The sequence below is a fragment of the Rhodamnia argentea genome, chromosome 1 (genome assembly GCF_020921035.1).
Source record: "Rhodamnia argentea isolate NSW1041297 chromosome 1, ASM2092103v1, whole genome shotgun sequence".
Taxonomy (NCBI): Eukaryota; Viridiplantae; Streptophyta; class Magnoliopsida; order Myrtales; family Myrtaceae; genus Rhodamnia; species Rhodamnia argentea.
In genome coordinates this window covers 15,341,897-15,413,985 of record NC_063150.1, presented here as the reverse complement: position 1 = coordinate 15,413,985, position 72,089 = coordinate 15,341,897, and the positions used below count along the sequence as shown (strand labels likewise).

At 41.1% G+C, this 72,089-nt stretch overlaps 4 protein-coding genes and 3 pseudogenes across 4 annotated transcripts; 1 reads left to right on the top strand and 6 right to left on the bottom strand.

Annotated features, from left to right (window-relative positions):
* Nucleotides 1-9,073: 9,073 nt before the first annotated feature.
* On the top strand, nt 9,074-11,425 carry LOC115729312 (deoxymugineic acid synthase 1-B-like). Its single transcript, XM_030659841.2, has 4 exons — nt 9,074-9,440; nt 10,393-10,636; nt 10,749-10,928; nt 11,166-11,425. Exons 1-4 carry the CDS (start codon nt 9,097-9,099, stop codon nt 11,388-11,390), a joined length of 993 nt encoding a protein of 330 aa, XP_030515701.2. The 5' UTR covers nt 9,074-9,096; the 3' UTR covers nt 11,391-11,425.
* Nucleotides 11,426-42,009: 30,584 nt separating this feature from the next.
* Nucleotides 42,010-68,178, bottom strand: LOC115753294 (annotated as a pseudogene).
* Nucleotides 51,991-53,146, bottom strand: LOC115753293 (F-box/kelch-repeat protein At3g06240-like; the record flags this gene model as incomplete). Its single annotated transcript, XM_030691842.2, has 1 exon — nt 51,991-53,146. A coding segment is annotated over one exon (1,074 nt), but the record flags the coding sequence as incomplete, so codon positions are not given.
* On the bottom strand, nt 53,597-56,822 carry LOC125314584 (annotated as a pseudogene).
* Nucleotides 60,088-61,213, bottom strand: LOC125314583 (F-box/kelch-repeat protein At3g23880-like). Its single transcript, XM_048277182.1, has one exon. It carries the CDS (start codon nt 61,195-61,197, stop codon nt 60,088-60,090), a length of 1,110 nt encoding a protein of 369 aa, XP_048133139.1. The 5' UTR covers nt 61,198-61,213.
* On the bottom strand, nt 66,368-68,016 carry LOC125314582 (F-box/kelch-repeat protein At3g06240-like). The gene is made up of 2 exons (XM_048277176.1): nt 67,654-68,016; nt 66,368-66,418 (listed from the first exon to the last, which is right to left on the bottom strand). Exons 1-2 carry the CDS (start codon nt 68,014-68,016, stop codon nt 66,368-66,370), a joined length of 414 nt encoding a protein of 137 aa, XP_048133133.1.
* A 242-nt stretch (nt 68,179-68,420) lies between the features above and the next one.
* On the bottom strand, nt 68,421-71,535 carry LOC125314581 (annotated as a pseudogene).
* Between the last annotated feature and the right edge of the window lie 554 nt (nt 71,536-72,089).

Sequence of the window (72,089 nt, the reverse complement as noted above, 5' to 3'; positions counted from 1 at the left end):
GGGTTCAATTTATGAGCCTGCCAAGGGGAAGAGTTCTTGAAGAGATCATTAATGATGTGAAATCCAAGATTGGAGAGGTAGTGATGGTGAGAATTGAGAAAGGCCAAAGTGATACTAGATTTGGCTTCTCTGCTGAAATCTAGAGCTATCTTGAACTTGGGTCATAAGAAATTATGGGTTGATTTTCGATATCAGAGACTCCTTCGATTTTGCTTTTCGTGTGGTCTCATCGAGCACTACACTACCAATTGCGAGGTGATACTATATAAGGAGGCAGACTTTGAAAGAAACTCAAGAAGTAAATTTGGCGGCTGGTTGGAGGCTGAAGCTAGAAGTTCAAGTTGTAGGAACCAAAAGGGATTGCGGAAGTTTGGTAGTTTTACCGCGGGAGAGAATTCGAGTATGTAAATATGAGAGTAGTATTCAAATAGCCTTTGCTAAGACTTTTACAAAATACACAAGCTTTGCTAAGCTTGAGATACAACACCCTCTAAAACTCTCTTATTCTCTATTTATATGCTTCTATGGCATAATAAAAAAAATGGCTGAACAACCCTATTTATAAGCTATGTATTCTGTCGCCTATTGGACTTCAAAATAACCGACTATAATGTGAACATGCAAGGAGTTGTCACATTCTTCATACTGCCGCAATTTGTTTTAAACTTTTCTTTCAAAAAATCAATTTTATATTTTCTAACAGCCTCCCTTAAAATTGATTTTGAAAATCCATAACACCAAACATCGTCTTCAATTTCTCGAACGAATCCGCCTTCAATGGTTTTGTCGGGACATCTGCAATCTGGTCTTTGAACCTCCAGAAATCAAGTTCATTCTCACCATCTTTGAGTAGCTCATGGATATAGTGATACTTGATGTTGATATGTTTACTCCTGCCATGAAAAACAGGATTCTTGGCTAATGCAATTGCTAACTTGTTATCACACATCAATCTGGTAGGACCTTTCTGCTCATGCAACAATTCGCTAAGCATCCTACGAAGCGATATCCCTTGACATGCTACCAAAGCTACTGCTATGTATTATGCTTCAGCTATCGAGAGTGCAATAACTTGTTGCTTTTTCGAGGACCAAGAAATTACTCTTGATCCGAGAAAGAATGCATATCCGGAAGTATTTTTCTGCGTTTCAATATCACCTGCCCAATCACTATCTGTATATCACACTAAATTGAAGTTGTCGGTGTAAGAGTATAAAACTCCATGATCACGAGTTCCACTAACATACCGTAGAATTCTTTTTGTTGCCTGCAAATGTGATTGGTACGATTTATCCATGAACCGACTAATAATTCCCACACCATACATAATATCCGACTCGTAGAGGTCAAATATCTTAAGCTGCCAACAATACTTTTAAAATAAGTGGGATTTACTAGCTCACCGATTCCTTCTTTCTTCGGTTCCAACCGTTACGCTACGGGAGTCCGAATAGCTTTGAGTGATTCCATATTGAATTGCTTCAAAACATCATTAGCATATTTTTGTTGCGAAACAAATATGCCATCATTTGTCTGCTTCACTTCAAGGCCTAAAAAATATGACATCAATCCGAAGTCTGTCATCTCGAATTGACTTGTCATGGCCTCCCCGAATTCTACAAATATTTTTTCACAGTTTCCTGTAAATATCAAGTCATCTACATAAAGGCATACTATGGTAAGATCACCGTTAGTATTTGACTTGATATACAATGCATGCTCTTATGGGCACTTTTGAAAATCATGCTTCAATAGGTATGTGTCGATTCTCGTGTACCAAGCTCGAGGTGCCTGTTTTAGCTCATATAATGCTTTCTTCAACTTGTGAACTTGATTTTCACACCCTTTCTTTTCATAACCTTGTGGTTGCTCCACGTAGACTTCCTCATCAAGGAAACCATTGAGAAATGCAGATTTCACATCCATTTGATAGATCTTCCAATGGTTCCGAGCTTCTAGTGCTAAGATTATTCGAATGGTATCCATTCGAGCCACTAGTGCAAATACTTCAAAATAATCAATACTTGGCTTTGCTCATAGCCTTTCACGACTAGTCGGGTTTTGTAACGATCCACCCGACCATCGGGTTTATACTTCGTCTTATACACCCACTTGACAACAATGGGCTTCTTACTAGGTGGTAAAGAAGTCAGCACCCACGTGTCGCTCTTTTCAATGGAGTGGATTTCTTCATCCATTGTTTGGATCCACTTCTCATCTACGGTTGCATCATCATGGGATATGGGGTCACATTCAACAAATAAACAAAAATTTGCTATTGTTTCATCGGTGATCTCGTCACTGTCACTATCATAATCTATTGTGACCATATAATCCTTGAATTTTATTGGAGTCTGCCATTGTTGTTGCGAACGTCGAAGTGACGGTTACGAAACCGTTGTTGGTGAAGAAGATGAACTGCTAGGTGAAAATGATGGAACTTTAGTTGGAGATTCTTCTGACTCTCCAATCGTTGGTTCATCTTCGATGGTGATGTTTTTAGGGTCACCCTTATGGTTCCAATCCCAGGCTTCATGTTCAAAAAATTAAACATCCCCGCTGATAATTACCTTTTACGTGATTGGATTATACAGCCTATAACCCTTGGTCACCTCACTATAGCCAATGAAGATGCACTTCTGGCTTTTATCGTCCAACTTCTTCCTTTGTTCATATGGTATATAGGGATATGCAACACACCCAAATACACATAAGAACGAAACATCTGGTTTGTTGCCGGTCCAAGCCTCTTCCGGGGTTCTTCCAAGAACACTCCTTGTTGGACACCTGTTTAGGACAAATACAGCACAAAGAACAGCTTCCGCCCAAAACTTTTTTGGTAAACCTTTAGCCTTGAGCATACTTCTTGCCATTTAAAAAATTGTTCTATTCTTTCTTTTTGCTATACCATTTTGCTGAGGTGTATAGCTAGCGCTTAATTGATGCTTTATTTCATGAATTTTACAATATTTATCAAATTCATTGGAAGTAAATTCTCCACCTCTATCCGATCTCAAAGTCTTTAGACTAAATCCACTATGTTTCTCAGCATAAACTTTAAATTCCTTGAATTTTCCAAAAGCTTCAGCTTTTTCTCTTAAGAAGTATACCCATGTTTTTCTAGTAAAATCATCGACAAAAATTAATGCGTACCTTTTTTGCCCAACTGATTCTACCTCAACTGGGCCATAAATATCTGTATGTACCAACTCCAAAGGCTGCTTGGCTCTTCTAGCTTTTCCAATTGGAAAGGATTCTCTATGTTGTTTTCCGACGAGACATCCTTCACATGGGCTATCTGGACTGTCGATCAAAGGCATCCCAGTTACTATCTTTTTCTGGACCAATAGTTTTAGTCCACGAAAATTTAGATGACCGAAGCGAAGATGCCACAACCACTTGCTATCTTTGGCCATGGCTTGAAAATTGAACAAAGACTTCGTCTGGAGAGATAGAGGGAACATCCGGTTCTTTGTCATATGCACTGCCGTGATCAACTTATCGTTTACACCTCTAATGGTGCAAACTCCATTTTCAATGTTAACTTTGTGGCCTTTTTCTGAAAGTTGCCCAATACTTATCAAATTCCAAAAAAGTCCCAGCACAAAGAAAATGTCTGCGACAGTAACTTTAGTACCATCTTTTGATTTGATATCAATGTTACCTTTGCCTATCATGAGAATCTTTGATTTATTCCCGAAGTTGACTTCATCACGAACCGTTTCATCTAGCTGCGAGAATAGCTCCTTTCGGCCGCACATGTCATTGCTGCACACAGTGTCAAGATACCAGATATTGGCGTCACTTTTTAGCATCATCCAAACTACTCGATCATAGTATGTTTTAGAGGGAAAAGTACATTAGAAGTGCCATAACTTTTGTACGGCATTTACTTGAGTGTCATGACTTTCAAAACAGTCACTTAAGTGCCATAACTTTCAAAAATCGTTTACTTGAGTGCCATGTTGACGTGGATGCCGGAAAATCTGACATGATAACCGGAAAGTTGACGTGGCTCGCCGGAAAGATGACGTGGCTCGCCGGAAAGATGACGTGGCAAGCCGGAAAACCGACGTGGTACGGCTATAACACTTAAGTGAATGATTTTGCTCTGACGTGGTATCGTTGACACCTAAATTTTGATTTTTAGAAAATCATTCACATAAGTATAAAATGAGAATTAGACATTGTTCTCACAAAAATGATTTCTCATGCATTGCATATTCAATTTTTGTCAGTCATTACATTTAGAATCAGAGGTAAGTCAATTGAGCTTAGTTTTAGCGTTCACCAAGATCAGATTCGGTTTGAAAAAATTCTGTTCGGGCAGAGGGTGTGCCGAATTTATTAAGCTAATTGAACTTAACTTCAAGCCAATTTTATTTCGTTCAAGCTTAAATTATCCAAATAAGGCATTCGGTTAAATGTCCGTTATTTAGAAAAGCCTTAGTTGAGTTCAAGAATGTGAGACGAGCCCATGGATTGATTAGAAAATTCGAACGAGGCATTACAAAGGCTGGCTGAAATTCCATGATGGGTTCGGTCCTTAATTTGACTCCAAATTAGCCCATCGTGAAGTGAAGCCCCCAGTTAATTAGCCATTAATCATCTAGAACCCAATTAGGCCTAAAATTGCATTCTAAACCCACAAAAGAGGCCATTTTCAGCCATTTCTTTCATCATTACCCCTTTTGGCCGAGATTCATAGAGTCCTAGTGGATTAGGACTCCTCGAAGTTCAAATAATTCAAGAGTTCTAATGATTTGGGGATCCTATCTAGGTAGAGTTTTATCGGATTCAGAAACCTAAATCTAACGGTTCATAATAAATCCTATTCTAGCTAGGGTTGATAATCCGACGGTTTCCGACAACTCCTACTCCTACTAGGACTCTGGCTCAAGACTCTATATAAACAAGAGCTCATTCACGTTCAGGGGGGTCGACCATTATAAAATTTTCGGCACACATTGGGCGAAGAGAGTTGAGAGTTGTTTGCGAAGTACGAAGGGGTCCGATTGTTTCCCCCGCGGTCGAGACAAATCCCCCTCAAAATTTCGTCGACTCTTCGTCGAATCCTCTTTCGTCGCTCGTCCGTGACTGCACACCACCGCAACTCCAGCAGCTCATCCAAAGTCAGACGTCCCCGCCAACACAGCTTCACGAAGTCCACATCTGTCTGTCTTTGCTGTTCACCGCCAAAAAACCATCCAAAGAGGGCTGCTGTCCAATCCAATTCACACTGCTGTTCAGCTTTGGGTTAAGGTGCATTGGTCCTTATTTTGCTGTTATTTAAGGATTTAATCCTTGTGCTACGTGTGATAGATTAACCGGAGGCAATCTCTGGTGATTTGTGCTTCAAAAAGCACAAATTTAGGGTGGAACTCATCGAGCGTGCTGTTGGAGAACTCAGTTCGCAAGAGGTGAGTTTTCTCGATCCTTATTTGTTGATCCATGCATATTTACTTGAGAATTTACATGTTGTTCCTTGGTTCTTTTGAACGTAGAATGGTTTCGCAATCAAGTTTAGAAAAATTGCATATTCTTCCATCAAATTGATGCCAAAAAACCGAAGGGGTTGCGCGGGAGCTGTTTCTTTTAGCAAGCTCAAATTGATAGAAATTATGCCCTTTTCTCAAGCAAAGGTCGCTCGCCGATTTTTCTCAAGATCGAATTGAATTGAGCAAGAATGAGTTTTTTTCTAAAAAAAACTGGAATTTTTTTGCGTATACATATACAATGGCCGAACGTATGATCATCGGATGTTTCCTGCCTTGAGCTATCACAATTACTTGGATTAGTCCTATCCCATAGTCATTTGACGTTATCTCATGTAGTGGGTGGAGTTTTGATATGATGCGGATGTGTTTTGTTTATTCTAGTGATTATCTCTAACAAGTATTTTCATGGGAGTGTACATCCATTGTTAAATTGGCTTGTCTTGTGATTCTTTGATGTTATTGGATGTTAGAGATAAGACTAGATCCGAATGAATTTTTTTTTTTGAAGATTATCGGAGCTAATTCTTCCAACCTTTAAAGATAATTCTTTCAAATTAAAAATGGATAATTTTCTCAAAAAATTGAAATCAAATTTTGGATGAGGAAAGGTGGATCATTTGAAGAGAAAATTAAACTTTGCTTACCAAAATCAAATTTGGCTGCACGTTCATTTGTCTTGGTGGATATCATGTTTATCTTGTTGGATACTTGATCTTTCTTGCGGATTGACTTTTCGAGAAAATCTGGGTTCAAGTCACGTCCTAAAATCGCACTTGACTAGTGAAGCATCTGAGTTTATCTTTGGCATATGTTTTGATCGACTTGATCTTGGCATAAAGATATTGTGCACATTATTTAGAATATTCATGGTTATCTGGTGATCGAATTTCGAATGCATCTGAAAATTTTGAGCATATCGGATAAGATTTTTACCTCGATCGGGAATTCTGAGCATATCTTTAAAATTCGGGAGATTATCTAAAACCTCTTTCAAATCTCATGTGATAACTTTCCTAAGTTTAAAAGATATGAAATCCTTTGTGGATAGGGGCCTATCCCCTTTAAAATTTCGGCACCTACCCCTAGTTGGCCGAGAAATTAATTTTTTTTTTTATATACCTTAGTATAATTCAAATATTTTTATAATCTACCTTGAGTATAATACATGCTCCCTTGTGCCTTGTCCCTCGGAATATGTGCATTGTGGATGACTATCCGACTTTACCCCCGAAGTACGACGTCATCCGCACATGGATTTGTCTAACCTATCCCATAACTTTGGGACCGGACTGACAAATTTCATAATTAGCAAATTCACTATTTGATCCCACCCCCGGGGTACGACGTGAATAAATTACCTTCTGACCCCACCTCCCGGGTACGAAGCGAACTCATCGGAAAAATTCAGATTATAAGGTGTATTATGCTCAAGGTTTATTATATTTTTATTTGGTTCATTTTTTCATTTAAAAAAATCATAAAAATCATAAAAAAATCATCATATCTTGACCTTAAATGAATTCTTTTCGGAAATTATATCTTAAGATGACTCTTAATATAAATTGGATTTTGATTAATCAATTTGTGTTAATTGTTGGACTAAAAATCATAAAACCGAAAATTCATTAAAGGGTTATGACATTCCATGTGCATTTCACATAGTCTAATTCGTCATGCATTATTATATGTCATTCATGCATTTTCATGTCATCAATATAATCCATATTGCATGCCATGTAGTTCGAAGTTCATGTCCACGTTCCATCAAATTTAACTTTTCCAAAAGTCATTCATGCATTTTTTTTACTATACCACATGATGTAGATAAATCATCTTGCATGTCATATAGGTTAGTTTTTATGTTACACATCATGTAGTTAGAATTCACTTTCCTTTATATGCATCAAAATACATTTTCTCAATATCATCGTCATTCATTTCATATAGTTGCATAGCATTCATCTAATCAAGAAAACCCAAAAATAAATTGCACCTAAATTCATTCATTGAAATCAATTGGAATTGCCAATCAAGAAAATTTTCACAAGAATGGTACCGAAAGGGTGTTAATTGAAAAATTAACATAATCAAGTCCCCGAACCTAAATCTCTGGTTAGCAGAAAATAAAGTATTCTCCCATACTTTATTTAGGTATCTAATCTACCTTCCGAAAAAGATTAGTGGCGGCTCCAAAAATCGAAAATCCTTTGATTGAAATCATGTGAACTTAAGTTACGAATTGGTAGAGCTTGGGAGAGTTCGGGCTAAGTTAATTAATTCATTTAATTAATTTGGTAATCCATTAACCCGGAAGTCAATCCGAATTTTAGGTCGTGACAGGTACTCAAGTGAACGATTTTTGAAAGTTATAGCAATTAAGTGAATATTTTGAAAGTTATGGCACTCAAGTGAATACCATACATAAGTTATGGCACTCATGGTGTACTTATCCCATGTTTTAGATGTATACCTAGATTATGATGTTTTTTAACTTCTGACATTTGTGCATAGATATGTGCATTACGTCACGTTGCACGGTTTTTTTTTTTTTTGTTTTTGGGTCAAAATGTCCTTCATGAGCATTGGAGAACACTTCAAATTGGCACCAAATTGGTCAAAATTGATTTTGATTAAGTCGGTCTTCCGTTGGGTTCTTTTGTTGAGTTGGTCTCATATCGGGCCTGGAAAATAGTTTCAGTGACCGATCAAATTTGCCAATTTTAATTTCACTATTTTCCTTGTCTTTTTTCAAATTGTCAAAAAATGAAAGTTGTTGGAAACGCGCTAGAATTGTTTCAAAAATTTAGCGCATGGTTTACCATTTCTCCTGCATTTTTTCGTTAAATCGGTTGGAACCGTTTTTATTGATTGCTGACAGCGTATTATTTGTTGAAATGCATGACCTTATGGTCGAAATCGTAAGAAGCTTCCTTAACAAAGTTCAAACTACCATGAAATTTAGAATCTAGTGGCACTGATTTCAACTTAATTGAGTGTGTGCTTGGGAATCTCTACACTGAAAAAAAAGCATATGCCGTCGAAAGTTCATTCACAATTTAATTTGAGGGTCGAACATTCATTCACGATCTAATTTGTTTATTCACATAAGGTCGAGTCTTATTGAGATCTAGCGAGCTCGAGCCTCGTCGGCCTCGGAAGAGCTATGTGGCCGGTCGTTGGCCAACTAATCTATAGAGAACAAGAAAAATAAAAATAAAAATATAAAATAAAACAAAAACAAAAACAAAAACAAAAAAAGTTTGGACAGAGTAATTTCAAAAAATATTTTCAACTCATTAAATTTAACAATTCTACTTTTTTTAATTTTATGTAGGAATTTTTCGTCAATCAAAAAGTATTTTTTCTTATTGATTAAGTCATTTTCGAAGTAGCAAATAAGCGAAAGTTGGAAGAACAAAATTTTGAAAAACACTGCCTCAAACAAACGCGAAGCAAGTTTTAAAAATTACGTTCAAACTCTTTGACTCGTGACGAATAGACGCCTCAATTCAAGTTCACTTCGCGTGCCGACAGCCCCCGAAATCATTATCGGTCCCTCTCCGCATTGTCTTCGCAAGCAGGCGAAGTTCGAGCAGCAATGGAGAGCGCTTCAGGGACGGCGATCAGGGTCCCGGAGGTGCGGCTGAGTTCCTCAACTGCCGCCGGGAGCCGTCCGATGCCGGTGATCGGCCTGGGTACGGCGGCGGACGCCCTCGACGTGGTCGCAATGAGGTCGGCGGCGCTGGAGGCGATCAAGCTCGGCTATAGGCACTTTGACACGGCTTCCAAGTACGGGTCGGAGGAGCCGCTGGGGGAAGTCCTGGCCGAATCGCTCCGGCTCGGGCTCATCGGCTCGAGGGCCGAGCTCTTCGTCACCTCAAAGCTCTGGACTAGCGACGCTCACGCCGATCGCGTCGTGCCTGCGCTTAGGAAGTCCCTGAGGTAACCATGATCGATTGGACCAATTTTGCATAGAATTGAGGTGGATTCTTTCGACCATTTTTGGTGTTGTTGCTTGCAAACTGTTTTCTGCATAATCCTGCTATCTGGGTCTGTCTTGGTACTGGAATTAGTAGATAGTTGTACTGCGATCGAGCTATCGGCGTATCTGGTTTGATCAATTCTCGTTTGTTAATGATTTCAAAGGATGAGTTTGAACATACTGACGGGTGACAACAAATTAACTTGTTGGCTAGTTAGAATTTCATGATTCTTGAATAACCACCTGAAAGGGCTCTCAGTAGCGGGTGTTTGTCGGATCAGCTATTGAGGCACGAACAGAAATTAGTGGTCTTCCCAAGAAAAATGAAAGTGCTTGCTGTTTAGCTTGTTTCATGGATGTTCCTCAGACTTGAGTCGGGCTGCTTCTAACACCAAAATTTTGTAGCGATGCACCTCCGTTTATCTAAGTTGGGGCCCTCTCGGATTCTCGGGGTTAGGAAAATCTATAGCTGTGATTAAAACTTGAGAGAATAAATTATGTGAGAGCATGAGTAAACTCGATTTCACATCAGCTATAGCTCAAACATTTTGCACCATAACGAACCAAAGAGTGTTTTTCTGTACATCACTTGCACTTGTAGAATGCAAATTGTTTATGTTAGGTGTACCGTACTATGTGGTTTATTGAGTTGTCCTTTGGCTACGACAGTGAGGGAGCCTCCTCTACTTCAGTTAATTGGTGATGGAAGAAGAGAATGATGTCGTTGCTGAATTTAGCAGAGAAACTAATGATTGGCTTTTCCAGTCATCACAGTTTTTGAACCCAAGCCATAAATGTTGGAGTCCATGTTAGTTTCATTATTAGCATCAGTATCAATACTTTGATTCTTTTCAAATTCATTTTCTTCCATTTTTGGCGGGCCAAAGCTCAATGACTATTTTTTATGTGCAGCAATCTTCAATTGGATTACCTTGACCTCTATCTCATCCACTGGCCAATCAGCTGTAAGCCAGGGTCGTACATGTACCCAGGGGACGAATCTGACCTTATGCCCATGGATTTTGAGGCAGTCTGGGCAGCCATGGAAGAATGCCAGAGGTTAGGTCTCACAAAGTCCATCGGAGTCAGCAACTTCTCTTGCAAGAAACTCGGAAACATCCTTAGCTTTGCCAAGATCCCTCCAACAGTAAATCAGGTGAGCCTTCTGGTTCAAGATTTAAAGGAAGTTGAAGACTAGTCGACGTGGCGGTATGTGAGTGTTCACATTGTAAATGACCCAATAACTGTCTGTATGATGATTGTCTCAGGTGGAAATGAACCCTCTCTGGCAGCAGAAGAAGCTGAGAGAGTTCTGTAAAGCGAATAACGTCATCATCACCGCTTTCTCTCCCTTGGGAGCTCGAGGAACGAACTGGGGAACGAATGAAGTCATGGAGAATGAATCTCTTAAAGAGATTGCGAAGGCTCGGGGAAAAAGCATCGCCCAGGTTTTACTATCAAAGCTGATTGTTTATTTTTCTTTTTTTTGACATCTGGAATGTTTATTGTTCGAATCAACTGCTCGGACTCCTATTATTTGTACATATGCGAGTCATATTATAAGTAAATCGGACTTACAAGACACCCGATTATGAGCAAATCCAACCATTGAAAGTAACCTTGCAAGTCAAAATGGATTGCTATCTGCAAATTTAACTGCAACATCTGGGGATTGCTCTTGGCAGGTATGTCTGAGATGGCTCTATGAGCAAGGAGTCACATTTGTGGTAAAGAGCTTCAACAAGGAGAGGTTGAAGGAGAACCTCGGCATCTTCGATTGGGAACTGACGGAGGGCGACCATGAGAAGATCGAGCGGATCCCGCAGAAGAAAATGATGCTCAAGGAAGAGTTTGTCTCAGCCAAAGGGCCATTCAAATCAGTGGAAGAGCTCTGGGATGGAGAGCTCTGAAGCTTGGAATGAAATGGCAATTTTCTGCGGGAATGATCACTTCCATGTTTGAGTGTAGCAGAGAGACAGATGTGTTGGGCTGGATGGAAAAGAGTGTGGGAGACATGGGCTTGGGCCCACGCCCAGCGATTGTCCTGGCTTCGAAGTTGTAAAAGCCCAACGATTGAGAGACTATTGTAGGCCCGATTGGGTAATCTGAACTTGCTGGCACTTATTTGAATCTTGCTACTATTTTTAGGCAAGTATTCGTAGGCACTAAATGTTATTTTAAGTGATTCTCAGTTTTCAATTTCAAATCCTGTTCTCATGAGTTGACTTTTGTTCAACTCGAAATGTTTTTTGAAGTACACGTACATTGTCGTCAGTTGCGGAATTTTACATAATTTTAATGAGAAAGTTCATGAGTAGCCTCTACTGAAAAGGATGAACAGATTAAAATATGTGCGCCGTGCGACACATTCATTGAGCAAAAGATAGCAACTTTGTGATAGAAAACAAATGCATCCGAAGCCGACCTTCATTGGAAAATCAAAATGCAGGCAAGCTGGTATGGACAATATGTTACGACGTGCGAACACTGTGAACGATATTCCTAGCTATTCATCTCTCAACAACATCGGCAGCAGATAAGCTAGTCTGGCGATAAATCAAGACGCTTGCTCAATCAAAACCGCTTATAACAAGGTCAGATATATCAAGAAAAAGCACGATTGCAAATTTAAGTACAAATGAATATGATGAAATTTAAGTACAAAATGAAGCGCTAATGCTGAATGTAAAGCTAAATGACACTTTTTGGGTGAGAAATAAGTTCCATTGCGATCGGAAACTCAAATCTTGAGTTTTTGCCTTTAATACATACTTATTGGCATATGGATACATTAAGTGTTAATATTTATGTACGAAGCTCACTTTGATACCAATATATATATTTTTTTGAGATCATCTAAATGTCAAATCAGAGAAAAAACGACCACTTTAATGCCACCGATGAGAAATTCCGGCGACCTTCCCAGAGTTAGCACTTAAATAATCATTTTTCAAAAAAATTGTGTCACATCCCAAATTCCGGCTTGGCTGAACGACATGACAAGAGGGTTTGTGTCATCAATGTAAACTACCATAGAAGGTTAAGCATATTAGTCGGAAATATGTGTTTCGAAGGATTGTATATCTTTGGAGATGAGCCCACGCGATGGAAACCAAACCGTTTGAGAATAAAACAATAAGAACGGGTATGGCGTCAAGTTTGGAACTCAAGGAAGGGTCTTCGACATCACACTTTACTAGAGCCTTGGATGCAAAGAGAGAGAGACGTGATCAAGGCCAAACCATTGCGACGGCTTAGTTCAGAGTTATGACTATAATTCTGAAGAATTAATGACTAATGAGAAAAGGGAACACATCACAATGGGAATGGCCGATTCACGTAGCTTGCATGGTTCACCATGCAATTAAACAATTGGCGCCATCTTCTTTCCCTTGAGCTAAAGTCACGTCTCATAAACCCAAGTTGTCTTCACATCTCGAAATTGCGTCCACCTGCAGAAGATTTAAGAATTTAAATTGTGAAGGGGTGAAATAAAATAATGCAATTGGTATCTAGGTGCCTTGCACTAAAACGTGTGTAAGAAGGTGGACCTAAGAAGGTTAAAGGGGGAAGTAAAGGCATGTGGATCCAATGGACAGATTGTGGGTGGTAGAGGGCAGGTGTACAAGCAAGGGAAATTAAGGACTGATCTAGTGGCATTTGGCCCACTATTGACATGCAAATGACAGGTGTGATATGTAGGTGGCGTTAAACTTCAAGTTCTCATGCTAAACTGCATGCCAAAGATTCTAAAACCCATTTTTCACTCATTCATGATTATCTTGCAAAAAGGGATTCGACCAGCAAGCTTTGGGAGAGGCTCTTTCATCCATTTTGTCGCACAACCAGTAGAGGGGGAAAGCACAACAAACCAGCGCCCGTTTCTTCATTCCTCCGAGGACGAGTCACCACGAAAGGCAAGAAATCCTTCCATTTCGCTGTCACGTTGTGTTCTGGATGTCGAACGAAATCATGAGAATTGAGCATCGAAACAGGGAAAATCGTTTCTATGTTTGTTGTTCCGATGCAGTGGCCCACGGAAGGTTGAATAGAAGCACGTGATAGTCCAAGTTTATACGACATTCTTATGCTTTTAAGTAATCTGGTCAGTAACCTCAATGGTGTGCCGCTACTCCTGTTGCGGGATTGTGTCTGTGGGGGCAGTCCCGTGAAGATGATGGCCAAACCGAATAGAAGTAGGTAGAATAGTTTCAGTTCAGAATAGAAATAATGGATTAAATTGGCTACGTAATCATAGAGGACTCTTTGGTGGTAGAATATTAAAGGTTTCAATTACTATAGCTGGTTTTACCTAGAGGTAGTTAAACCAAGGAAAGTCAGTGAGAATATAACTGTGGTCCTTGCCGTAATTGCTACTTAAAGGCACTGGATATGGTGATTATACCGACCGCATTACTCCTTACCGTATGCTCACGACATGTAAGATGTATTATGGGTAGGCATGCAATGATAAATTGCTATACTGGCGCCAAGGAGTAGAATATGAGTTTATGATGTATCAATGTAGGGATATGTTAGTGTTGCGTGTTAAAAATCCTTCTACTAGGCCCAAAATGGATTCTTAGGTCTTGGCCCAAGAGAGGTTGAGGCCCAAAAGGATTATCCACGCGAGAATCTTTTATCGAACTTAATCCGTTCATTTTCCAATAAGAAGTCCTAGGTCAGTTTTGAACAAAAAGTATCAAATGCGAAAGATACTTATATCGACACAAAAGGCGTGATACGGACTCTTGGCAATCCAACAGCCCACTTATTCGATAGTGAGATAGACTTCGACGTACTAAGACTTAAAGTGCAACTCCGAAAGTTAATCAACGAGGCCGGAACCAAATTGTAGGACACAATACCGGAATCTAATCGACGGCACTAGATGGTGGATGTAGGATACAATACCGAAATTTAATCGACGGTATTAGACGGGATGGGTGATGGGTACAACACCAAAATTGAATCAACAATACTAAACTTAATGAGCGAGATGCCGAATTTAATCGATGACACCTATCTCTGGATATGAACCTCACTGGAATTGAATCGACGATGGCATTTATGTTGAGCTACCTCAAATGATTCGAGATCTTCTCCATTGGTTTTTTGAACTCCATGACTTCCTCATCATCGAAACAGAACCGAGCACTCTCCTCTTCTTGTGCCGTTACTTCATCAACGTGACCAACCGGAGGCGACTCTAAATGAAACTCATTGGGTAACTTAGCTTGTACCATACATGAGCTTAGGGGCGACACCGATCTGCTGGTGTGAGCTCTGAATTGGGACTTTGGTTTGGAAGAGTCCCGGGGTTCAGGCTGTCCGCAACCTTCCTCGGTTGGTAGTGCCTCTTCTGGTTTGCGTCTCCGGACCAAGTTTCTTGCCCTTCAAGGTCTAGGACGACTTGGAGTAGCGATCACCGGTTCATGGTCAACCAATGTAATCCGTCGCCGTAGCGTGTGAGCTTTTCTTTTTCTTTGTAACCTTCTTTTCATGGTGCGGGTCATGACTTTGTTTTCCTTTTGGACCTCTGTCATCTCATACCAGGATCCTTCTAAGGGATTGCTGGGAATTTTAAGAGTCCGCTGGTATCGGGGCCTGATCGGAGTGCAATAGTCTAATTGGACATCGTTATCGGATTGCTTCCCCCATCCGTTCTTCCCTGGAGGGTAAGCCAATGGAGGGCCATAGTTCACATAATAGTCAAACTTTTTGCTTGGCTCTCCCAAAGTGTCAATTGCGGGATCTCCTTTTTTGTATCGTTGTGCGAATGACTTATGAATGTTTCGTCATGCAGGAACTTCTGTAGGCGTCACTTGCTTGTCTTGAGTTGATTGTCTATATTTCTAATTGATCCGGCGACCTACCGGTCATCTCCTCTGTGTCGATCTATTCTTTACAACTCACCTCTACAACGAGTACAAAGATTTGACAACCTGTATCCTTTACTCGGTTGTCGCAAAGATACCATTCCCGTCATTACCGGGAAAGGATCGGTATCTATATCCATAAGAGACTTGCCTTTGTCATCGGCAAACTTGATCTTTCCATGTCGAATTGCTTCTTTGATATTTTTCTTAAGAACTAAACAATCCGAGGTGTTGTGGCTCCATGAGTGATGCCACTTACAATACTTTTTTTCAACTATCTCTTCCTTGTTTGGTATTTTCTGCCCTTCGGTCGCCTTAATTTGTCCATTGGCTAAGAATAGATCGAAAATTTCTTTGGTTCGACTTACGTCGAAAGAATAAAACACCGCTTCTTTAGCCTTAACCATGATGGTCGATCTTTCTTTGACCTTCGCGGGTCTTAAAGCTTGACAAATGTAAGGTTGGTCGATGAACATCCGAGCAATAGCCACATCAACAGGATCTATTGGTTCTTGGTCAAGGTCAAGTGAATTTGCAAAATTCATGTCTCCTCTTCGTGGGTGTCTTTTATCTTTTTCCCCGAGCAGACTTTCATGCTTGACAACTATTGTTGATAGTTCGAACAAGTCGACCCGCGGTTAACCAACCATCCTATCTCGAATTTCAAACTTCAACCCATTGAAGACAAATTCCACAAATGTTCTTTCGAGCAAAGGGACCAAGCATTTGTTCCTAGTTTTCTTGAATCTTGTGATAAATTGATCGACAGTTTTTGTTACGCCCCGATCTCCGGCCCCGCAACAACCCTACCAAATCGCCTCAGGTCATAAAAGGACGACGTCCCAAGCACGTCATCGACCCATTATTTTTATCTTTTAATTAATGCAAGCGGAACGTACAATTCCCAAACAATAAATCAAATAATAGGGATAGAAAAGTAGGGTAACGATAACAGCAAATAATTTAGCAACAATCTTTTTATTTATTTTATAGATACTTCTTAACCCTCGGGAGTCACAGTAATATCTACAAGCCTACTCTCTAGGGCGCCTTCACGTGACCAATAAAAAAATATAAGGGTCATCAAGGTTAACTCGTATCTACAACAACTAGAGGGGCTATCCTCACCCTCCCAGGTCACAACAAAAGGTCGCATAAAAAAGCCTCTACAATCACGCTCAAAGGTGGAAACTTGGCGGGGGTCCAGGGGTAGAGTCCACATCACTATCCGGATCCTCAACCTCCCCATCCAGAGTATCTAGATCCATAGGGTCCCATGTCTAGCTCGGGGGCGTAGAAGGTGGTCCATCAAATCCTCGGAGCGGCCCATATAAAATATCACCATCTCGGAGGAACCAGGCTTTAAAAATGTGAGGTACCAAAAAGCTTAGCCCCTCCTCGACCCGGATGGTCATAATATGGTGCTCCCAAATCAGGTCGGACTTGGGGACAGGGAGATGAGTAACGTCATAGGACTGGTCTCATGGGACTCCAAACCTCACCGGGCATACTAACGGCATCATGGTCCTGAAAATATTTAATAACAACGGGTGAGATATAAAATCCATGTGAGTCAATGCCTAAGTCCGTGTAGGATACTGACTCGCTCAAGGCATCCTATGTATACAAAGCAATATCAATAGCATAGTAATAATGTGCAACTCACATCATATTACACTACTCAAACATAATATTGAATTGTCAATCACATGCAATCTTACCCTATGTTGGCCCATGTCACGACCCGAACCCTATGAACCGTCGACATCCCACCTGGCCTCGCTTGTGTACAGTTCTCCAGGATCCTTAGGCCAACAAAATTTAAACAACACACGCGGAAGCAACAATAACCCCCGTACAGAAAACCAACAAACAACGATAACTTGGGATGGTAACAACACACATATGTACATATATACATAATTATTACAAACTATCAAACCTAGGGCTTCAGGGGCCACTTTACAAGCCCGTGACCACCTATAACAAAAGACACGTGGTCGAAGCCCGCTACACAACCAAAATACATCACTCTACAAAAACTAAGAGGCCAACTATCCTACGCCTCGACCTCGCTATCCCAGGCGGCTACTCAACATCCGAAGGTTACACAACTTCTCCTGGTGTCTCGATCTCCGGGTCGAATCATTGCGGCGGAGTGTCCGAAAAACAACGAACCCACGACGGGGTGAGATAAAATCTCAACAGGAAAATCTCTAACCCTAGATCGTGTCGCTAGTGCCTCCGGACACATTTTCATTGAAAAATTTTCCGACAATCCCTCTTACCCAAAAATTCACAATTAAAATCCAGAAAATCCCATTCTTTCTCCGAAAATTCTCACACCTTCTCAAATATTCTACGTTACTCCCGTCTCGGCGTTCCACGCCTCGGTTTGACAATAAAATATTCTACGTGCTCCAAGACCCGTTTTTAACACATCAGGCCATAATATAAATATCCACATTACCCCAGAATATTCCACGCTAATCCAAAAATATTCCACGTCACTCCAAAAATATTCCACGTCAATCCGGAATATTCCACGTCAATCCGGAATATTCCACATTACTCCGGAATATTCCACATTACTCCAAAAATATTCCACGTCACTCCGGAATATTCCACGTTACTCCAAAAATATTCCACGCTACTCCGTAAGATTCCACATTACTTCAAAAATATTCCACGTTACTCCACCACCATCATACAAGTTCATAACATTGAGCCTTGGACCTTTATGGAACACGGCTCTATATATATACCAGGGTCTCAAACACATAGGAATACAACCCACGGATCTCGGTCTCGGACACATAGGAACACGACCGGATCAAGTCTCGCACAATTAGTTGAACACGACTCACTTTGGTTTCGGACGACTTAATTGAACACGACTTTCTTACTTTATCGGTCTCGAGACAATCGACGAATATGGCTCACTTTGGCCTCGTACGACTTGATTGAATACGACCCTCACATTTCCTCGGTCTCGGACAATCGGACGAATACGGCTCACTTTGGCCTCGGACGACTTGATTGAATACGACCTTCTCATTTTCTTAGAATAGTTCGGGACCACGTGATTCACTCACGTTAGAGAATTAATGATTCGGGATCACCCGATTAATCCACACTAATCCAAATATTAATTCAGACTATCCGATCAATTAATGCTACCATAGTATCCAATCCACGTCATGCAACCATATTACGCTAACGTAGCAATTTATAAATCATGCGCCACTAAAATTATACTAACGTGGAAATTTATCACGGCCGAACAATAATAATTTTCTAACATATAATTAATTCACGACTATAGTACTATACTATAATAATGTCACATTTAATTAGCACTGTGGCATAACAACTTTATGTCACATAAAATTAACCCTAGTTAATATATTAATTAACCATGGTTCAAAAATTAACTAGAGTCAAATACTAACTTAACCATGATTAATAAATAGCATTAAGCAACCATAGTTGAACAAAAAGTAACTAGGGTTGGTAGAGTAACTATGGTCAAACTTTGACCAAACAAATATCCTCTTGCAATTACTATTCATCTCAAGAACAAGCTTCCTCTCTCCTCCTCCATGGAATTTTCGGCCAGCCCCTCCTCAAGCTCAAATCCAACCATTTTCTTCATCAAAAACTCACAATTTCATGGTCTTTTAGCAGCATAGTCACCTAATTTAGGTTTAGAAACAATCCTACTTCAAAAACTCGCAAAACGTCCGTTGAACGGTTGAGGAAAAAATCGAACCAAACAGCGGTTCCGGTGACCTTTGCACGGTCGACGATTTGTCGACGATCTAGGAACCTCAAGCTATCCAAAGCGACTCCGGGGAGAGCTCAAAGAATTTTCGGCAATGGAGGGTGAGAGAGAGAGGGTGTTTGGCCAAGTGAGGGAGAGGGAGAGTGAGGTAGAGAAAAAGTGAGCTAGAGAGAGAGAGGGTTCTTGGATAATGAAGAAGAAGAGGGCCAATATAATAATTAATATAGGTTAATAATAATTAATTATGCCCACAAAATCAGGAGAAAGAAAATAATTATCTCCCCTCATTGACTAGTCAATCTCGGCCAAAAGGGAAAATGACCGAAATACCCTTCGTTCCAAGTGAAAAATGGGGTATTTTTCGAGGGCAAATGGATCCTTTCCCATACCCAATCCAAATCTACTTTTCCTAAACCTCTCGGGGGCGAACCGCGAAGGAATTTCACACAGGATGAGGAAACGTCCAAAATTTTATTTATTGAAACCCCTGAAGGTCCGACGTCAAATTCTGAAGTTCAATTCGCGACCAATCTCGATCAATAGAATTTTTAGCGTATCTCAAACTAACGGGCGGCTTTTAGGAGTTACGCGTATTGACCCGTGATTAAAATCACGTTTAAGAATTACTCGAGCCATGACGATCTTGGCTGTCATTCAATTGCGAGGATCAATCACTAGTCCCGATGGTCGCGATTGTTAGAAAATAATTCAGGGACGTTCGGAGCCCACACGAGGTCAAACGTAATCACCCGTGATCCAAGCGTAGGGTATTACCCAAATCATTCCTTAGTTGTTCTAGGATCGGCCTATATTGGTCCAAAATATTCCCTCGACAATTTTCATGGCCAAAGAGTCGGTCCAGGATCAAGTTCTTAGGTCCACGTACTTAATTTTCCTAGCTAGCCATTCCCATTTGGTTAGTCCGCTCGAGAGGGATCAATTCCGAGTGAGATTCGACTGAAATACATCGATGAGACTTTTCATTTATTCAAGGCTTCAAAACGAGCCGGATTACAGGATGTCACAGCCTACACATGAACAATTCATAAAACATGTTATCAATTGCATACAACCAAGGCATATAACCAGAACACTCATCACAATTCGCATACACAATGCATCACACATGGTCCAGTTATTAATGACCGATCCCAGTCTAGCAAAACCATACTCTTCCGATAGAACCGGGCTTCATCCTATTCCTTCGGTGACGGCGACCGACAAGCCATATGGTTTCAAGTACCCTCGGCATGGACTAACGGTCAAGCATTCCTGTAAGGAGCGTCGGTCCGTCACAAGTTGCGACCGGCATATGATAAATTGTGCGGTTCCAAGTATCCTCGACACGAACTTACCAGGCTCAAACCCTCGTACCCGGGGGTTGGCTTCGTCCTCACGTACCCGAGAAGACGATATCCAATATGTAATCACACAAGCATGACAGGCAACTAGCCAATTTTATATCTTTGCATTTCATTGAAATGAACCCACAAACAGTTGTGCTCAAAACTTGGCTCAATGCTATTTTTATGCTCAAAATTCTGGTTTACATGCAATTACATATATATGTACATTATTCACCAAATATTGCATTTATAACCGGAAAAACCAATCATCAAGTGCACATAAGTCATAATATTCCACAATAATCAAATAACCACCCAATGATATAATAATCACCCAATATTAATAATCGCACAGTAATAATTAATTAACGTAATTAACTATACTAATCCCACTTAATTAATCCGATGTGATTAATTAATCCATATTCCAATTAATATTACCAACATATTTACCGAACTCGATTTCGGAGAAATAATTTGATCACAGACAATTAAAATATCTAGCCCCAACTAAATAATCTAATTAGCCGTTAATAATATTAAATCTATCCTTAAACGCAGTTAACGCCCTATTCTGAGTTTAGGGGTTAACTCACAACTCCTGCGTTTGACATCGGGTCAAGTGCGAGGCGGCACGAGTTTGAATTTAAATCTACGTTCGGGTTCATGGCAATCAATGGAACTCTCACTTCGGGTCCTCGGATTGGCACGGCGTTGGTCCGAGTCGGTTCAAGTTCACGGGTTGGCCTCGGTTCGATCTTGCGATTCTTGTTCACGGCTAGGTGGGTGTCGGGCCGGCTGTCCAATGGCCAAACAAATGCTATGGTGGTCCGAATGGATCTCAAGTAGCGCGGAACAACGGAATAGAAGGTGGTGGAAGGCGTGGGTGGTTGGACCAAGGGCGCGGGGTGGTTGAACGGGCGTTGGGGCCGGGCACGGCGTAATTGGAAGTGATCGTAGACGGAGCATGGCGGTGCGAACCGCGTTGGCTCCCTCTCGCGGTCAATGGGAGTAGCGCGCCAGCAAAACAAAAGGTGCGGGGTAAGGTGCGGCGACATCAAGGTGAAACGAAGGTGCAAGGGTGAGTGGCGTCGGTGGTGTGGGTCGAACGGACGTCGGGCGCGGCGGTGCGAGCCACATTGGCCCTCGGCCCGGGGGCGTCTCGACGGTCGTAGGGTTATATCTCGACCGCTAGTTCTTCGTGGGTCGCGGTGGTCCGAGTTTGGCGAGCACGACAACCAGCGAAGGATGTGGGCGTGAGGGTGGAGTGAGGTGGTCGGGTGGAGATGGGGTTGGTTCACGCCGGGGGTGGAAGTCGGGCAAGTTGCGGGCAAATAAAAAGGAAGACAAAGCTTGAAATAGAAGCTGGAGGAAGAAGATGAAGTCGGATGAGGGGAGGGGGTTACGTCGCTTCACTAGAAAAAGAGAGAGATGAGAGAGAGAAGGAAGGCACGTGGGTGAGGGAAAACTTGGGCGGGAGGTTTTTGGCCCGACGTCACATTAGAATGACGTAATGAATGAAGAAAAAAATCAAATAGGAACAAGAGGAATTCATCTAGTTACGAGGGATTTCGGCTGGGGTAAAAAAATAGAAGGAAGATGAAGATTTAGTTGGGATTAATTGGGAGTGGGCCCCACCTTCCTTTTTGTTCAAATCCCATTACCAATTAGCCGTATAACACCAAAAGAAGTAAATAACATAATAATAATAAACAAAACAACAACAAAAAAATAGGCCCCCACAAACTTCAAATTACACACATGAATAATTTCGTTCTTTACCCATAAATACTAGAGCAAAAATGTAACTTTGACAAGCGGATATCGAACGTCATTTGATTCGATCGTCTAAGGGCAAAAATGGTATTTTCCTTTTAGGGTTCGGACGAGGATAAAATAACATGCGACGAGTATCGATTTTACGAGTCAAAATTTGACGATTCAAACTTGACTTTTTTTGACAACCGCTTCGGGATAGCCAATCGTCGACTAATAAAACTTCAAGATCAAATTTCACTTTACACGCTGGAATTTGAAATTTTCTTTCAATCAACTAAATTTTAGAACGTCACAGTTTCATTCACCATTTGCCTCATTGTTGACAAATCAACAATCGACAAATTTGGCATGGTCCACTAGAATCGGCTATGAAATAGATGTTCCATCCGTTCCCAAGTTAGTACCGAATTTGGTGGTAAGACAATATACCATGTAAATGCTATCTTCAACAAAGATAGTGGGAACAATCTTAACTTCCAATGATCAACATGAGCATCATCTCTACATAAGGCTAAAAAGCGATTAACGTGCTCGTATATAGATCGCTCATCTTCACCAGTGAAGAGTGTAAACTCTGGTATCTTAAATCCTCTTGGATAAAGGATCGTATCCATCTAGTCGGGGTATGGCTTACGATAAACATTAATTTTATACCCTACCACTAGCTCATTATATCCAACCACCGGGTCGACGGCTAGATGGTTTGGATACATTGGTTGATACGGTACACGATACCCCGGTTTTTGCAGAGCTTGATGCCTTGATTGTAGGGCTGGCTGAACAACTTGAAACAATGGTTGGGAAATTTGTGGTCGTAACCTTGGCTGGAATCCTGGTTGCACGTATTGCTTCTGGACATGATACCCTGGCTGAAAGGTTGATTTGGTCTCCTAACTTGGGGCAACCGGTCCTATTCCATGGCTTGGCTCTGCCCCCTAGGAGGAACGGGTATTGCTCCTTCATTGATCATGGGTGCAAGGAGCTCATTCACTGGAACGTGGGCAACAATAGGTTGAATAGCGGGCATAGCCTGTCGGTTAACATATCCTAACACCTCAATTGGATCTGCATTTACTTGAGGGTTAGAACTACCACCCGACACGGCAGGAAGGACTTCTCCTCGCTGTAAAATCCTCGTAGGCACCATTGGCGGCAAGTTTTACCCAGCATAACCCATATTCGTTAGCGCAGTAGCTAAAGCAATAAGATTTCTAGCGGGCATGATAAAGTTCTCACTTTGAGGTTGCACCGCAATCTCATGTTGACACGAAGCACACTCATGGTAAGTGTTAATGATTAATGGTCTAACAACATTAGTCATTCGTTGAACCATATGGTTTGCAAACTCGTTTTGGATTTCCTCAATAGTACGTCTTATTGACGATAACATGACAAGCGTCATCTCCATATTTCTTCTAGGCTCTTCAATATGCTGTCGAGGTGCCTCATCATCGTTACCCTGGACCTGATTCACCAGCCCATGAATTGCAGTTGATGACTCCGCTCGAGGCACTTCTTCCATGGGTTCGTCACCACCGCCGTCTAAGTTGTTTCGTCCCCTTGTGCGTGGCATAACATTCTCTCGAACCGATACCTTGTGGTCCCACCGAGAGTGCTAAAAAAGACAGTTGCGCATTAAAAATCCTTCGACTAGGCCCAAAATGGGTTCTCGGGTCTTGGCCCAAGAGAAGTTGAGGCCCAAAAGGATTATCCATGCGAAAATCTTTTATCGGACTTAATCCGTTCGTTTTCCAATAAGGAGTCCTGGGTTAGTTTTGAACAGAAAGTGTCAAATGCGAAAGATACTTATATCAACACAAAAGGTGTGATATAGACTCTTGGCAATCCGACAGCCTACTCATTCGATAGTGAGATAGATTTCGACGTACTAAGACTTAAAGTGCGACTCCGGAATTTAATCAATGAGGCCGAACCAAATTGTAGGACATAATGCCGGAATCTAATCGACGGCACTATATGGTGGATGTAGGACACAATACCGAAATTTAATCGATGGTATTAGACGGGATGGGTGATGGGTACAATACAGGAATTGAATCGACGATGAGGAACTTAATGAGCGGATGTCGAAATTTAATCGACGACACCTAACTCCGGATATGAACCTCACCGGAATTGAATAGACGATGGGAATCTAAAAGCTACAGCTAGACTAGAAACTAAGTAAAAGAGTAAAGACTTGTTGGTTGAGTTGTTTGGGGGCCTTTCTTGTGGAATAACCTGTGATATTTATATAGAGCTACTTGGTAACTGCCTGCGGTTCTCCACTCCCGCACGTTCTTCCATTCTTCGATGGTTTTCATCGACAGTTCCTGGATTCATGTGCTACTTCCTTTTCCACCTTTTGGGATTACCGCCTTTTTGTGTAACTATTTTGGTCATGGTTTCTTCGCATGTCTTTTCCCTCTACTTTTGGGAACCGCCGCTTCTGACTCGTGGCATCCTCTTGATTCATCAAGATTTGATTCCAAGACACTTAGCTATAGGTAATCATGCCTTCCTCACGTACTTGTCACTTGACACCTTAGGTAATTTTAGGTATCAACAATTAGCTAACCTCAAAATGGGCGGTGGAACCTCCGGTTTTGGATATTCACTTACAAGATGAAGTGATTGTGAAATACTCCTTAGGTTGTGGCATCTTCAACTATGAATGACTATCCTAAAGGGATCAATGTTAATGAGCTTGAAACACTTCCTGTGATTTGTAACTAAATGCATTGCATATGATGATTGCGCCGACATATAAATTGTAATCTGGTTCGGCACATGTGTTAGATTGTTATATTAGTGCATATCAACCATGGAAAGGCGTGACGTGATGCATAGATCATTTGACCATCGAGATTTACGTGTTAATACCCGGAAGGAAAATGAGGCCCTTGAGCTGCTTCAGGGGAAGCGTCACAAAATGAAGTACTCCTGAGTTGTGTGCGGGAGGGATACCAAGGCCTTGCGATCACAATGTCGTGGTTTGTGCCCACGATGTCTCGGAGTAGAGATGATCCGGAGTAGAAATGTCGAATTGAATGATGCATAGAAGCATGCATTAATTGGTTAGCACGCATTTGTCATTCAACATTGTATAGATTTTATGGAAGTCATGTTGTTGCACGTATATCGGTTAATGGGTGCATAGTTAGGCTAAACTAGGTGATGGATAAAGGAACAAACTATGTTGTCCGTCTCATTATATTAATAGCTTAACCTAGTAAATGAAAGTGAACCAAAGCTAGGAACGGCTACGATTTAGACGTTTTTCTTACTGTAGTGTTTTCCCATTTCCCAGATTATTCAAGCTTGAAGGACAAAGGAGCAGGGTAGTGACTTTTGAATTTGGTGCCTAGTTGATAAATAAGTAGTAGTCACTTGAGCATTCCCAGTACTTCCGAGATAGCTTTTAGACTTGTGATCATATTTATGAACATGATGATCTTTTGGTCCCGAGTTCTACCCATGCCCATGTATTATTGTTAAGTAGGTCCGAGTGCTTTGTGTGTTGAGAAAAATCCCCAGACGGTTTTGAAGTTGACAAAACAATCCAAGTACTCTTGTGTTTTGAGATAATGCCGTGATTTACTTGTTTTGCAGATTATCCTTTTTGGTGCGGGGATGCACAGGATTGAATTTGGCAAAAAGATTTGGCTCGAATGTTTCTGAGAGTCTCGGACGCTATTTCGAGCTCGGACGATGCGCGGGGATAGCTCGGACGTTGGAATGACGCTCAAGCTCTGAGAGAAATACTTCACGAACGATAATCAGAACTTCAAGAGAAATTTAATTTGAGCTTAATTGATGTATATCAACGGACGCCATCGAGCTGAATTATTCTTGAAGATTCTCGGTGACAGAGATCAATCAAGGATACGGAACCAAGAAGACAAACAAAGACTTTCCAAATGGAAGAAACCATCTATGGAAACCCGAGATCATAATTGTATGGACGATTTGATCCAAGCGGGGAAGACTTTCCTTTGGCGATCCCCAATGGCTAAGAGATCTTCTTTTGGTAATCATCTCATCCAAAAGGGTAGATTTGGATAGATCTCTTCCGGATGCCTTGCAACAGCTAGATTGGCGGCGGAAGAGTACAAAAAGACATCTTGAAGATGAAGGGAAAAAAAGAGAGATCGGCGTTAAGAAGGAAAAGTGTTCATAATTCTTAGACAGAGTAAATTCCATTTCCAACACACTTCTTGATCCATCCATTATAATTGTGAGGAGGTGTACACACGAGTATTGAACGCTAGGTGTGAAGTCCTGCGTGTCAAGGAGATCACCGATCCGTAACCTCCGAGCAGATTACTAGTGGAATTCAACCGATTGGTCATTAGGTGAAGAAGTGGACGTAGGCTTAACCAAAGCCGAACCACTATAAACCCTCTGTGCGCTTTTCCTTATCTCTTACTTTAATCACTCTAGATATATTGTGATAGCTAAACCGCACACGAATAGCGCACATTGATCACATTACATATCCCGCATCAATTGAATTACTTGCTCGTTGAGATACACTGTCTCCATCATCCGAGATCTCCGATCTACACTGTGTGATTTAAATTCCGCAACAAATTTACAAAATCACACTTTATCACCTATTCACCCCCCTCTAGGTGAAATCACTAGCCACCAACAATTGGTATCGGAGCCTGGTGCTCATATTTTGTGAAGTATTTTTACTTCTGAGCTAACTATCTTTATGGCTAGCTCTCCCTCTTGGATCGAAGGTGGAAGCAACAACAGGCCACCATACTTTGAAGGAAAAGATTATAGCGACCGGCATAACAAATTCAAAGCATTCCTCAAATGCCAAGATCTCCGGATCCGGGATGTTGTACAAAGAGGAGTAACACCAACAATAGAAACAACAAGTGCGGGGGACAACACAACGCCGACGGCTGCTCTATCTGCAACCGAGATAACCAAGAGATATGCTCTTAATGCAAAGGCTATTTATTCATTTTATAGTGCATTATCTCCTACTGAATATAGACGTATTGCAGATTGCTCTTCATCGAAAGAAATATGGGATAAGCTTCACATCACCTATGAAGGAACAGACAGAGTAAAGGAGACGAAAGTCAATTTTCTACTCGGACAATATGAAGCATTCAAAATGAAGCCTGAAGAGACAGTGAAAGAAATGTTTGATAGGTTAACCGAAATAGTGAATGGTTTCACATATCATGGGCAACCGGTTTACGGACCGATGAGAATTAACAAGCTACTCCGAGCTCTTACAAAGGAATGGGACAACGTTAAAACTTCCATTCGAGAGACTCAAAGAATATCTCCCTTGTCAATGGACGAGCTCATTGGAACTCTTCAATCTTATGAAGAAGAAAGAATCAATGATGAAACCACAACTAGAGGTAAGAAATCAACCGTGTTAAAATCTAATGTTGATTCCGACGTTTGAGATTCCGAAGACGAAGATGATGAAGAACTAGCGCTCATGGTCAAAAGATTCAGAAGAATGGCTAAACAAGGTATGAACTTCAAAGACAGAATGGATCTCAGACGATACAATCGGAGAAGATCCTCTGAGACCAAAAATGAAGGTCAAGAGGTCATCTATTATGAATGTAGGAAAAGAGGCCACATCAAACCCAATTGCCCACTATTAAAGAAGAAAGGCAAGGATGAGAAATCCAAGAAAGCATTGAAAGCAGAAACTTGGAGCGATACCGAACGTGAAAGTGATGAAGAATACGCAAATGTCTGTCTAATGGCGGACTCGGATGATGACCTTGAGGTAACTCATTCAAACATCTCTCCCGAAGTATCTGCGTATATAGATGAGCTGTGTTTAGAATACAAGGCTACTCTCAAGAGACTTTCCGAACGAAAAAAGGAAGTAGCTGTCCTTAAACAAAAGGATATTTCGCAAAAAGATAAAATTAATTTTCTCAAAAAAGAATTCTGTCAACTAAATGAGAAATCCGATTCCATATCTTGAGAAAATGGGCAATTGAAATCAAGGGTGGAAGCTCTCGAAAAGGAAAACGATTTCTTGAAAAAGGAAAGAAATCCTTTTGAAGAGGAAACCGTTTCTCTGAAAAAGAAAAAAAATCTTTTCAAAAAGGAGAACTCCATTTTGAGAAAGGAAGTTTTTGAGATACACAAAAAATTCTCATCCGGTTCAAAAACTTTGCAACATATACTTTCTATACAAGTTCCCTACTACAACATGTCGGGACTTGGTTTTGAAAAGAAAAGTGATGAGAAAAATTATTTTCCGATAGTAAAAGAAAGACTTAAGCAGCAACCTTCTAAACGCGCCTACGTGAGTCACTTTAGGAAACAATTTGTAAGATTTGAAGGAGAACTCTCTCGGGATGTTCAAATTGTGGTGATCCGAAACACTCCGGGAGCTACTGCTCAAAGATCAATCAGCCAACTCGTAACATTCTTAGATACACTTATACAGCTAACCTCAAAGGACCCAAACAAATTTGGGTACCAAAGAAAAAGTGAGAATCTTTGATCATTGCAGGTACCGAACAAAAGAAGAAACAAATGGTACCTTGATAGCGGTTGCTCTAAACATATGACTGGTGACTCATCCATGTTCATTAATTTTGAAAACTTGATGGAGGAAACGTTTCCTTTGGAGGCAACAATAAAGGAACGATTATCGGCAAAGGAACTGTGAAGATTGGCAATCTACTTACCAAAGATGTTTCATTAGTCAAGGGTTTGAACTTCAATCTTGCTAATATTAGCCAACTATGTGATATTGGATACAAAGTTTCTTTTGCAGAAAATAAGTGCTCGTGTACAAGCCAAGACAACAAGTCATCATTTACCGGATGAAGATATGGCAACATGTATCTTCTGCACACATCGTCTAAGAATGAAAAATGTCTTCTATCCAACAAAGACGATTCAGAACTATGGCACAGGATGTTGGGACACATAAGCTTCAAACAAATCAACAAACTTTCCAAAAAGAAGCCTGTGAGAGGACTTCCAAATGCCGGACTCGAAAGGACAAAACTTTGCGAAGCATGCACACTTGGAAAGAAAGTAAGAAATTCTTACAAATCCATAAATGAAGTCATCACTACCCATGCTCTGCAACTGTTGCACATGGATATCTTCGGACCTACTCAAACACAAAGTATTGGAGGTAAAAAGTATTGTCTTATTATTGTGGATGACTATACTAGATTCACATGGGTATTCTTTCTTACTCACAAGAGTGATGCATTCTCATTCTTTAAAACCTTTTCTAAGAAAGTTCAAAATGAAAAAAGTTATTCAATCAGAAGCATCAAAACCGATCATGGAGGTGAATTTGAAAATCACTACTTTGCGGGATTCCGTGATCAAAATGTTTTTCAACACAATTTTTCCTCTCCATATACTCTTCAGCAAAATGGAGTTGTTGAAAGAAAAAATAGATCATTACAAGAAATGACACGAACTTTGTTAATTGAAAGCAAATCTCCACCCCATTTCTGGGCTAAAGCAGTTTCAACTGCCATTTATATTATCAATCGTGTTTTCCTTAGACCATTGATTGAGAAAACTCCTTATGAACTCTACAAGGGAAGGAAGCCAAATATTTCATACTTTCATGTGTTTGGATGTAAATGTTGTATTCTTAAGAATGCAAGTGACCGGACCGGTAAGTTTGATAAGAGATCAGATGAATGTATATTCTTGGGATACTCCACAACTAGTTAAGCTTACCGAGTCTTCAACAAGAACTCTCGGACAGTCGAGGAATCAATGAATGTGAAATTTGAAGATGAGCGGACTACTCAAACGATAGATGCTGAAGAAACAATAAGATCCGATAATTAGAAATCATCATCCGAGAAGGAAAAACCATCATCCGAAGATGCAGAACCAAATGAAACCTCTCAGAACATGGAAAATACTCCGCAAAGCACATCATTTGAAGATTCAAATGATGAAGATCTCAACGAGACCGAACGTGATAAATCAAATAGGAGCTGGAAATACAGATCCGGTCATCCCGCAAATCGGGTCATTGGAAATATAGATGAAGAAGTCAGAACCAGATCCAAACTCAAGGATACGATAAATGCCTTTGCTCTAGCTTCTGAAGTCGAACCCAAAAGAATCGAAGAAGCTCTTGAAGATGAAAGCTGGATTAAAGCTATGCAGCAAGAGTTATAACAATTCAGATTGAATGAAGTTTGGGAACTTATGCCCGAACCAAAGAATCATCCTGTTATTGGAACCAAATGGGTCTTCGGGAATAAGCTGGATGATAAAAGAAAAGTAATCGGGAACAAAGCAAGGCTCGTTGCAAAAGGCTACTCATAGGAAGAAGGGATTGATTTCGATGAAACCTATGCACCAAGAACAAGACTAGAATCTATCGGATTGCTACTCGTTTACGCTTGCCACCATGATTTCAAGTTGTACTAAATGGATGTTAAAAGCGCATTCCTCAATGGATATATCAAGGAGGAAGTTTATGTCAAACAACCTCTAGGCTTTGAAGATCCAAAGAACTCAGATCATGTATACAAGTTGAAGAAAGCTCTATACGGACTGAAGCAAGCACCCCGAGCATGGTATGAAAGGTTAAGTAATTTTCTTACTAAAAAGGGCTTCGAGAAAGGTAAAGTTGATACAACTCTATTTGTCAGAAGGGAAGGTAAAGACATTCTGCTTATACAAATATATATTGATGATATTATATTTGGCTCGTCTAACCAACAGCTTTATAATAAGAACTTCTTTTAGACCATGCGGAATGAGTTCGAGATAAGCATGATGGGAGAACTCGAATTCTTCCTAGGACTACAAGTAAATCGGACTAACCAGGGCACATTCATACTTCAAGAAAAATATGCCTTGGAACTAGTGAAGAAGTTTGGTCAAAATAACTGCAAGAAAACAGAATTGCCGATGTCTACCTCATCCAAATTGAATAAGGATGAACAAGGCAAACAGATTGATCAGAAGCTATACAGGAGCATGATTGGTTCTTTGTTATACCTTGCTGCTTCTCGACCCGATATTATATTCGGTGTCTGCGAGTGTGCGAGATTTCAATTTGATCCTAAAGGATCTCATATGTCTGCTATCAAAAGAATCATCAAGTACATAGGAACTAATCCAAACTTAGGATTATGGTATCCCAAAACATCAGATCTTGTATTCCATGGCTATTCGGATGCTGATCTTGCGGGTTGTAAGTTGGATAGAAAAAGTACTTCAGGCACGGGTCAACTTTCGGGATCTATGCTGGTGTCTTGATTCTCCAAGAAACGGAACATCGTAGCTCTATCAACTGCAGAAACCGAGTATGTAGCACTAGGGAGCTGTTGCGCTCAAATCCTATGGATGAAGCAACAACCGAAGGACTTTGGTGTTGAAGCTCACAACGTGGAAATCAAATGTGACAACACAAGTGCTATCAACCTCACAAAGAATCCAGTTCTACACTCACTAGCTAAGCATATTCAAATCAAGCATCATTTTATTCATGATCATGTGCATAACCGTGATGTTAACATTCAATTTGTTGATTCTAAACATCAATTAGCTGATACATTCACTAAGTCACTTGACAAAAATACATTTGAGTACATTAGACAAGAATTGGGTATTACCATGATTCCTATTTGAGCTAAGATCTAGACGGAAGAAATTGCCTCGTAACTTGAAAATATCATTTGAAGACTTTCAGCGACTTCAAAGCTTGAAAGCATCATCCGAAGGAACTCAAGGATCTCCGAACTTAGAGGATCATCCCAAGACAACATCCTCTGAGCAGATATGACAAAAGATTTGATCGTTCGAAATCTTGGCGCGTAAGTTGTTTTTATTTTTTGTAACAAATAAGGTACGCATCAACACAATCTTCCTAAATATTCGACAAATATTATATGATTGTGCTGATTGAATATTTGATTGCCTTGATTGAAATTAAATTGATTGAGTTGAAAAATTCTCAAAATATTTTCAAAAGAATTTCCTTTTTAAGAAACCGCCTCTATACCCTAAACCTTTTCTACTCGGTCACCGTCACAAATCGCTCTCTCAATCTCACAAATCAATCTTACGAAACCCAAAACCCTAAATCTCCCAAAGCTCCACTATTAGAATCGCCCGACAACTCCTATTCCTCATGGTGCCCAAGAATTTTTCGGCACGAAAATCTTCAACTGCTGACTCTTGTCGCTCTGTTCATCTAGGATCCAGAGGACAGAGAGCATCTGGCGACGCTCCAGCCCATTACAACCTCACTATCTTGTCGAGCGAAGCCGAAAAGCAAGCATAGAGATTGATCGCTCACATGGCAGAGATTTCACCAACAGGAGTGACGAAAGAGAAATGCAAGATGATTCAGCAACGAATCTCTTCCACGGTAATCCGAACCCCCGAGGAAAATGGTAGTTTGCCTGTTGACAAAAGTATAAAGCTAGCTAGGGGTCTATTGAATGTCATTAAAGGGATGCGGATTGATGGTAGGTCAGAAAATAACATTCTAGAATTTGTAAAAATGAATGGGTTCTTCAATGAGGAAGAAATGTACAAATTCTCTAAGATGCTCACTCAGATAGAAATAGGGCCAACTACCGGGGTAGAAATCGAACTTCGGAAGAGTAGTCCCTCCGAAAAGGGAAAAGGAAATGTTGGAGAACCCGTAAAGATTGAGCGGGGAAGTGCTCAAAAGGAGGTTGTGAAGGAGGAAGAAATTTTTGTAACTGAATATCCGAGGGATGATGATGATGAACTGATTTATTCTCTCTTCAAGTCTGCACCAATAAAGTTCTTGGCTGATGAAGGAGAGGCGGATAGGCTGTTTAGATCGAAAGAACATCAACAGTGCTACAAGGCACTACTTGCTAGAGGCATTTTGCCTAACAGACTCGTTGATCTAACTTTTTTGAGAGGAATGGTCTGCAGATCCTCTATCCCCTCACCAACTTACAGCTCCACAACTTCTGCTCCTTGACCACTCCAACCTATAGTGAACCGACCGCCTATTTCTACTCGAACTTCACAATGATCGACAAAAATGCAATTTAGTTTTCTTATAGGGAGCAGAACATCATTCTGATTGCTGAAGACCTGCGAGATATTCTTGAGACCGAGTTGTTTAGCTGCACCAAGATTCCCGTCTCAGATGAAGATGTCTACAAGGAGCTGTCTGGCAACCCTAACTTTTAATGGCCAACAAGCCACACGTTGAGCATCACCACTTCCCTTTGAGGACCATCATACTACATAAGGTAGTTATCAACCGCCTAAGACTAAAGGGTTCCTCAAAAACAGATGTCTCAAGGTATGAGGCAAAGCTTATCTGGGCCATCTTGAATGGAAAACCCTTTTCTCTGCCTCACCTAATTTTTCTGCACATGAGGAGAGTAGTGAAGAAGAATAAGGGTCAGCTGCCCTATGGATCTCTGATAAACAGAATCTTTGGATACTTGCGGATAGTGGTACCTCCGGAACTTAGATCCATAGAGCTTCATAAGGGAAGTTTGGGCGAGATAATGCTCACAAAGATGGGTTACAAATTTGCGAATGGAAGCTGGAGGGATAGAAAGAAGAAGATGATCCCCATAGATCTTTCTCAGAAGGAGACTACTATTGAAACTCCACAGAACAAATCTTCGTAACCATCCTTAGAATCCACTCGAAAGAGGAGGATCAAGATGATTGCTCACAAATCAACCAGATCTAGCATCAAAAGAAGAAAACTTGCTAAGGTGCTGCTTGACGGAATTGAAAAGGAGCACATCTCGGACAGCTCAGCAACAAATGGTACAGAATTAGAAGAGCTGATCCAAACAATCGTCAAATCAACATATGAGGATGAGACTGCCATTCAACTAGAGCAGCGGGAAAAAGAGAAAGAGGACATAGAAGAAGGAGAACATACAACAAGAGAAGAAATATCATCTGTCCTAGAATAGGGAATAGAGATCGAGGGGCCACTTCCACGAGAATGAACGTCCGAGAGGGAGCAAACCGAAACGGATACTAATACTGCTGAAATAGCAAATCTCCTAGGCAAATCCGCTTCATCATTTGAGCACCATGCAAGGACTCATGGGGAGTCAACAAATGTGGGCACTCGGATGGATGAAACAAACGGTGCCAATGACTCGGACCTTCTCAGGGAGATAGCACAGAGGCAACAAGAGATGGACAAAAAATGGTCAGATTTTTGGACCTCTCTACGCTCAGAAGTTGAAAGCCCGAGTACAAAGGTAGATGCTGAGGTTGCAAAAATTCAGAAAACTGTCCATGATCATTCAGAATCTTAGCTGGGCTTTTTAGACAACAGGATCCTCACTCAGAAGTAGGATCCGAACCTTAAACTAAATCAACTATCCAAGTTTGTCCTAGTTCAACTACCTACGAACCAAGCCTCTACTTGAGATCAAGCCCCATCATCTTCTCATCCGGACCAAACACCAAAACCTTAAACTGTTTTTACATCATTTCATGTTTGGATCTATATTCTAAATCTCACTCTGAACACTATTCTTTTCTTTTCTGATTCGTTTGATTGAATGGTTCATTATTCTCTGCAAAATTCCATATCTAAATGTTAGCATGATTGATTTGAGTATACTGCATAGATGACCCGAATAGGCATCGAATTCGGGGGGAGCAACGTTTTATCTCTACAATTTGTATCTAACTCTGAGGGTCACTTCCTTTTGCTGATGACAAAAAAGGGGAGAATGGTATGTTGTGAGATACGTGTGATATAATTGTGTTATATTATAAGTGTTATAACTTGTGATGTCGTGATGTGATATATGTGATATATGACTAAAAAAATACGTGAATGAACCATGTGAAATCTATCTGTGATATGCGTGCGTACTCTGGCAAGAATCCCTCAAGTACGGGATCTCGGGTTAAGCTTGAAATACAGAAACATCATTTGGGAAGCATAATCTGTGGAAACACCATCCGAGAAGGAATACCTTCTCCTAAGCTGAGCAGGTGAACAAGTTTCCTTATCTCAAAATCACATTTTTCACTTGACAAGTTAAACTTGAGAGCATTGGCTAAACAGGACAAGCTCCGAGCATCCGACAAAACGTGATGCTCTGAGGAGTTACAACTTTCATACTCGCATCGTATATGAAACTATCACATATCTCAATAAGTATACGCACTTAGAATACAAACTCATCAATTGAGATAGCACAAGTTCTGAGACTGCTCATTATAGTATACAAATGCATTCTTTTTCAGAACTTATTCTTGCTAAAAGTACAAGGAACGAACCGCTAAAATTATTTCTTAGCAAGATCCTCACTAGAGTAACTTTACTAAAGTTGCTCACCTTTTTAACTCAATTACTTGTTACTATTGTGGATCATTTTATCATCATAAAAAAGGGAGAGATTGTTGAGAAAAATCCCTAGACGGTTTTGAAGTTGAGAAAACAATCCAAGTACTCTTGTGTTTTGAGATAATGCTGTGATTTACTTGTTTTGCAGATTATGGTGCGGGGATGCACGGATTGAATATGGCAAAAGGATTTAGCTCAGATGTTTTTGAGAGTCTTAGATGCTGGTTCGAGCTCAAACGATGAGTGGACATTGCTCGGACGTTGGAATGACGCTCAAGCTATGAGAGAAGTACTTCACGAGCAGTGATCAGAACTTTAAGAGGAATTCAATTTGAGCTTAATTGATGTATATCAACAGACGCCATCGAGCTAGATCATTTTTGAAGATTCTCGGTGATAGAGATCAATCAAGGATGCGGAACCAAGAAGACAAACAAAGACTTTCCAAATGGAAGAAACCATCTATGGAAATCCGGAATCGTAATTGTATGGGCGATTTGATCCAAGCGGGGAAGACTTTCCTCCGGCGATCCCCAACGGCTAAGAGATCTTCTTTTGGTAATCATCTCGTCCAAAATGGTAGATTTGGATAGATCTCTTCTGGATGCCTTGCAATGGCTAGATTGGAGGCGGAAGAGTACGAAAAGACATCTCGAAGACGAAGGGAAAAAAAGAGAGATCGGCGTTAAGAGGGAAAAGTGTTCATAATTCTTACACGTAGTGAATTCCATTTCCAACACACTTCTTGATCCATCCATTGTAATTGTGAGGAGGTGTACACACGAGTATTGAACGCTAAGTGTGAAGTCCTGCGTATCAAGGAGATCAACGATCTGTAACCTCCGAGTAAATTACTAGTGGAATCCGGCCGATTGGGTCTTAGCCGAAGAAGTGGACTTAAGCTTAACCAAAGCCGAACCACTTTAAACCCTCTGTGCGGTTTTCCTTATCTCTTACTTTAATCACTCTAGATATATTGTGATAGCTAAATTGCACACAAACAGCACGCATTGATCACATTACATATCCCGCATCAATTGAATTACTTGCTCATTGAGATACACTCTGTCTCCATCATCCGAGATCTCTATTCTACGCTGTGTGATTTAAATTTCGCAACAAATTACAAATTTACACTCTATCACTTATTCACCCCCCTCTAGGTGAAATTACTAGCCACCAACATTGTGTCTTTTAAAAAAAAATAAAGAGCGAGCCCAAGCTTCCAAAGGTTGAACATCAACATATAAGCGTATTGAGTGTAAGAAAGGCTACACTCGGTAGATGTGAAGGCTTGGGACGTTACAAATTGGCACTTAAGTGATCCAAAATATGATCACTTTAGTGCCTAATAGGAGAAAAACAATTACTTTAGAGCCACTGGTAGGAAATTTCAGCGACTTTATTGGAGTTGGCACTTAAATAATCGTTTTTAAAAAAAAAATTGGCACTTACGTAATCCAAAAAATATATTGATATTAAAGTAAGCGTCGTATACAAATCTTAACACTTGAAGTGCCCTTTTGCCCCTACTTATTGGATAAAGATCAAGTGTCAACACCATTCATCCGGGCTTTGTACCGAGAAATATACTCATCAAGTGAGGGAGTTGATTGATCTTTTGCCACCATAGAAATGGAACTAGGGTTTTGAGGTTGAAGATCTGGGAAAGGTGAAAGCCAAAATAAAAATCGTATCTTGAAAGATGATCTAAGAATAAAAGGGCGTGAGATCCTAAGTTGGGATATCGAACCGCCAAGAATTAGTAATGATGAGATTCAACAATCAAGGCACACGTCATGCAAGAAGACAAAAGATCTATCATGAAGAAGTGACAAGTGAGATCGTGCGAATTTTAGACAAGCTGATCTTTTGGTGAATATAAAAGAAAGAGAGCATTTATTGACCCCGAAAATCGATCTAAGCCTCACAACCATAAAGCCCATGGGACTGATGTGTTGACCAAAGGCTGCAGGGAAGCACGTGCTAACAATCGAAGATATGGCGACCCTATGCCTAATAGAGCAAGACACCGATGATAACGTAGGATCGGTATGTTACACTAACGGTCAAATAAAGCGGATAAGTCAGCACTTTAAACTAAACCGTTCAAAGGATAAGAATAGCAGTTACAAAAGCCAACCCGAGAATTTAGGAATAGAGGGTACCGAAATCACCGCAACGGACATTTATGTTTTGTACTAGGCTATAAATAGTGGGAGATTACTCTTTGTACAGGATCCGATCATTCAACAATCTTTTTCTCTGCATTTTTACTTTTTTACCTTTACCTTTTATCGCACAATTTATCTTTTAGCCATTTATTTTGGTTAATATCCATAATCGTCACAAGAACCCATTTAATCATCAAATCCAAAGGATTTGTGCATCCGGTGAAAAATCTTTCGTCGTGGATATTTTTGGCAAACAAGTAAGTATTAGTTAGAATTAAATTACCAACTCATATTTAAATACATTACCAATTTTGATTGATTAAATAATCAACTACTATTAAGTTACAAAATTCTATGGCATTGTTATCTAATTACTGGCATTTTATTTTTTAATAAATGGAACTATTTTGTCTCGCGCAACCCCCGCTTACCCACAAGGATGTCACTTTCAACTTGCGAAAATAACTTTGATTTGGGTAAACACCATCGTGTGTAGTTCGGGTCTTCGGTTTAATTGCGAAAAGTGTGAATTGTGTAAACACTATCATGTGTCTTTTTTTCGTCATGTTTCGAGTCGTACTTTGCTATGTTCGGTCCTAGTCGAGAGTCTTCATTTGAATTTCAATATTTTGTCACCTTTATTGGTGATTGTACTTGTACAACTTGGTTATATTTAATCAAAGATCGTATTAAAGTTTTTCTTTCTTTTCGTCGCTTATATAATGAAGTTCCTATTCAGTATGATTATTCTATTAAATGTCTGCGTACAAATGCTCGTGAATACTTTTCTTCTTCTACCTTCATTCCATTTCTTGAATCTCATGGTATTTTACATCAAAGTTCTTGTGCTCACACTCCGCAACAAAATGGAGTTGCTGAACATAAGAACCATCATTTGTTGGATGTTGTACGTTGTCTAGATCTTCACACTCATATGCCTAAGTCCTTCCGGAGCTATGCTCTTCTTATAGCATGTCATCTTATTAATCATCTTCCGTCCTCCTTGTCAAAAGGAGCTATTCCTTATGTTTTTCTTCATCCCGATCGTACTTTGTGGTATGTTCATCCTCATATTTTTGGATGTGTCTATTTTATTCATTCTTTGTCTTCTAGGTTGGACAAATTATCACCTCGTGCTAAAAAATGAATATTCATGGGGTAGTACCATACTCAAAAAGGGTATGTCTACCATAGTCCTACTCGTCATTGGAAGTATATTTCTATTGATGTGACTTTCTTTGAGGATCAAGATATTTTGGTGATGTTTGTCCTTAGGCACTATTAACCATGGATCTTCCGCCACCCTCAGCACCTACATCTTAGCTAGATCCACCGCCTGTTAATTCTAATGGTGCTCCACCGAATCCTGGATCACCAGTATCGACTCCTCTTTAGGCATATACATGTGGTCCTCACCCTATTTGGGGTCATACATCTCCACCAGCGAGCGTTCCACCACCACCATCTCCGGTCCAGGCTTCCGATTCTCGTCCACCTTCTCCCGGCGGTTCTCCTATTGCTCACCATACTTGATCTCAGCATCCTCTTTCTAATTTTGTGTCTTATCATAATTTAAGCTCTCAGATGTCTATCTTTGTGTCATCCCTTGCACCTATGTTTGTACCGAGTAGTGTGCGGGAGGCTTTGGCCTATCCAGGTTGGGCTCATGCTATGGAGGAGGAGATGGTTGCATTGCATCATAATAAGACTTGGGAGCTGGTTCCATTGTCGGCTAATAAATAATTGGTAGGATGTCGCTGGGTCTTTATTGTCAAACACCATTCGGATGGTTCGGTTGAGCTCTTAAAAGCTCGTCTTGTAGCAAAGGACTATACTCAAACTTATGGTATTGACTACGATGAGATTTTTTCTCCGATAGCCAAAATTCCTTTTGTTCGTATCGTTATTTCCTTGGCTGCTCAATCTTAGTGGACTCTTTATCCGCTTGATGTCAAAAATGCATTCCCTCATGGTGATCTTCACGAGAAAGTATATATGGAGCAATCATGGGTTTTTTGCTCAGGGGGAGAAGATGTGCCGATTGCAAAAGCTCTTTATGGACTTAAGCAATCTCCTCATGCTTGGTTTGGCTGCTTCGGTGATGCGGTTATCACTTTTGGTATGCATCGGTGCAGTGTGGATCACTCAATGTTTTGTATTTCATCTTCGAAAGGGTGTGTTATTCTTGTTGTCTATATTGATGATATCATTGTCTCGGGAAGTAATATTGAAGGTATACAACGACTTAAGCGGTTTCTACAAAAGGAGTTCAATACTAAAGACCTCCGTCATCTTCGATATTTTCTTGGCATCGAAGTTGCCTATGATAATGGTAGTATTGCTTTCTCCCAGCGAAAGTATACTCTTGACATTCTTAAGGAGGTGGGCTTACATGATCCTAAGCTTGGTGACACATCCATGGACCCTAGAGTGAGGCTTGATAATGAACACGGAGAACTTCTTCATGATCCAGAGAAGTATCGCCGGTTAGTAGGCAAGTTAAATTATCTTACCATTACTCGTCCGGATATTTCATTTGTTGTTAGTGTGGTGAGTCAATTTATGAGCTCTCCTTGTACTACTCATTGGCAAGTCGTTCTATAAATTGTGAGATATTTGAAGGGAGCTCCAGGTCAAGAACTTGTGTTCCATAATCACGATCATTTTCGTATAACCGGTTATTCTAAAGGTGATATGATATTCTGATGCAGATTGGGCTGGTTACCATATGGATCACCGATCTACTTCGGGATATTGTATCTTTCTTGGTGGTAATCTTGTGTCGTGGAAAAGTAAGAAACAGTTTGTTATTTCCCGATCTAGTGCAGAGGCACTAGTATCGTGCTATGGCTAAGTTACGGGTGAACTTTAATGGGTTCGTATGTTGTTAGCTGAATTTGGATTGCCTATGACTGAATTATCTGCTCTCTGTTGTGATAATCGATCCGCTATTCATATTACCGGCAATCCAGTGTTTTACGAGCGAACTACTTATAGGGGTGGATTGCTATTTTGATCGGGAAAAGGTGAATTGTGGAGACATACGATTGGTGAATACACATTCCGAAGAGCAACTAACAGACATTTTCACAAACCCTCTTCGACGTGGAGGAATTTCATATATTTGTCATAAGTTAGGACTTTTTTATATGTACGCTCCATAGTGTCATGTTTTTTACTTTAGAATATTAGCAAGTTGGGATTATATATGTAATTGTGCTAGGCTTAACTCTAAGCCTATAAGTACTCCTTCTTATCTTAGAAATAAAAAAAAAAATTGCTCTTTTATCGATAACACCATACTTGCCTTCTTATCCGTAGACACACTAGGGATTGAAGAGATGTTCCGTGCAGCGCGGTAAACAGCACAAATGGTTGATCTGGCCACAAGTTTAGTAGGTGGGTGAGGCTAACACCACAGCCATTATATCCAGAATGGGTTCTATGTCACCGACCTGACAGTGACAATAACCAACTTCATTTTTACTATAAGAAAGAGGCAAAGCAATAAGACATTTGCACAAGAAACTGAACTTAGAAAGTCCTTTCCTTGAACATCGCCAACAAAATACCAAGCCGTTTCCCACTGCGGATTGCATGTATTTTTTACACCATGGCACTCTCCCTTGTATTATAGCATTTGTAACATCCCAGTAACCATGATATACCCATGTGTTTTCAGCCTTCCCCTATTCATTGACCAATCAACTCCATCAAGACATCAATTGTTCTCATTCTGGCCTCTAAGTCCATCTTTCCTCATATCCAAACCATCTTAAACGAGTTTCTTCACCTTATCCTCCATTGATGCCATGCCAACTGTTTTTCGAATGTTCTCATTCCCAATACTATCCTTTCCTTAGTATCCAGACATTCAACAAAGCAACTACAACAAGATGATGGCAACGACAAGTAAGTAACTCAGAGATATATTATCAAGTTATAGCACGGTAGGATCCTTGGTAAGAACATAAACTGGTAGGGATTGACTGAAATCTTCTTTGTGGTCATATCAAGCATTGTCTGAGTCAAAATATGTGGAGATTGAAGAGGAAATTAAGCTTGTTGGTGCAAGACTGTATAGAGTGAAAACTCTATTCTTTGCAGTTAAATGACCGGCATAGTTTGGCAAGAAAAAGAGATAAAAAAGTGACCATCAGTTACTGTTTTATTAATCCATTAGATGAAGTACAGTGCCTTAGAAGAATTGTCTTTAGGATCTTAAGCTGTCAAATCAAGTATTGATCAAGACCTGTGGATGCTGAGAGCTTTTAGAATAACCAGTAATGTAAGTAGAAGCTGCATTTGTGTTTCTGCAACCATTCTGACAACAGCGAGCCCGGGATTTAAAATTATGTTTAGCATGAACAGGTGAAGAACCGCCAGTAGTGTAACCATAATTTGTGCAATTGGTAAATGTGACAAGTGAGAGTTCTATCTTTGTTTCTGTAATAAAGGTCAGGATAGCTATAACAATTGGAACTAAAAAGATGAGTTCAATTCAAGGAAGGAAGTAGTGATGAATTTATTATGTTTGTTTGCTCGAACCATCAATGTTAAAACCATGCTATATAATTAACTTGGCCATCTTAGCATTGCAATCTTCGTAAAGATGTGAAGCACAAGTTAATATTGTACATGCCTTTTGAGAAAGCTCTGAGACGCAACTCTCGAAGGCAGACTGCAGATCGGCATTCTTCTTATCTAAACCATCTCCAGGAGTTAATCCTTCAGATAAGTTCTGCAAGCACCTCTTTACTCGTTTAATTAAATCAGTACTTGTCGCTGTTATAGTAAGTGAAGTTTGCCGTTGAACATAACTGCTACCTGACGGGTCACATGAGCAATGTCTATCTGCAGTAAGGGTTTCCCAGCAACATTTTTATGATCCAAGTGCTAACCAAAATAGATAAAAGCATGTTAGAATTGCCTTCTGCAGAAGAACAGAAAGTGCTAGTAATTTACCATCTGTGACAGTATTCAGAAAAAGTACATCTTAAAGAGGAAAAATTATGAAATTCTCAACCTGTCTCTTCCAGAAGCACCTGCAAGTACGTCAATACAAAACGGTCAAGTCCTTTATCCAGGGACCAATGATCATCAGAAAAAAAATATATATATGAAAAAGGGGTTCGGGAACACGTTGCGTGGTCGCTGTCTCTTTTATCAAGCTGGCTATATTCTGTAAGCAAACCCTTGACCAGTAAGATGGGCTCTTGGAGGTGTCTTTGTATGGAAAGCGGAAAGGAATTATTGATTGCCTGGATAATACAAAAACCTATATTAGAACCAATAACAGAATAAAAAGGGTGGCCTGCGTCGTCTTATCCTTCCAGGGTTGGTCAAACGGATTGGTAAGGAATAACCTTGTTACTTATACCTTGGATTGACAAGCCCCGATCTGCTTTAAGCTCTTCTTGAAACCAATTTTGCTGAGGTAGAGATTCTGGCTTTTCCTCTGCATAATTCAATTTAATTTGTATATGTGCATAATCTGTTCCATAAAAAATACATCACCTTAAGGAAATTGTTTAATGCTAAATCGGGTCAGTCAGTCATCAGATTCGCTAAAAATGTCTGCCTTTCAAGATGAACATCAGATCTCCAAACATGCATGTAGCTTGAATTATTTGACTATGTATTCTAGTGTGCATCTTACAAAAGGATGACTCACCTTGTCAAAGTCCATAGAGATATGGGAATGTTCTCCCATGAACAACACCTAGGATGAGCTAAGAGAAAAGCGAACTTTTGGAAATTGAGAATGTCTGCCTTAGCCTATCTGCAGCGATCCATAACATGAAGAACAATTCAATTGGTGTGCTATGATAATTAATGGCTTCAATTGGGAGCAGCACCATGAACGGGCACATCATGTAATAGCTCCAGCAATTAAGTTAGTCCCATTTCGTGCAAGAATCAGTGGCAGCTCATTCTCCATGCATCTTGGAGCTCTAAAAATCTATAAAGGATGTTCAGCCATTGCCCTTTATGGGAGGTGATGGGTTTTTGACTTTCTGTAATAGATTTAGGATTGATAAATTTGTACATAGTTGATTATGGATTTATACTTCTCAGAGTTAATTTTCATTGCTAATTTGTTCTATGCTGTGGATTGTTGATTTTGAAATTTCTCTCACAAGTATTAAGCTGTTGATTGCCCTAAGGTAATTTTTAAGATTTTTTTTTGTCCCTATTATGCTGAATGCTTAGTGTAAGTTTGCAAGAGAGGAAGACCGGTATTCTATGGGAAAATGATTCGAATTATTCGACTCAGGCATAATGTACAGTTCTCAATTTGAAATTCTTGCTTGTCTTGGACAGTTTGATGATTGTGGACTTTTTCAATGGATTGATCCTGGTCCCTGTTGCATGAAGGGAAGTGATTTGCTAGTCGATGAGAAGGAAGTCTAGGAAAATAGAATTGCAAGGAAGGAAAGTCAATTCAAAGCATCTGAGGAAAAAATTCATGACTCTCCAAATGCAGCTAGAAGCGCGCATGATTGGACACAACTAAAGCGACAGAACAACAAGTTACCGATGGGAGTATTGAAGCTGGAAGCAAAGGAGAAAGATCTATTTAAGAGCCGTAATTCACTTGATAGAACTTATGTGTGTATGGCCGCTGTTCAAGTGCGATGGGAAAACATAGCATCGCTTGCTTTAGATTGACAACTATGTTTGTTTGGAGATGGTGATGCCATTTGTTCTTCTAAGTTAAGATCGCTTGGTGGTGGTGCAACTAAAATGATCACCACCTTTTTAAATCCAGCATGGTTCAGTCATACAAAGAACAACACATCCAAGTTAGCAAAGTCAAATGCAACACATCCTACTCCAGCACAGTTCGATCCAGGTGCGATTCAGAGCGGAGAATGATTTGCAGATTGTTGGGTTGCATTACCTCTACTTACTTAATGGATTATGCCACTACTAGACTTCTGATTATTACCAAAAAGAGAGCATGTTATCCTGGAAGGTCCAAGTGCAGTGAGAGGATCATAAAACAACTGCCAGTTCAGTTTTGGGAAAACGAAGACAATGAATATGGAGAGATATATAGGTATAATTATGAGTTCCCAATGGATTCTGGCATAAAAAGTCTTAGCCTTGTCGAATCTGTGAATGAGTAAAGCCACTGAGCATTAGTCTGGCCATGGCCATACCAAGAGGAAAATGAACTCATGTCGATCATTCGAAGAAATCATTTGCGGCATTGAGGACACTGCGATCACTGCAGTCAATGGTCCAATTACAGTTCCATGGTACGAGCTCCAAATTGTCAGGTCTTGCAACGGCTTTTTCTGTTGCTTGGATGGCAAGGATCGAACTATTACACAGACCAGAAAATCCCAAACCCTAAAGCTAAAGCTAAAGGTAATTATCGTATTAATATAAGCGGCTTCTACATTTGTTGGACTTGACTAGAATTGCTCATCTGACAATTAAAGTCCTTGAGTGGTCATTTCAGTCACTTTAGAAGCGATTTTGACGGATGCATATTTGATATTTCTGCTGTGAAGGGTTATTCCTGGAAGAGGGTTGCGGGAAATGGTAATTTGGAACTCCCTTCCTCCAAAGGGATACGTTGGAATGAGTTCTTTCATTGGGGTTTTGCAAGAGGCTCGTCTATTTCCATACAGCTGAGGAGAGATAGTTCGAGGCAATTCCTCCCCTCACCTTTGTAGGGCTTGGACTCATCAGAGATTGGCTACTTGGCTAAAGCAGTACAATCCAGTCGGACAAAACATGAAGCATGAATATGAAAGAATGTGGAGTAAGGCCATCGGTATAGGTTTCCAGTGTATGTTGAGACACTCGGTGAAATTATGTGTTGAAACAGTCCAAGGAAAAAGATGAGATTTGCTGATTCTGATGTTCTCTTACTTCAATTAGCATGTTTTATCACGATAATCTTGTTTTTTTTTTTTTTTTTGCAACACATGAATGAATGAAAGTATTTTCTGATATTAATAATGTGGTTACGCTTTCTTTTAGCTTGAGTTTACTGCATTTTGGACCCTGCACTTAGTATGGGATAACTGCAGTACGTTAATGATTAAGGCCATACTTGAAGTTTCGCAGTTCAGAGTTAAGAATTAATTAGCAATCATTGAGTCACAAATCAATTCAGGAGGGTAATGTACCTAGACTGTAGATTGGACTCCTTATGCCTAACAAACAGCAATTTTCATGAATCAAACCGGAAAGTGAAATTACGGTATCAGAAGTTGAAAAGAAAACAGCTGTTGATGAATTCTAACGGCCAGTGATAACTGGACTAGACAAAAAATAGAAATGTAGTCTAATTCAAGCCTGGACTGTGCTTAGACAGACGATCTTATGAGTCACTCTATGCGGGTAGAGAGTGAAAAACTTTTACGTGTATATGTTCGAGGGCCTCCTGAGAGTTTGAACTATTTTAATCCATTCAAGGATGTGTGATGAATAAGAGATGTCCAGTAATTTGTTTTTAACCTACTGCAGCAACCATAACTTGTGCCAACTTTTGAAACTGGGAAAGTCTGCCTTTAGCCTATCTTGAGTGATTCACAACAAGTGGAACCAGTAAACTGCCGTCCAAGTGATATCTTCTTTCTTTCATCTGAAAGGAGGTTGTAAGCGACGCGCGTGATGGGTCCGAGGTAGAGGAAACAATGTGAAAGCATAAGTGCAGCAGCAATGGGGAAAGATAGTATCTGCTAAGTGATCGCAATAGTGCCATTGCAGGTTTAAATTGACCAAATCTGCCAATGATGCGCATGATAGGACGCAGCGAAGCTATGACACAATTGGCATATTTGGGAAGCTGATTGCTTGTCGCCTCTAATGGCGTGGTTTCCCAAAGAGATCGGAGTAGCAGAGCGCAGTTTGAGCGCACACGTTTTCAAAAGCAGAGAGTTGCTTGCCTCCCGTTTGTTAGTTACTGGTTCTCGCTCTCCATGGAAGCCCGCATTGAGCTGAAGTATTCAACTTTCAAGTGAAATAGAAAGAATGACCGATCTTCAACATGTAATGACTGGATTCTGCTTCTGTCCTCAGTTAAGGTTTTTGTGAAAACCTTCTTTTACAGTTCTGTTGTTAGAACTATGTCTTTGTCATGTTCATGATTATAGTGGAATGTTCATTAAATAACATTACTCAGCGAATGATTCGTAAAATATACGCAAATCAGATCAGACGACATTAGCTATTCAAGTCAGTGCTTTAGGAAATCAGAGATAATTGAATTGCCATTCGTCGAGCCCGCACATCTGGAGAGGACATAGTACTGATTGCACAATGGTGAGGCTACTGATGAATGACCAGATCTCATTACAGACTCTGGATAATGTTTCTCGTTCTTCTTCCAATTTCACATTATCATTCGAAAGCTCAAAATGGCCGGATCTCCCCGAAAAAAGAAACCCAAACTAAAAAATGGTGAAGACCAAATCCAAACAACTCTCAAGAGGCTCTAGATTCTTGATGGCTCACAGCCAAGATAAGGAGAAACAAGAGTTTCCACATAGATAATAGAGTTAATATGGCCGCCCTTCTTGATTGGATAGTCCTTGTAAGTATTATCCTCCGGAGTGAACAGAATCATCTCGTGCCTAGGGAGCTGGAAAACATTATCCTCCGGATTGAACAGAATCATCTCGTGCCCAGAGAGCTGGAAAACGATTTTCCCACTCCTTGTGTATGCGACCGGGATTTTTTCCCAGTAATCGTAGGCAGGTATTCCTTCAGTCGAGATATTGAACAATTTTGTCCAGGGCCCTCCTTTCCCGTATTCACTCGTTGTCCACGCCTGGAAGCCGTCGCTATAGGCCCCGTTGAACACGAGCAGATTGGCCCCATGAATCCCAAGCTCCCAGAAACGTATATCCTCATTGACTTTGGGGACCGAAAGCACATGCTCGAATTTCTCTTCCGACAAATCGAACGATGTAATCACAATCTGGGGCATTTCTTTGCTCATGTCGTCGACGCACCAGTGCAAGGCCCCATTCCAATAAACTCCCCATGTTCCTGTTTCGACGAGGGAGAGGTGTCTTCCAAGTCGGGCGTGTGTCCTCCAAAAACCGGACTTGAGGGAGAATATTACCACCTCCCATTCTCCAGAATCCTCCGGCCAATTTTTGGGAAACTTGCGTTGTACTATTTTGTAGTCATCAGATGGAGAGTCATATCCTAATCCCTGGATTAACTTATCTATTCGAAAAAGATCGGAACCGGGCAAATTCCTAGACTCCTTAGTGGTCGGATTATAGAGGACAAATCAGCCGTGGACAGACAAACATACCAAGCCATGGCAAGACCCCACGAGTTCCGGATCACAGCTAGAAACGTCCACGCCCATTCTCGGCTGATGATACTTCACCACCGCGCGGTCACTCTCGCCACCCATGCCGCCATCGAGCGCTTCATAGTTTACGGTCTCAGGGGGTGGTCTTGAAGATTCTCTGACTAGAAATTATATCCCCTGCCTCTAGCCTTTGCAGATGTGACTTGGCGAAGCCCGGGTCAGATATTAGAGGCTGCCACCGTTTAGCGACGCATTTGAATCGCATCAAGGACTTGGCAGGTAGCCTCAAGAGTATCTCGATGACGACATCCTCGCTGAAATTATAGGCTACTGCGGAGGTGGAGGTGCGGAATTGGCCAGATAGTCTCTTCATTGGGCAGGAGATTTCGAGTGAAAGATCTGTTTCTTTGCTTTTCAAATGTTTGCGCTAAGTGAAGAAGCTTACTCAGCACAGGACGATTGAAATTTCGAGATTTCGAGCCCCAAATCTCGCTCAACGCGATCGAGGTCGATTGAATTGGCGATGGCCAGGTTGCGGACCGAGCAGTGAGCGGATGGGGGAGGTTGAAGACAGAGAGGCTGAGGGGGGCTCGTCGGCACGGCGGTCACGCGTCGCGTGCAGCAGCGAGGGAGATGGCGAGTTCGATGGGGGCGGGGCGGGGCGGGGCGGAGGCAAGGTGGAGGAGAGGGTTGCAGAACAAATAGAAGAGTAATAACGTACGTTGGCACTCCTATCCCTTAAAACTACCGCCGAGGCCAAGGCACCGTACTCTACTCCTTTTGCCCATAATGTCCTTCGCAGAATAAGCGTCCCATCTCGGCATAGAAGGGCAATAACGTAAATTGACACTTCCCTCGCCCTTGGGACTGATATACAGCATTTGTACCCCCACCACTTTGTATGGACAACTGGGGTGCATGCATGAAAGCGGCTGTGCTCGACGTTTTTACAGTACAAGAGAAAATTAGCAAGGATTGGGTCGCAAATCAATTCAGGAGTTATGGTACGTAGACTGGAGTCTGGATTTCTCATAGCCAAATATACAGCAATCGTAGTGAATCAAAAGAAAATAGCTGTTGCAGAAATCCTAATGACGAGGGATAGCAGTATAAGACGATGCGAATGCTAATACCATCCCGAGTTCATGGCTTTTATCTCTACTCGGCTGGCCCGAGCAAGGATCGCTATGATGCTGTACCTTTTGTACATGGCAGCTAGATGTAAAGGCGTGTTCCCATCTTCATCCGCTTTGTTCACTAGGCCAACAAGCTCCGGGAACACCAAAATGAACCGAACGGCCTTCTCTTGCCCTCCGAAAACAGCGGAATGGAGAGCAGTTCTTCCCTTGTTGACTAGCAAGTCGCAAGTGTCGGGACTAGCTTTTAGGACCTCTTCCATGACGGAAGTGCAGCCTCTAAATGCTGCAATATGGAGGGCCAATTCCCCGTCCTTGCCTGGGATGTGAGCTGCTGAACTGTCATGCTTAAGAACAATTGAACTGCATTGACATTGCCGAAGTGAGCAGCGTAATGAAGAGCAGCCACAGAGCTTCTTCATAGTACCTGATCAAACGACAATAGCTTGTAAACTTCTGTAGCCGCTTTTTCAAGTTTCTCTTGTTAAATCTTGTTTTAGACTACTGAACCTTCTAGATCTAACTAGAATTTTAAGCATACACGCTCCTCCGCAGCTGGGAACATTGCAGACGAGTTAGGGAGTAACCAGGGGAAAGACTCTTTTCCATTGCCAAGATCTAGACTCTGCATCTCTCCCCGTAACCTTCACTTAAATTAAGACATTACCGAGTCAATTAGCTGAGCCTCCATTCATAGTTAATCAGGCGACCACGTACCGTTATTGCAGCCAATGCGAATCTCAAGCACATGGAAAGGCCAGACAGCGAAGTTGCAACCTTGAATACTTCAAAAAATGACTGCAGTCCTTTCTTCACCTAAACAAACATCTGTACTAATCTTGCAGATATAGCAAGAATTCTAGACAAACAAGCATGTCTGTAGCTTGCATTGCTCGTATATAAACATAATAATCAAGCTAGGACCGGTACACAAGGCCAGTTTACCCACCAAGTATTCCCAGGGACGGTCTAACCAATTTTGTTGACTGGTTTTACCATAACTACCATTACTAAAAACACTAACAAGAGGCCAGCTTCTCTGCTAGTTACGCTAATTGACATAAACTTTCGATACTTGCATGCCTGCGCTGTGAAATCTTCTTTCAGCCGAGAATTAGTCAAGTCCAGGCATTCAAAGGGACAGCCTTGCTTTCTGCTGTGGGTGTATAAACTTTGCATCCTACCATTAACTGCACTTCAAAAATCCCAGGACAAATCCATCTCATCAGAGACTCAAGGAACCGATTTTACAAATCTTGCCATCATTTAACTGTAAAGCAAATTTCACCCACCGAGTATTCCCACTAATCAAAGAACTTTCTCGTCCAAGTGATTCATAAGCACGCTGTGCAATGTATGCTCAAGTGAAAATTTTCACTGCCTTCCTTTTACACTACTACCCTGATCAGAAAATCACAAGCGACAATTTTGACTTCATCCAATTGGCAAAAGGATTGAAAAGTACCCTCCAGCGAGCAAAGTTCTTCCAAAGCCAGTGAATATGCTCAGAAAAGCCAACAGCAACCACTATAAAGGACTGAAAGCTTGTAACAAGGTCGGTGTACGAGACGTGAATTACCATTGAGCTGATAATGCAGAGCAGTGTGCAGAGTAGTCATCCCATTGGTTCCCCCGGGGAAGCAACTTCCTTAGTGGCTCAGTATCAGCTCCGCATTCTCTCCGTGCCAGTTCGCCATGGCGATGTAAAAGGGCAATTCGTCGGCCCAATTCATGCAGTCCAACTGCAGTACAGGCATGAAAACGGCTGCGCTCGATGTTTTTACAGTACAGAGTTAAAATATAATTAGCAAGGATTGAGGTCCCAAATCAGTTCAGGAGATAAGGTAAGTAGGCTGGAGTCTGGATTTCTCATAGCTAAACATACCGCAATTTGAGTGAGTCAAATCGGGAAAGTGAAACTATATGGTGTCAGAAGTTGAAAAGAAAACAGATGTTGATGGAATCCTAATGGCCAGTAACCGCAGTACAAGACAGAAATTAGGGATGTAGTATAACTTGAGCCTGAACGGTGCTTACACAGACGATCTTACTATGTGGGTAGAGAGTGAAAAACTCGTCTGTATATGTTTTGAGGGCCTTCTGAGAGTATGAACTATTTTAATCAATTCAAGAATATGTGATGTCCGATAATCTGGTTTTGGTTCCTTTGTATTGTATGTGGTGATTAGTTGGTGTTGCTGCTGTGCCTGAGGTTTTCCTTTTGCATTTTGCTTTTACTTATTTTGCAGCAACCATAACTCGAAAGTGACGCGCATGGCGGGTCAAAGGTAGAGGAGATAATGTGAAAGCATAAGTGCAGCAGCAATGGGGAAGACATTGTGTCTGCAGGGAATTAAGTGACTAAACTTTGAAGGGAAAGAGGTCAAAAAATTAGGGATTCTCCAACACAATGGATTCTGCTTGTGCTCCTCAGTCAATAAGCAGATCTAGCTGAGTCCTCTCATAGGTGCTGAACCCAAACCTTGTAATTTTTGTCGAACTTATGGTTAAGGCTTTGCGGAAAACTACTTTCGGAGTTCACTTGTCAGAAGTGTGTCTCGCTCCACTGCAACCGAATCACTAAATAAGATTACGACGAGCTTGGTTTAACACAAGCTATTACAGTCAAATGTCCACTGCTTAACAAGACCTAGTGAATGGTTGGTGAAAATTACACAGAAATCAGATCAGACGACAATAGCTAGTGAAGTCATTATTCTAGCAAAGCAGAAATGATTGAACGGCCATTCATCGAGCTATTAATGAACGACCAGTTCTGTTGACAGCTCAAGATGGCCAGTTCTCCCCAAAAAACTAAACTCGAACGAAAACGGTAAAACCAAATCCAATATAACATCTCTTAAAAGGCACTAGATTCTTAATGGCTCACAGCCAAGAGAGGGAGAAATAAGAGTTTCCACATAGATAGCAGATTCGACATTGTTGTCACTCTGAATGGGATAATTCTTGTAAGTATTATCCTCTGGATTGAACAGAATCATCTGGTACACATCGATCTGGAAAACAATTTTTCCGCTCCTTGTGTAGGCGACGGGGATCAGCCAAAGTTCCCCGCCAGGTATGCCTTCAGTCGAGACACTAAACAATTTTGTCCATGATCCTCCTATCCCATACTCATTCATTATCCATGCTTCAAAGCGGGCATCAAAGGTGCCGTGGTAGATGAACAGATTGGCCCCATGGATGCCAAGTCCCTCGAAAACTATGTCCCCATCGACTTCAGGCACAGAAAGCACCTGGTGGAATTTCTCTTCTGATAAATCAAATGACATAATCACAGCCTCTCTCTTGTTTCTACTCTCGTCGACAACACACCAGTGGAAGGACCCATTCCAATAAACTCCTCGGTTGTAAACGGCGAGGTGGCTTTCTTGATGGATTTGTATCCTTCTCCAACAACTGGACTTGAACGAAAGTATCGCCACTTGACATTCTATAGAACCGTCACCCTGAACTATTTTATAGTCATCAGATGCAGAGTCGTACCCGAATCCATGGAAGAAGTCATCTCCTAGAACAAGATCGGAACTAGAAAAATTCCTAGACTCCTCAGTGGTCGGGTTATATAGGAGAAATCCGCGGCGGACAGCTAGACAGACCAAGCCATCGCAAGACCCCACGAGATCAGGCTCCCAGCTAGGATCGTCCATTCTTGGCTCACGATGCTTTACCCCTGCGCTACCTTCATCGCCACCAATGCCACCATCAAGCAGTTCGTAGTCTATGGTCTCAAGGGGGCTGCTCTTGACGATTCTCTGGCTAGGAGTTATATCCCCTGCCTTTAGCCTTTGCAAATGCAACTTGGCAAAGCCGCGGTCAGAAATTAGACACCGCCACCGCTTATTGACACATTTGAATCGCATCAAAGACTTGATCGGTAGCCTCAAGAGTATCTCAACGACGATATCCTCGGTGAAACTTTTGGCCAAGATTCAGCTTGTTTCAGCAGATAGACTCTTCATTGCGCAGGTCTTGAGTGAAAGATCTCTATGTTTGCTTTTCGATCTTCTGCTGAGCAAAGGCTTATATAACAAGTCAAGTATAGTACCAAGTCAAGAAGCTTGCTCAAGACGAGGATTGACCAAGTCTTTGGCCACGCGGGGAGGAAAATGGAAACAGGAGATGGTAGCGGTAGGTGGAAACAGCACCCTATCCTTGTTCAACAAGCTTTTCAAAAGGTCAAAAATCAGTTTTTCTACACTTCCCGAAATCGAACGGAGTCTATATTTTATAGCAAGTGCGTTCTTTCGTGGTTGGAACAGCAGTTCATTCACATAAGGTGGGATGCTGAATATGTAAAGGTGAGGCCCATTGGGCGTGATTACAACAGCAATTTACACGATTTGCATCACCTTAGCAAAGATAATTACAAACTAGATTATTTCGTCCTGAAAGAGCAAGTTCCGTAGATACTTCCTCAATGGGCATAATCCTAGATCCGGCTTCCCTAATGGATCCATGAACCACCGAAGAAAGGATGTCACAATAAAGCAGCCGGGCTTAAGGTACGGTGTCAATCCGAGGCCGATGCACTTGGCCAGCACTATGTACATTGCCGATGCAAATGCTAATACCATCCCAAGTATCACGATGAAGGTGAACACCATGGCAGCCTCTATAAACCGGGCTCGCTTGTAGTAGCCCCTGCCAGAAGTCCTGAATTGGAGATACACGGTGGCGACCGAGCAGCAAAATGCCATAGTATCGAAACTCACAAATGCCTTGAAAGCTAGGTTCGAGGTGAGACTGGCCATCCCCTTGTCCGGTCCGTCGTTGTGGTAGCCGCCAGGCATTGTGAAGGCTGCTGCAAAAGTGACTGTGGCTATGAGCATCACCACAAGGAGGTCGATCTCCAGCATGTTGCCCTTTTTGTGAGAAGAGGTCTCTTTGTGGCCGAAGTTCTTGGTCTGGACTATTTCATCGAGTCCTCGATTAAGCATCTTGTTGACGTTCATGTTGACCCAGGCTTGCATGTCTTGTACGCCGTAGGTCTCTTTCAACATGAAATAAACCTTTGCAGCTGCAAAACCACTCTACATACAAGGAACAGTAATGACGATCGAATTTCTGTCGCTATGTAGTTAGCATAGACATCCTTAATACAAATTCAAATCATTACATGCTGGTGGTCGATCAGCTGCAGAAATCCTCAACTAACATACGAGAAGCTGGTGTGGTCTATATAAGCTAATCCTAGACTGAAACAGGACTCCTTTGCCTCATGGCCTAGCTTCTTGTTAAGTGACAACAGGAGAGAGATACCGAATGGAAGATAACATACTTCTTGATATTTCCTATAAATGCGGAGGGCTGTCAAGTCTTTCTTGTTCATGGCTTTTATGTCTACTTGGCTGTCCCGAGCAAGGATCGCTATGATGCTGTACTTTTTGTATGTGGCAGCCAGATGTAAAGGCGTGCTCCCATCTTCGTCCACTTCTTTCACTAGGCCCACAAGCTCTGGGACCCCAAAATGAACCGAACAGCCTTCTCTTGCCCTCCTAAAACAGCGGCATGGAGAGCAGTGCTTCCCTTGTCATCTAGCAATTCGCAAGTGCAGGGATGAACTTTTAGGACCTCTTCCATGGCAGAAGTGCAGCCTCTAAATGCCGCAATATGGAGGGCCAATTCCCCGCCCTTGCGTGGGATGTAAGCGGCTGAACTGTCATACTTTAAGACCAATTGAACTGCATTGACATTGCCGAAGTGAGCAGCATAATGGAGAGGAGTCCAGCCGAGGGCATCTCCTTCTCATATCATGTCCGATCATTTCAGTACAATCTTCTTCATAGTGCTTGATAAAATGACAAAAGCTTAAAAACTTCTGTAGCCACTTAGTTGAGCTTTTCTTGTTAAATCTTGTTTTAAACTATTCAACCTGCTAGATCTAACTAGAATTTTAAGCAAACAGGCTCTTCCACAGTTTGGGACATCTTTTGCAGCAGACAAGTTGGGAAGGAACTGGGGGACAGACTCTTTTCCATTGCCAAGATCTAGACTCTGCATCTCTCCACTAACCTTCACTAAAATTAAGACACGAGTCAATTAGCTAAGCCTCCATTTAGAGTTAATTAGCTGACAACGTACAGTTATTGCAGCCAACGCAAATCTGAAGCAAATGGAAAGGCCAGACAGCGAAGTTGCAACCTTCCAAAATGACTGGAGTCTTTTCTCCTACTAAACAAACATCTGGACCATTCTTGTAGATATGGCAAGAATTCTATACAAGCAAGCATGTCTGCAGCTTGCGTTGCTAGTATATAAACATGACGATAGTGCTAGGTCAGCTTCTCTGCTAGTTATGCTAATCAAGTCAAGGATTTCAAGGGACAGACTTGCTTCCTGTTCTATGTATATAAACTTCGCATCCTACATGAACGTGCTTAAGAAATCCTAAGACGAATTGTAGAATACATCTCATCATCAATTAACTGTCAAACACATTTCACCTGTCGGTCACCACTAATTTAAGAACTTACTCGTCCAAGTCATTCATACCACATTATGCAATGTATGCTCAAGTGAAGATTTTCACTGGCTTGTTTTTACACAACTACCCTGATCAGACAATCACAACCTACAACTTTGAATTTATCAAATTAGCAATAGGATTGACAAGTCCCTTGAGCCAGCACAGTTCTTCCAAAGCAAGTGAAGAAAAGACGCACAGAATACAAAATAGCGAGATCAATAGAAAAACTAAAAGCTTGTAACTGGCTGAGTTGTAAGACATGAAGTACCATTGAGCTGACAATACAGAGCAGCGTGCAGAGCAGTCATCCCATTGGTGCCTCCGTGATCTCACTGCGCCCCGTCGCAGTGGCGATATAAAAGGGCGATTTGCCAGCGCAATTTGCACAGTCCAAGAGCCCAGTGTCTGTCTCCACGAGCGACTTCACCGCCAAGCAATGCCTCCTCATGCCCAAATGCAACACCTTGTCGCCCTCCGAATTGACCATCCTGAGCAATTTCTGGAGACCCCCGTCATGCCCAACCTGGCGTGGTCAACGATGAAGTCAAACATATCAGAGCAACCCACTCTGGCTGCGACCTGAAGCAGGGTCTCTTGCTTCGAGTACTTGTAAGAGAGGATTAAGACGGTTGGAGGATTGCAATGTCGTATGACAAAATGTTGATGGCTTGAAAGGTTCTCAAACTAATTAGTCCTGTCACCCGAGGAATGAGCCAAGTCTATGTGGACCAGGACAAAAGTCAGGAACGAAAATTCATTTCTACGTTGGTACTTATTGCTGTCAAAGACAAAATGAGGCGCGACAAAACAAGGATATAATCCAGGTTAAAATATTTCGTGCAAAGAGTGGGAAAAGGGTGGATAAGATTTATCATATGCCGGTATAAAAACTAATTTTTGAAAAGACATAGCTACTCCTTCTCCTTCTTCTCCGTAGCTCTCTTGTTAACTCGCCATCAAATCTAGCATTGGCGTCACTCCATCATAGGTAATAAAGACCCTGTCAGCAGCGCTACACGCACGTTTTATGGATGGATCTTTTTTTTTTCAACTTACATAGACTTCTTTTTCCTTGCAGAGTTTGTCGGATGATCGTCTCTAGCAGTATCTCGGTGCTCCGGCCAACTCATCTGTCGCAAGTAACAGCAATTAAACAGATGCCACCAGTTCTTTCTAATTGTTTGTATGATTTTGAGGTCTTGAGAATTCTCGCTTCTCGACTTTTATTTCTCGATGAGCTTGTTTTCTAACAAACCGCAAAGGGGGGGGGGGTGCGCAAGAGTAGGTTCTTGATAATTTGGACTGCTCCTAGAAACAAAATTTTTACAGCAAGTCATGCATTGAATTGCTAAGAACCAAAGGACCAAAGGTGGCGTGGTCTCATTTGTTTTGGTTTTGTGTGAACGTACCAAAGGATTCTTTTTCCTCCGGACATTTCGTATGTGCTAGGATGTCTGTAAAAGAGATAGAATGAGGTCTTGGAATTACTCTGTTGATGTTGTCTGCTTTTTATGTGGTGTTGCTGCTGAATTGAAGGATCATATCTTCATTGAATGTTCATTTTCGAGGAACATTCTTCAACCCTGAAACGCTCATGCCGTTTGGATCCTTTGCTTTTTCGAGGATCACATGGATTTTCATTCTTTACTGGGCTGTAACAGCCATTGGTGCTTATGTGCCACTTGGGGCAATCTTGTCTGTCGTTATTGCGCTCATGAGAACTTGTAAGCAGGCTTAGTCCACCTCTTCTGTGAATGTGGAGGAAAAAAAGTACTAATCAGAAAAATTAATAGGATAATTGATTACAAACTTGAGTTTATTTGACAAGGATTTTAACCGGTAAACTTTCTCACTAACACGAAAATAACCGGTAAACTTTCTCACTAACACGAAAATAATCATGTTGGATAAATAAATTGTTTGAAAATAATGTCAAAATTTTGTATGTTCTCTGATGAGGAGACATGCCAGTTATTCATTTTCTTTTTCAATTAGCTCCAGTATTTTATTATTATTATTATTATTATTATTATTATTATTATTATTATTATTTTGGTAAAAAAGAAAGCATAGTGTTGATAATTTTCCTATTATGTCGCCCGCTAATTAGTTATTGGCTAATGTCTCTGTTTTTTTTTTTCCCTCATTAGAGATTTATCATGATAATAGCTAGGGGTGTCAATGGGCCTGGTCTCGGCCCGGCCCGAGCCGGCCCGAAACCGAAAAGGGTTCGGGCCGGGTCGGGTCGGTTACTTTTTTTTTTAAAATCAAAATCACTTGACATATGCGTCGAATAAAAGAATACAAAAAATAAAAATGAAAATAAATTAAATTAAAAAGAAAACATGGGTGACAAAAAAAAAAAAAAAAAATCGGAGCCAAGCTGGACCGACCCGGCACGATCCTAACAAGACCAAGCCGGCCCAAAAGGCCCGAAAATTAGGGTGAATTTTCAGGCCGGGTTGGGCCAACACAGGCTTTTTTGACACTCCTAATAACAGGGAACAAGTTTTTAGCATACTGATATTGGAGGAGATGAAGCTACAGATTTTGCCGTTGTATGATGTATATGATTTTGGGATATGCTACCACCGAAAGACACAACCATAAGCATATAATAAAGGATCGCACATTTGTAGAAGCCAAGCTTGTTTAGATCATCCTGGCCGCCTCAAGGATAGTCCTCACATTGAGTCAAAGATGAAGAACTTGGAGAGGACGTATAATATGAATAATGACATGAAAGTTGAAAGTGGTATTGGGCAGCATAACAAAAAGCATAGCGTTGATACTCATTCAAAAGATAGTTTGAAAGATAGTTTGAACAAATGTTGAAAGTTTTTCTAACTTCTTATCATTTATGTATGAGTGTTTTGTTTTCGAACGAAAAATATAATTTCTTTGTAGAGAGAACCGCATGTATCTTCTTTGAGAAGGAAGTTCTCCTCTCGATATGCTCAACTAGCAATCATAATTAGAAATGGCCCGTGCCTAGGAATCCTCAAAGACCTTTCAAAGGATCATGCAACTTTAAACCATCAACAAGGTGAGACTTATGATGAGAGACAACTAATGGTGCAAGTCAGAACTTACGCCACCATCATCATCATCAACACAAGATTATTCCGAGCCTTCAAGAAGAAAAAGAGCTACGGGCTGAGGGATTAGTTGAGATCGTAGGCACTTTTGGTTTTTTTTCTAAAAGCTAGTGAGAGGATGGAAATTGCTAATCACATTGAACATGCTAAAGATTTGGACAATGATAGGAGAAAAATCAAAGATGAGTTTCTTTAAAGTTGAAACTATGCAGAAAAATTATGAGGGATCATGAGAATGTTCATCTCGCTTCTAAAATTTGAAAGGGATGGACAGGATGGAAATTGTGGAGATGGTTCTCCAAGAGATAGAGATGAGAATGACTCGTCATTTTAGGCTATGATATAGAGGCTTGCATATATTTGCTTCGAACAACTTGCCTATAAACATCTCTGGATTTCACAAAACAACAGTGTTCAATGTTATTCAATGCCACAAAACTACAAAAGGACTACACAAGAGACCTAATATTTGTATAGACACAATTAACCTAACTAAAATTCCATCATAGAAGTTACAAGGAGACAAAACATAGACAAAAGTCGTTCTAAGCAAGATTAGAATGATAACTCATTCTCATCTCCCACCACTAAGAGAAGCATTTTCGTAAATTTCTTCCTATCATCTAGTTCAAATCCAAAAGGGAGCTGAATGATCTTAAGATTCTTCACAGGTTTTCAACATAATGTTATTCTATCCACAATTCTCAGAGACGTTTAAAGAAACTCATCATTGTTTATTTTATCATCATTGTCCAAACTTTTCGCATGTCCTATGCAACTAACAATCATTTAAATCATCTCACTAGCTTTTTCAAGAAAAGAGCCAAAAGTGCCTAGAATATAAACTAATCTATCAGCGCATTTATCACTTGCTTTAGCCCTTTTTTCCCTTCTTGAAGGCCTGAATGATTGTGTCTAGAAGAAGAAGGTGGTGGTGGCAAGTTTGGACTTGCACAAATAGTTGCCTTAACATGATGATTCTTACCTTGTTGATGGTCTAAAGCCGCATGAGCTTCTAAAGGGTCTTCATTGAGATTCCGTTTGGCGTGTTCGTTTCATTATATGATTGGTAGTCGATCATATCGAGGGAAGGGCTTTCCTCTAAAAGAAGCAATTCTCTCTACAAAGAGACTATATTTACTGTTGGATAAAGAAACAAGTAATAAAGAAGAAAATGAGCAGTGACGCACACCTTGCAATATTTTTGCCAACTATCCTTCGAGTGACTGTCAACACTGTGGTTTTCGTAATCCCACCCATTACCACTTTGATCTTTCAAGTTATAAAGCTTGTAACTTCATTGCTCATGGCCAATATAGGGGGAAACAAGAGTTTCCATATAAATAGCGGACTCAACATTATGATGCTCTTCAATGGGGTAATTCTTGTAAGTACCATCCTTCGGATTGAACAAAATCATCTCTGACACATCGATCTGGAAAACAATTTTTCCGCTCCGAGTGTAGGCTATTGGGATTACATAAAAATTATGGTCTGGAAAACCATCGATTGGGATGCTGAACAATCTTGTCCAAGATTCCTTTTTCCCGTATTCGTTCATGACCCAAGCCTCGAAACTTATAGAAGTGACATCACAAATGAGTAGGCATCCCTCGTGAATCACCACACCTTCAAAAAGTACACCTTCGACTTTGGGGATTGGAATTGCCTCTTCAAATGTTTCCGTCGCTAAACCAAATGGAATGATCGCTCGCTCTGTCCTATATCCGCTTCCACGATCCACGATCCAATGAACAGCCCCGTTCAGATAAATTCCAACTCTATCCAACAGGGGAACATCTTTGCTTGGAACCCTTCTCCAGGAACCATATCGGAGCGAAAATATCTCCAATACACATTCCACAGAGCCATCATCTGCTGCAAAGAAAGCTCCATGTACTAGTTTGTAGTCATCAGTTGTGGAGATGTAACCGAACCCATGGAAGCACTCGTACGTTGCAACTACATTAGAAGCTGGCAACTTCCTGGACTCCCTGGTGGTTGGGTTATACACAAGAAATCCATTGTAGACAGCCAAACTCACCAAGCCGTGGCACGACCCCGCGAGCCCCCAGGGTTCGTCCCTTCCCAAGTCATGAGACTCTACCACCACATGATCATTGACCTCATCGTTGTCAAGCGCTTCATAGTCTATGATTTGAAGCGGGTTGCTTTTGATGATTTTCTGGCTAGGGGCTACGGTCTCCAAGCTGAGCATTTGTAGGTGCAATTTTGCAAAGCACTGGTCAGAAATCAGTGATAGCCATCGCTTGCTTACGCACTTGAATCGCATCAAGGACTTGGCTGGTAGCCTTGACAGTATGTCGATGATAATATCCTCTGTAATGTTTTCTGCCACGGCGGAGCTTTGACTTGTTTCAGCAAACTGTTTCTTCATCGAGCTCATTCAACTAAGAGATCTGTTTCTTCGCTGTTTAATCGGTCTTTTCCTGAGCAGGCTTAAACAAGGAACTCTTCTAGTCAGCTCCCCAGAATAAAAAAATATGGTTTAGGACTCGATCAACAAGCGTGCTCACCACAAAGCAGACAGGATCAACAGACAAATTCCAAGACATCCTATCATACACGGAAAGACAGGAGACAGAATAACGATTTGGTATGTTCAATGGAAACCAAAACTGATCAGACCAATCCACCTTTCCTTATTGATTCTTAGCACACTCGTCGCACTACCTACTGAGTAAATCTTGTCTATAGCAACACTCCATGCTACGCACACTCCACCTTGAGGTTTGTCCCAGAAAGGGGCATTAAGAAACAAAAGACCGAGCAGAGATTCTAAGACCTTAAAATCGCACGAAAAATTAGCAATTGTTCGCCGCGACGGAAGGGCTCGCCGGAGCAGAGGAGACGACGATCTCACAATATCTGTTATGAAAAAGAAGCCCGGAAAGACGGCTACGACGACGACAACAACAACAACAAAATAAAAAAAAACATCAGTGAAACGTACGTGCTGGTGACAGGTCCTGTCGGTCGTTACCTATGACAGAGTGATGCCAAAGCTCGTTGCCTCGCCGCTGGATCTAATTGTAACCGTTACAGAGTGCTATGGAGAAGGAGAAGGCGGAGGAGGAGGAGGTAGGGTTTTTTCAAAAAGGAGCTTTTATATCGGGAGTCCCACGCTCCACACGAGATCTCTTAATCCGGACAGCAACCAAACACCCATAAAAAAGCAATGCGGCCTCTGGTCGACAACAAGGGGTGCATAAAATCCATTCAGAAATGGAATTTCTGTTTCAAACCTATGAACAGAAATCCGTTTATTAACGCAATTCTATTTTTCTATTTCTGAAATAAAAAGTTGTTTCAGAAATATATTTGAAGAAGAAATGAGAAAATTTTCTACTTTTCAAATACCCGCCACCGCCAACCACCACCCGGTTGCCGGTCGCTGCCGGTCGCCCCCGCCGCCGACCGCCGTCGGTCTCCACAGCCACCTCCCGCTGTCACCAGGCTGACACATTTTTTAGAAGTAGAAATTTTATGTCGTTGTCAAACACTTTTTTTTTTCTCAGAAACTCATCCAGAAACAGAAATAGAAAAAATTATTTCTAGCCGTAAATCTATTTCAGAAACAGAATGGTTATCATTCACCCCTAATTCTGTTTATAAGAACGATTTTTAAGCAGAAATAATTTTTCTAATTCTATTATCGAAAACAAAGAATTATATTTCTTTTTCTTCTAATTTCTATTTTAAATATGTTTCAAATAATCGGATTTTCTTTTTTTTTTTCCTTATTTCTGTTGCAAATATGTTCCATGGCCATTGATCTGTTCTTGAATAGAAAAATTAACCGAAGTTACAAATAGATTTATGTTCTTTTTTTGCTCCCGAGAGCAAAAAATTAGGAATTAAAGAAATAGAAGCGTTCCCAAATGGACGCTTATATCCTATCTTTTGTCCTAATCCCCTAACACAACCTCAGAAGAAATTTGCTATGGAGACACCGACATTATTGTTTATGGTGTCACCCATGTTTGGCATAAATTCTATCTCGGGGACCAAAATCAAAGTCTAGGTTCACCCGACTTGAGATTTTCGATAGAACGAGAGCACTAGTTTTACAGTTAACAGTTTGATTTGTTAAGGTCTATGTCATCAGATCATTGTACTTTTCCTATTACGAATGGAATCGCTCCATGTAAAGATTGTTTTAAAAGAGATGGAGGATGGCTTAACGAAGTATTGTTCTGCCTGTCATTTTCGCCAGTCAGATACCAAAACAATGTGCTGGACTTATAAGACAGATTGATGAGATCTCAACTGGTTGAGCATATGTGTACCCTTTTCTTTTCTTCTTCTTCTTCTTCTTGATTGCATTCCCTTGAGAATGTTGTGTTAATGCTAGCAAATAGATTGGAAAATCTCATTTTGAGTAACGGCATAGATTGGAACTCGAAATTGGGAAAAGGTTATTGGTTGGTTCTCTCATTTTCGTGGAATACATATGACGCGTGTACGTAAGATCACCAATTTTAAGGTTAGAAGCCACATTGTGCTCCTCTTCTTGAATCATATGTTAACTACTCGATCAATTACTTCATCAGAATGCTTTAGATGTTGTTGCATATCCTATCATAATCTTGGGTTGGGCGGGATTAGAGACAGTAGAATCAAATTCAAATATGACTTGCGAACCAGAAAGATACATGACTATAAGAACTCTTCGGGGCATTATGTTTACTAAACATAATGCGCTAAGCCGGCAAACGTAATGCTTGTACCTTTATTTGCCCATGGCCAACATAGGGCGAAACAAGAGTTTCCATATAGATAGCGGACTCAACATTATGATCCTTGTCAATGGGGTAATTATTGTAAGTACCATCCTCCGGATTGAACAAAATCGTCTCCGACACATCAATCTGGAAAACAAATTTTCCACTCCGGGTGTAGGCTGCCGGGATAGTATAAAGTTGACAAGTAAGTAAACCGTCGATCGGGACGCTAAACGATCTTGTCCAAGATGCCCTTTTCCCACATTCGTTCATGATCCAAGCCTCGAAACTAGTTCTGAAAGTGACATAAAAAATGAATAGGCGTCCCCCGTGAACAGTCCCGTTTAGATAAACTGCGACTCCATCCATCTTGGGAACACCTTTGCTAGGAACCCTTCTCCAGGAACCGGATCGGAGCGACAGCATCTACGATGCACACTCCTTAGAGCCATCATTTGCTTTAAGGAAAGCTCCATGTACTATTTTATAGTCATCGGTTGCACGGTTGTAACCGAACACACGAAAAAACTCGTGTTACGCAACTAAATCAAAAGCTGGCGGCTTCCTGGACTCCCTGGTGGTTGGTTTATACACGAGAAATCCATCACCGATAGCCAAACTCACCAAGCCATGGCACGACCCTGCGAGCCGTTCATCCCTTCCCAAGTCATGATACTCTACCACCGCATGATCATTGACCTCATCGTTGTCGAGTGCTTCATAGCCTATGGTTTGGAGCTGGTTGCTTTGGATAATTTTTTGGCTCGGGGCTATGTTCTCCAAGATGAGCCTTTGCGGGTGTGTCGCGACCTAAAAATTCTAAAAATTTATAGGCTAATGGATTATCGGGTTAATTATTTAACTAACCTAACTCGGACTCTCCCAAGTCCATACCAAATCGTAACTTGAGGTTCAATTGATTAACATGCAATGTATTTTAATTTTGGAGCCTCCACTAATCATTTATGCTAGGTTGATTAGAAACCTAAATAAAATAGCGAGATAACTATTTTATTCCTACGAACCAGAGATTAATAGTTCGGGAACTTGATTACGCCAGATTACTCTAACGCCCTTTTCGGTACCATTTTATTTCATGAAAAATCATTTGAGAAGGCAACATTAATTGATTTTAACCTAAGTCACTAACAAAGGTGATCATGCGGGTGCGCAATCAATTAATGAGCATCCGAAAATCAATATAATCAAGGGAGCATGTGCCACACAAGATAGTTCTTTTAGTTTTGATTTTTTTTTTTATGAATGCATGAAAAACTATACTATATGCAATGCAATGTTATGAATTAAATGCAAGACTAAACAAGATGACATGCAAATTAAATTAATATGCAAGTGAGACCGTGGTTTAATTAAATTAACTATGTGACATGTAAATTAATTAAAACCTAGACATGCAATTCTAATATGCAATATAAGCTAAAATGCAACCTAATATGACATGGCAAAGATGACATGGCATGGATGACATGGCATGTATGACGTGGCAAGGATGATGTGGCATGGATGACGTGGCAAGGATGATGTGGCATGGATGACGTGGCAAGGATGAATGATTTTTTTTATATTTTCGGATGAATTAATTTCCTAAAATAGAACTATGCCAAAACAATATTTATCTTGCATATTTTAGAGTTCAAATTGACCTAAACCCTAATATATTAAGATAGATTATTTTAGGCATAAAATTCCATTTAAACATGCAATTTCTATTCTAGTATGCAATCTAACCTAAATAAAAAAAAATTAGATATGCAATATCTACATGATGTTATTTTTTAAAAGATGCAATTTTCAGATATGCAAAGTGAATGAATGCAATTTTTTTAGAATTTTTGAGATCACATCATGCGACGGGTATATTCTAAAAAAATATGACAATCAAACAATTTAAATCAAATGAGGAAAGTGAATATGCCAATCAATGTCAAACAAGAAACTCGATATATCAATCAAGTTTTGGAATATTTCGCGAATATTTGAGTCAATCTTTAATTCGTAATCCTACGATTAACGATTGAACCCAAATCCTTGCCTAATCAAGTATTACATCAATAATCCTAAAGATGGACATTCTCGATCATATGACAAGTTGCGGATTAGGAAAGGAAATTTTCCTAATCAACCTGTATTTTGAAAAGATATCCACTTTGATGTGATATGATAGATATATTCAAATATTCAAGCTAAGCAAGATAATATTTTCGGATATAAGAAAATATACCTTCTGAATATAGCTTTCCTAATTTAAATTTGCGTAACTTGACGGTCATGATCGCACTCCACAGACCGAAACGGTGAGGCTTACATGTAAAGATCACGAACAACTTGTGGGTTGATGACCGGTTCGGGTGGTTCTTGACCGAGAATTGCTTGCGGTGGAGACTCAGTGATCATGGACGCACAAGAGCAATTGGACTCAGGCTCGCAGCAACAACGTTAGGATCAACAACGTCTCAATAGGGTGCTAATCATGATTGGACACTCCCAATTTGTATGAAGTGCACGCATGATCCCTTTGGGAGGTAAAGGGAGGCTAAGAGATGGACGCCAATTGTCAATTGCAATTGTATTCATGTGAAGAGAGAAAAAAATAATAATAATCTAACATTAAGGGATAGTGGGGGTCAGATCAGGACGATCATGGTGGACTTCCCTTTTGTCCTTCTACACGTATTTTCTTCCTTTCTCAGTCCTTTGCTTCTTGTTTTTGACTTTCTTTTTGCATGGGAAACCCAAATCGAAATTCTGTTCTTTTTATTTCTTTGACCACCGCTTGGACTCCGATCTTCAATTCCAAATAGGTTGATCTAATCAACTGCGGAAAACTCTTGGCAAGGACATATTCGGTGTAGAGTTCGATTCCTGCAACACAACAAGAAAGAGCAAACGACCAAGTACGAATCCACATAAAAGCACAAGGAGAATAGGTATGCCGGGGCTGATCCGTGAATACTAAAAGTGTCTGACAAGGTCGTCCCGAGTTGATGCGAAAGCAAAGGCACGGCAGGTTTGATTGGGAAGTGCTCATTCCACGATGCAGAGACCACGTCAAGGACGATCGTTCATCGGGGCAGTCGCTTGAGTTGGTCGTCACTTGGTGGCTGGCAACCTACAGATAGAGAGAACCCAGATATCAAGAAATTGAAACGTAAGAAGCTTGACCTCATTGTGAGTTCGCTGGAAGTTGCTTGGAGACCACCGAAGTTTGACGTTGAAGTTTGCAAGGCCGCTCGATACATGAGTGGAAGCTCGAAGGGGTAGCCTTGGTGCTTCCTTCATGTGCACTACTCTTCTTCGGCCATGTATCAGAATTCGTGTGGCCCTCTATGCTCTGGCCATCTGTGACAAATTAGTTGGCCTCTCAAACTTCTGCCGTATATTCAATGAAAGTGTCCTCCGAATGTAAACCCTACGTGTGTATTTATAATGGTGAGCTAGGATTTACGTGTAATTTTCATTATTTGCAAAATTGTCCCTCAACTTGTGATAATTGCAATTTTATCCGGAGACAAAATATTCATCCATGAAGCCTTTTTTTTTTCAATTAATGGACATTTCTAATTAAAAGGATTTTCCCAAATTAAACAGTAAATGGGCTGATTTAAGCTCAAAATTATGCCAATAGCCTTGTTAATTTTCGGCACACATTCCTTCTTGATTGTCGAAAAATCCAAACTAAGCCTAGTCCAGTCCTCTGTCAAATTGAGCTCAATTGCTTTGCCTCTGGCCCGAATGCAATGATATGCATGACTGACAAAAAGTAAATATGCAGTGCATGAGAAATTAATTTTTTGTGAGAACTATGATAATTCTCATTTTATACTTAAATGAATGATTTACTAAAAATCAAAATTTAGGTGTCAACAGCTGCCCCTCTTTGAGTGAAGGCTCGTAGAGGTTTCGCTCAAAGATAAAATTGAAACCTAAATTTTGCAAATGCAAGTGATAGTAATTTTTGGTGGGATTGAGTTCCATTTTTTACGTGAAATAAATGATGCATGAATTGCGAGACTGTAAATATCGGAACTAGAAAAATTCCTAGACTCCACAGTGGTCGGGTTATATAGGAGAAATCCGCGGCGGACAGCTAGACAGACCAAGCCATCGCATGACCCCACGAGATCAGGCTCCCAGCTAGGATCGTCCATTCTTGGCTCACGATGCTTTACCCCTGCGCTACCTTCATCGCCACCAATGCCACCATCAAGTAGTTCGTAGTCTATGGTCTCAAGGGGGCTGCTCTTGACGATTCTCTGGCTAGGAGTTATATCCCCTGCGTTTAGCCTTTGCAAATGCAACTTGGCAAAGCCCCGGTCAGAAATTAGACACCGCCACCGCTTATTGACGCATTTGAATCGCATCAAAGACTTGATCGGTAGCCTCGAGAGTATCTCGACGACGATATCCTCAGTGAAACTTTCGGCCAAGGTTCGGCTTGTTTCAGCAGATAGACTCTTCATCGCGCAGGTCTCGAGTGAAAGATCTCTATGTTTGCTTTTCGATCTTCTGCTGAGCAAAGGCTTATATAACAAGTCAAGTATAGTACCAAGTCAAGAAGCTTGCTCAAGACGAGGATTGACCAAGTCTTTGGCCACGCGGGGAGGAAAATGGAAACAGGAGATGGTAGCGGTAGGTGGAAACAGCACCCTATCCTTGTTCAACAAGCTTTTCAAAAGGTCAAAAATCAGTTTTTCTACACTTCCCGAAATCGAACGGAGTCTATGTTTTATAGCAAGTGCGTTCTTTCGTGGTTGGAACAGTAGTTCATTCACATAAGGTGTCATGCTGAATATGTAAAGGTGAGGCCCATTGGGCGTGATTACAACAGCAATTTACACGATTTGCATCACCTTAGCAAAGATAATTACAAACTAGTAAGTGTGATGTGGATTATTTCGTCCTGAAAGAGCAAGTTCCGTAGATACTTCCTCAATGGGCATAATCCTAGATCCAGCTTCCCTAATGGATCCACGAACCACCGAAGAAAGAATTTCACAATAAAGCAGCCGGCTGTAAGGTACGCCGTCAATCCGAGGCCGATGCACTTGGCCAGCACTATGTACATTGCCGATGCAAACGCTAATACCATCCCTAGTATCGCGATGAAGGTGAACACCATGGCAGCCTTTATAAATGGGGCTTGCTTGTAGTAGCCCCCACCGGAAGTCCCGAATTGGAGATACACGGTGGCGACCGAGCAGCAAAATGCCATAGTATCGAAACTCACAAATGCCTTGAAAGCCAGGTTCGAGGTGAGACTGGCCATCCCCTTGTCCAGTCCGTCGTTGTGGTAGCCGCCAGGCATCGTCGTTGTGGTAGCCGCCAGGCATTGTGAAGGCTGCTGCAAAAGTGACTGTAGCTATGAGCATCGCCACAAGGAGGTGGATCTCCAGCATGTTGCCCTTTTTGTGAGAAGAGGTCTCTTTGTGGCCGAAGTTCTCGGTCTGGACTATTTCATCGAGTCCTCGATTAAGCATCTTCTTGACGTTCGTGTTGACCCAGGCTTGCATGTCTTGTACACCGTAGGTCTCTTTAAACATGAAATAAACCTTTGCAGCTGCAAAACCACTCTACATACAAGGAACAGTAATGACGATCGAATTTCTGTTGCTATGTAGTTAGCATAGACGTCCTTAATACAAATTCAAACCATTAGATGCTGGTGGTCGATCAGCTGTAGAAATCCTCAACTAACATACGAGAAGCTGGTGTGGTCTATATAAGCTAATCCTAGACTGAAACAGGACTCCTTTGCCTCATGGCCTAGCTTCTTGTTAAGTGACAACAGGAGAGAGATACCAAATGGAAGATAACATACTTCTTGATATTTCCAATAAATGCGGAGGGCTGTCAAGTCCTTCTTGTTCGTGGCTTTTATGTCTACTTGGCTGTCCCGAGCAACGATCGCTATGATGCTGTACTTTTTGTATGTGGCAGCCAGATGTAAAGGCGTGCTACCATCTTCGTCCACTTCTTTCACTAGGCCCACAAGCTCAGGGACCCCAAAATGAATCGAACGGCCTTCTCTTGCCCTCCTAAAACAGCGGCATGGAGAGCAGTTCTTCCCTTGTTGTCTAGCAATTCGCAAGTGCAGGGACAAACTTTTAGGACCTGTTCCATAGCGGAAGTGCAGCCTCTAAATGCCACATTATGGAGGGCCAATTCCCCGCCCATGTGTGGGATGTAAGCGGCTGAACTGTCGTACTTTAAGACCAATTGAACTGCATTGACATTGCCAAAGTGAGCAGCATAATGGAGAGGAGTCCAGCCGAGGGCATCTCCTTCTCGTGTCATGTCCGATCATTTCAGTACAATCTTCTTCATAGTGCATGATAAAATGACAAAAGCTTAAAAACTTCTGTAGCCACTTAGCTGAGTTTTTCTTGTTAAATCTTGTTTTAAACTATTCAACCTGCTAGATCTAACTAGAATTTTAAGCAAACAGGCTCTTCCACAGTTTGGGACATCTTTTGCAGCAGACAAGTTGGGAAGGAACTGGGGGACAGACTCTTTCCCACTGCCAAGATCTAGACTCTGCATCTCTCCACTAACCTTCACTAAAATTAAGACACGAGTCAATTAGCTAAGCCTCCATTTAGAGTTAATTAACTTACAACGTACCGTTATTGCAGCCAATGCAAATCTGAAGCAAATGGAAAGGCCAGACAGCGAAGTTGCAACCTTCCAAAATGACTGGAGTCTTTTCTCCTACTAAACAAACATCTGGACCAATCTTGTAGATATGGCAAGAATTCTAGACAAGCAAGCATGTCTGCAGCTTGCGTTGCTAGTATATAAACATGACGATAGAGCTAGGTCAGCTTCTCTGCTAGTTATGCTAATCAAGTCAAGGATTTCAAGGGACAGCCTCGCTTCCTGTTCTATGTATATAAACTTCGCATCCTACATGAACTGTGCTTAAGAAATCCTAAGACGAATTGTAGAATACATCTCATCATCAATTAACTGTCAAACACATTTCACCTGTCAGTCACCACTAATTTAAGAACTTACTCGTCCAAGTGATTCATAGCACATTATGCAATGTATGCTCAAGTGAAGATTTTCACTGGTTTGTTCTTACACAACTACCCTCATCAGACAATCACAACCTACTACCTTGAATTTATCAAATTAGCAATAGGATTGACAAGTCCCTTGAGCCAGCAAAGTTCTTCCAAAGCAAGCGAAGAAAAGATGCACAGAAAACAAAATAGCGAGATCAATAGAAAAACTAAATGCTTGTAACTGGTTGAGTTATAAGACATGAAGTACCATTGAGCTGATCATACAGAGCAGCGTGCAGAGCAGTCATCCCATTGGTGCCTCCGCGATCTCGCCGTGCTCTGTCGCCATGGCGATATAAAAGGGCGATTTGCCGGCGCAATGCGCACAGTCCAAGAGCCCAGCGTCGGCCTCCACGAGCGACTTCGCTGCCAAGCAATGCCCACTCCTCATGCCCAAATGCAATGCCTTGTCACCCCCCGAATTGACCATCCCGAGCAATTTCTGGAGACCTCAGTCATGCCCAACCTGGCGTGGTCAACGATGAAGTCAAACAGGTCGGAGCAACCCGCTCTGGCTGCGACCTGAAGCAGGGTCTCTTGCTTCGAGTACTTATAAGAGAGGATTAAGACGGTTGGTGGATTGCAATGTCGTATGACAAAATGTTGATGGCTTGAAAGGTACTCAAACTAATTAGTCCTATCATCCGAGGAATGAGCCAAGGCTATGTGGACCAGGACAAAAGTCAGGAACGAAAATTCATTTCTATGTTGGTACTTATTACTGTCAAAGACAAAATGAGGCGCGACAAAACAAGGATATAATCCGTGTTAAAATATTTCGTGCGAAGAGCGGGAAAAAGGTGGATAAGATTTATCATATGCCGGTATAAAAACTACTTTCTGAAAAGCCGTAGCTACTCCTTCTCCTTCTTCTCCATAGCTCTCTTGTTAACTCGCCATCAAATCTAGCATTGGCGTCACTCCATCATAGGTAACAAAGACCCCATCACCAGCACTACACGCACGTTCTATGGATGGATCTTCTTCTTTTTTTCACTTACATGGACTTCTTTTTCCTTGCAGAGTTTGTCGGATGATCGTCTCTAGCAGTTTCTCGGTGCTCCGGCCAAATCCTCTGTCGCAAGTAACAGCAATTAAACAAATTCCACCGGTTCTTTCTAATTGTTTGTATGATTATGAGGTCTTGAGAATTCTCGCTTCTCGACTTTTATTTCTCGACGTGACTGTTTTCTAACAAACCGCAAAGGTTGGGTGTGCGCAAGAGTAGGTTCTTGATAATTTGGACTGCTCCTAGAAACAAAATTTTGACAGTAAGCAGTGCATAGAATTGCTAAGAACCAAAGGACCAAAGGTGGCTTGGACTCATTTGTTTTGGTTTGGTTTGAATGTACCAAAGGATTCTTTTTCCTCCGGATATTTCGTATGTGACAGGATGTCTGTAAAAGAGATAGCATGAGGTCTTGGAATTATTCTGTTCATGTTGTCTGCTTTTTATGTGGTGTTGC

Coding starts and splice junctions, on each gene's coding strand:
- LOC115729312 (XM_030659841.2), top strand. CDS start 9,097: ATGGAGAGCGCTTCAGGGACGGCGATCAGGGTCCCGGAGGTGCGGCTG. Junction 10,637..10,748: donor TCCCTCCAACAGTAAATCAG/GTGAGCCTTCTG, acceptor TGATTGTCTCAG/GTGGAAATGAACCCTCTCTG. Junction 10,929..11,165: donor GGGGAAAAAGCATCGCCCAG/GTTTTACTATCA, acceptor TGCTCTTGGCAG/GTATGTCTGAGATGGCTCTA.
- LOC125314583 (XM_048277182.1), bottom strand. CDS start 61,197: ATGAGCTCGATGAAGAAACAGTTTGCTGAAACAAGTCAAAGCTCCGCC.
- LOC125314582 (XM_048277176.1), bottom strand. CDS start 68,016: ATGAAGAGTCTATCTGCTGAAACAAGCCGAACCTTGGCCGAAAGTTTC. Junction 66,419..67,653: donor TGGGGTCATGCGATGGCTTG/GTCTGTCTAGCT, acceptor GTTGTGTTGCAG/GAATCGAACTCTACACCGAA.